Source organism: Phyllostomus hastatus, unplaced genomic scaffold (genome assembly GCF_019186645.2).
Source record: "Phyllostomus hastatus isolate PE091 unplaced genomic scaffold, TTU_PhHast_1.1 phas_contig_113, whole genome shotgun sequence".
Classification (NCBI taxonomy): Eukaryota; Metazoa; Chordata; class Mammalia; order Chiroptera; family Phyllostomidae; genus Phyllostomus; species Phyllostomus hastatus.
In genome coordinates, this window is record NW_025333530.1 from 14310241 (window position 1) to 14371188 (window position 60948).

Genomic DNA, 60948 nt, shown 5'->3' on the forward strand with positions numbered 1-60948 from the left:
CTGCCGGAGGGAAGGCAAATGGTCTGAAGTTCCTTACGTGCAGGCGTTTATGGCTCTGTACCGAGATCCCTCGTTTTGCTCCAGCCCCACCCTGACAAAACCTACAGGCCCAAGTGTTGATCAATTAGAAGATACCCTCCTTAGCTCCCCCACCTGTCTCTCAAGGGAGATTAAAGGGAACCCCAGAGTTCTGAAGTCTCTGCCCCTACCTTAGAGGGAGCGACCTCTCCACCACCTTATGCTATGGATAACCTAAAGCCACCAGCTGAGGAAAAACCCAGCCCTGCAGGACATACTAGAAGTGGTGCTTCTTATCTCCCTACCACCCCTGCACTCCTACCCTTGAGGGAGGTAGCAGGCCCTGAAGGTGCTATAAGGGTACAAGTGCCATTCTCTATAACTGATTTACAACAATGTAAAGACAGGCTAGGGAGTTTTTCAGAGGACCCTTCACGTTTCACTAGTAATTTCCAGACTCTTACTCTAGCATTTATTATGTCGTGGAGGGATTTGTACATAATTCTGACCACCTGCTGTTCCCCAGACGAGAAACAGTGGATCTGGGAGGAGGCTCGTAAGTATGCAGATCAGCTGCATACCCAGAACCCTGGCACTAACCAGCCAGCTGCCCAAGCTGTCCCGGACCAGGAACCTAACTGGGAATACAATACTCAGGCAGGGATCCGGAGTAGGGATGCAATGATAGATTGCTTACTGGCAGGAATGAGAAACTGCATCAAGAAACCTGTGAATTATGAAAAGGTTAGGGAAATCTTTCAGGGCAAGGAAGAAAACCCAGCTCTCTTCAGAAACAGACTAGTAGAAGCCTTCCAAAAATATACAAACTTGGACCCTTCATCCCCGGAGGGTCGAGATCTTGATAGGGCAGCATTTTATAATTCAATCTGCCCCTGATATTCGCAGGAAGCTTCAGAAATTACAAATGGGCCCGCAGACCCCCTTAGATCAGCTCATGGATACAGCCTTTTCAGTCTTTAACAATAGGGATTTGGAGGAAAGAAAACAGGGAAAGAAGGAAAGGGAGAGGCAAGCAGAGCTCCTTGCACTAGCCTTTAGTAGTGCCATTGGCGGAAACCAGCCCCATCAGGGGAGCTCGGGGAGGCCTCAAAAGAATCAGGGGCAAAAGGATCAGACCTGTTATAAGTGCAAGCGCCGTGGACACTGGTCAAAGAACTGCACTCAGCCACCTCTGAGGCCCTGTCCTCTATGCAAGAACTTCAGTTCTGATCCCTGGCACTGGAAGGTAGACTGCCCCCGTTCCCATAGTGGAAAGGGGTCATCTCCCAAGGCCATGGCTACTCTTGAGGACTGAAGGTGCCCGGGGAACAGGTCGGCCCCAGGGAATACTCATATTCCCATCTCTACCGAGGAGCCCCGAGTAACTCTAGATGTGGCAGGTAAGAAAATCGACTTTCTTGTTGATACAGGGGCCACTTACTCTGTCCTTAACTCTTACTCTGGACCTCTTTCCTCCAAATCAGTTAAGGTAATGGGGGTCGAAGGAAATCCTAAGGCATATTTCTATACATTCCCTATCACTTGCCAATTTGAGAGTCGAATATTCAAACACTCCTTTTTAATTGTTCCTCAGTGCCCTATTCCTCTGTTAGGCCGGGACCTTTTAGCTCGGATGGGAACCATATTGTTGTTCCCTGAAGTGCCATTTGAGTTAAGTAAGGTGATGATAATCAGTAGTGTTCAAAATCAGGAAGAAATTCCAAGTTCAGTTCTGGATGCAGTAAACCCACTAGTTTGGGAGTCAGGGGTTCCTGGAAGAGCAAAGACTGCATTACAGGTTAAAATCCAGTTAAAACCCAGGTCAGATTACCCTCACAGGAAGCAGTATCCTATTAAACAAGAAGGTTTGGAGGGGTTACAGCCCATCATAACTAAATTTATACAACATGGGCTCATAGTCCCTTGTCAGTCTCCTTGCAACACTCCCATCTTACCAGTGATGAAACCTACAGGAGAATACAGGCTAGTCCAGGACCTAAGGTTAGTCAATGAAGCAGTAGTCCCTTTACATCCAATAGTAGCTAACCCTTACACCTTGCTCTCGCAGATACCAGATGATGCTCAGTGGTATTCAGTATTAGATCTAAAAGATGCCTTCTTCTGCATCCCTTTGCATCCTGACTCTCAGTATTTATTTGCTTTTGAGTGGACTGATCCAAAGACAATGATACATCAGCAATATACTTGGACTGTATTGCCACAAGGGTTTAGGGACAGTCCCCATCTCTTTGCTAGGGTATTAGAAAAGGATCTTAGAGATTTACAGCTACAAGGAGGGGCCATTTTACAATACATAGATGATATACTAATCTGCAGCCCCTCCAAGGAGGCTTCTGATCAAAATACCATCCAGACTCTGAATTTCCTAGCTGAAAGAGGATATCGGGTATCAAAGAAAAAGGCTCAAATTACCAAACAAAAAGTAAATTACTTAGGTTATATTTTGACTCCTGGATGTAGGCAATTATCACAGGAGAGAATTAAAGCCGTTACTGAATTAACTCCACCTGCTACTAAACAGCAGCTTCGCTCCTTTTTAGGAATGGCAGGATTGTGTAGGATTTGGATCCCCAACTTTGGGCTAATCGCCAAACCTCTGTATGAAGCTACTAAGGGGCCAGACACTGAACCCATTATATGGAGAAAAGAATGTGATCAGGCTTTTAATAAAATCAAGCAGGCTCTAGTCGAAGCCCCCAGCCTTAGGCATCCCCAACTTAAACAAGCCTTTCTCTCTATACATAGCAGAGAAGCAAGGGATAGCTTTAGGGGTCTTAGTCCAACGACTAGGGAATGAGCCTCAACCAGTTGCATATTTCTCAAAAAAAAACTGGACACTGTAGCAGCTGGGTGGCCTCCATGTCTAAGAGCAGTTGCAGCCACAGCCATGCTAACCGAGGAAGCTAGTAAACTAACTCTTGGGCAGAAGTTAGAAGTCTTAACTCCACATCAGGTACAAGGGGTGTTAGAAATGAAAGGGCACCTCTGGCTAACAGGAAATAGACTGACCAAATATCAGGCCCTTCTTCTAGACAATCCTGAAGTAACTATAAAGACCTGTAACACCCTAAATCAGCCTCCTTAATGCCTACAGAATCATTTATAGATTTGATGATTTGATCCCAGATTTGATCCATTCCTGCTCAGACATTATTAGTCTTACTCAATCGAGCAGAACTGACTTATTAGACCACCCCTTAGAAAACCCTGATGATGAGTGGTTCACTGATGGGAGCAGCTTTGTACAGAATGGGCAGCGAAAAGCAGGATATGCAGTAGTTAGTTTATATAACACCATTGAGGCACAACCCCTTCCACCCTCAACCTCGGCCCAAAAGGCTGAAATTATAGCCCTCACCCGAGCTCTCATTCTAGGACAAGGAAGAAGGGTCAATATATATACAGACTCCAAATATGCCTTCCTTGTTCTGCATGCTCATGCTTCCATATGGAAAGAAAGAGGGCTCCTCACTGCTAAGAATTCCCCTATTAAACATGGACCAGAAATTTTAAATTTATTGGAAGCAGTTAGGCTCCCTAAGCAAGTGGCAGTTATGCATTGCAAAGGCCACCAAAAGGATATGTCCCATATCTCTCAGGGAAATAGGAGAGCAGACCAAGAAGCAAAGAAAGCAGCGCTAGGGACTGATAGACAAATGGCTTTATTCCCCCCTGTAAATGTCTCAGATATCAAGCCCAACTATACATCTGAGGAAATATCTTGGGCTTTGGAGCAAGGAGGTATCCATGAAGGACCCTGGATATATATTGGCCAGAGGCTCTTCCTTCCTCAAGCCTCCCAGTGGAAGTTCTTAAAGGCTTTGCATGACTCCTTCCACATTGGGAGGGATGCTACAATGACAATGGTTAACAAATTATTCATAGGTAGGGGAATAGCTACTACCATAAAGAATATTTGCCAGGCTTGTACTCTTTGTGCCTATAACAACCCTGGGCAAAAGCCATCCCTGCCCCCCGCTGATAGAACCTATTCAGCGAAGAGGGACTTATCCTGGAGAGGACTGGCAGATTGATTTTACCAAAATGCCTCCTTGTAAAGGATACAAATACTTACTAGTCCTGGTAGATACCTTTACTGGATGGATTGAGGCCTTTCCGACAAGGACAGAGAAGGCCACAGAAGTAGTAAAGGCTCTCTTAAAGGAAATAATACCTAGGTTTGGTCTTCCACGATCCCTACAAAGTGATAATGGGCCATCCTTCACTTCTAAAAATCACTCAAGCAGTTTCTGAAGCTCTAGGCATAAAATATTATCTTCATTCTGCTTGGAGACCACAGTCCTCTGGAAAGGTAGAATGAGCAAATCAAACTTTAAAAAGGACATTAGCAAAACTTTGTCAAGAGACTTCTGAAAACTGGGCTAAGTTACTGCCTATAGCCCTCATGAGAATTAGGGGGCTCCCCTAAGGCCAATACTAAACTCAGTCCATTTGAAATGTTGTATGCCCGGCCCTTTTTGACTCTAGATCTAATATTTGATACAGAAACCCATCAAGCAATTAAGTATATAATAAACTTAGGACAAGTGCAGAAAGCTTTACAGGAATATGGAAATAAAGTTTTACCAGCCCCAAAAGGGAATTTTCAAACTGCCATATCTCCGGGAGACTGGGTACTCCTTAAAACCTGGAAGGAGGGATCACCAGCAGACCAACTCAACCCTAAATGGAAAGGGCCTTACCAGGTAGCCCTGAGTACCCCTATGGCTGTGAAACTCTTAGGGGGTCGATAGTTGGGTTCATATTTCCAGGGTAAAACTAGCCCCCACGGATCCCAATCTGACTCAGGACCGGCTGGAGACCCAAAGCCCAGACTATACCTGCGAGCCACTGGAGGACCTCAGGTTCCTGTTCAAAAGGAGGAAGCCCTAAAAAGATAAGTAATAACCAATAACAGTGCACTAAGATCACCATTGTTCTGGATAGTTGCACTTCTTGAAAACTTCCTATTCGTACTGGTCCTCTGCTTCATATAAAGGCTTGCTCACTTCCTTCTGGGTGGAATTGTATCTGGGTGGATTGTCTAAAATGAAAATGTCTTTGTTGTTTCTATTAACCATTCTCTACTCGCCTGCACCCTGTGTAACGGAATGGGATGAAAATTTTCTAGTGAATGCTTCTCGAACCTTAGCAGCAGGAGAAAACCTGGCCCAATGTTGGATATGTCATCCTAACCCGGAAACTCCTTCCAGATATAATACTCATATAAAAGCCTACCCAATAGCTAATGAATCCTTAATCAGTGCTTTGAATTCCTCTGCCAATTACACGCGTTCCCCTTTTTCTTTAAGAGTCACATGGGAGAGAAATCCTCCTTTGTGTTTCCGTATGACCCCACTAGAATTAAAGCCATTTAATTACTCCAGCACCTCTCTTAAGTGCAACAGTACGATGGGATGTACCCCATGTTATAATAATACTCATACAAGGGCCATTGACCCATTTAAAGCCCTGGCTTCTCTTTCAAGTTCCAGCTTTCTAGAGAATCTTTCTGAGGAAGAAATTTTCAAACCTTTAAATTGGTCACATATAGTATGCTACCCGAATTATGATTCTAACTGTATTCCTAATAGTACCCATTGTTGCTTTGACAAAACTCACAATGCAGATACAAACGATACTTCTAAATGTGTTACTTGGAAATTAAACCAATCTCTTCAAGGAGTATTAGCAAAATTTCTACCACCTCCTGCAGGGGGGAAAGATCAAGGAAATAACTTAGGCCCTTTTAAGGACTGCCTTTCCCCCCTTGCCATATGCCCTCCTTAACAAATATAACTCCACTAATGCCACAGTTATTGCAGCACCCCCGGGGCTCGTCTGGCTATGTGGGACTCCCAATAACTGGCTAACGGATCATTCAGAACTTCAAGAAGCTATTGCTTATACTCATCTCAGCAACTCTAAACATGGGGGTGACTGTACCTTAGGGACCTTGGCACCCCAAGACCTTACCATTATAAATATAACCATGGGTCCTGGGAGTCCATCTCTCAGCAGAAAAAAACGAGCTTTTGGTCTAGTAGTGGCTGGAGCTGCTGCCACTATAGCCGCTGCAGCCCCCCTGGGGAGGCTTCGCCTATCATGAGGCCACTCTAAGGGAACTCACTAAGATTATAGAAGAAATCTCCAAAGATACTGCTGGTACTCTAGCTGGACTCTCAAGATCAGTAGACTCATTGGCAAATGTAGTCATGGATAACCGCCTTGCCCTTGACTATCTTCTAGCAGAACAAGGAGGGGTATGTGCTGTTATCAATAAAACCTGCTGCACCTATGTAAATAATTCTGGAATGATCGAAACTAACATAAAGAAAATTTATGAACAGGCAGAATGGCTACATAAGTATAATCAACAGGGCCAAGGGATTAAGGAAGCCCTGACCTCCTGGTTTCCTGGCTTAACATGGTTATTACCCTTCTTAGGGCCCTTAATAACACTGCTGGTTTTACTACTTTTAGGACCTTGCTTATTTAATTTACTTGTTAAATTTGTTTCTTCTAGACTTAAGCAGTTCCACATCAAACTGATGACGCTCCAAGGTTTCCAACCAATCCCTGAGAATGATGTCGAAGCTGACCAACATACAGCATCTGCGGTGGCCTCAGGAATTCCTCTTCAACCCCTAGATAGAATAGGGCGAGAGTTCCGTGGTTCTCAATAGGCAGGGTCTACTGTCCAATCTAAGCCTGAAGCAGCTATGGAAGACGGATCTTCATCCTTCAACAACCCCAAAAAGATTTTTGAGAACCATGTCTCTCAGGGGGAAGTTGAGGCAGGAGGTAGTCAGGAAGGAAGCTCCCGAGGCCCCGCAGGGCTGAGGTAGAAAACACCTATACATGACAAAGACCCCCTAAGACGGGTTGTTCCTGTTTTCTGGGATAACTCTGAATCATAGAATGCGCCTGCGCACTACCCCTGATTCATTATAATATCATTATAATGAAATAACATTGTGGGACTCCCTTCTCCAGTAGCCAATCAAGAAAGTCATGGGAAACCACGTATGCGCAGTAGCTTTGAAATCCAACTCCTTGTACTTGTGCAGGAAAAGCCCGCCAAAGACTAGCAGGGGGCTTCTGCCCCTATAAGAATAGAATCCCCCAGCCCACGTGCCCTTTTTTCCTCTGCTCAGAGCTGGCTCACTCCCGTGTCCTGTGGTGTGTACTATCACTTAATAAACCTCCCCTCTTTCTTTATGCTATAAACTTTGTGTGTTCGGTTCAATTCTTTGTTCTCGATCACTAAGAACCTGGTTACCTGTGCACACCTGTGCACACCTGTGACAGAAGGATATTTAAACCCAGACTCAGCAGCCACTGAGGACGGAGCCACTCAGCTGCAGCCATGTAAGATAGGGAGCCACGCGGCTGTGGCAGTGGAGAGAGAACCACGCACTTTTGGCACAGGGAGACCTCCCCTCCCCCCATAGTCATGAGAAGAATCACCATGCAGCGTTAGCAAAGAATCATCACGCGGCTTTAGCTGGAGATCCCAGCAACACAGCTGATGGTGCTGGGAACCGAGGAAGGCCTACCAACCAAGCACAGATTACTGGGAAGGTCCGGCAGCTGCCTGAGCCATGGACTTCTATGTCTTTCCCTGAGATATGGTACCCCAGACTGGGCAAAGAGGGGAAGGAAGGACTGTGTGTGTTTGTGGGTGTTTTAAGGGACTTTGGGATTTTGATGAAGACATTAAGTCATTACTTTTAGTCTGTAACACTTGAATAAAGAACTCCTTTCTTTTTCACCAATCTCTAACATGGAGAGCTATAATTCTCTGGTAAAGGGAAAGGTGAACCTAGTACAGGGAGACTCCAGGAGAAGGAGTGGTAGATTTAAAGTAATACAATTACTTGTACGTGCTCAGTAAAAGCCCACCAAAACTAGCCGGGAAGGATCTGCCCTATAAGAATAGAGTCCCTTCAACCCATGAGGTCAATCTCTGCTTGGAGTTGGCCTGCTCCCATGTTCTCTGCTATAAAATCTGGGTGTTCAGTTCAATTCTTTGTCCCTATCACTAAGAACCTGGTTACCTGTGCCCACCTGTGACACAGATATAGGAAAGAACAACCCTGGAATTAGATTCCAGGGGTCTAGGTTCAGGTTCTCAATCTATCATTTATCAGTGAAATGGCCTTGGCCATGCCCCCTGACCTTTTTGAGCCTCAGTTCCCTAAGCTGCCAATGGGGACAGTTATACCAAATACTGGTGTTCTTGTGAGGATTTCATGAGACAGTAGAAGTTAAATGCTTTAAAACTCCAAAGTACTGGCCATAAATGTAAGTAGTTTCTAAGCCAGGTAACAGTTTGCACAAATGTTTCAGTACTTAAAAACGACTATCCAAGGCAAAGCACCACTGAGGCATTGCCAGTGGGACTGGAGGCAAGCCAAGGTGTGGCCATCATTAAGCATTCACCCTCCTGTTCCTGTTCAGGAGATGCTGTCAGCTGAGTGGGGCAGACCTGGGAAGGGAGTGGTGTGTGTGTTGAAATGACTTCCTTGTAGACATGGTTAAGTCAACTGTTCAAAACTGGACTCATGATCTCACCTCATTCCATCCCCAAGCCTGCTCCTCCCTCATCTTCCCTGTTCACCCAGTCATTCAGGCCAAAAACAGTAGAGTCTACCATGACTTCTTATTTTCTTTCACATCTGAATCCTTTTTATCAGCAAATCTCATCAGTTGTGTATTCAAAATATATCCTGAACTCAATTTTCCCTCACCACCACCATCCTTGCAATCCTGGACCAGGTCACCACTGGCTTTCCCCAGGATTACTGTGATAGCTTCTTCACTGGTCTTCTTACTATTGCCCTTGCCCATTCTTAATCTAGTCTCCAGTGACCCTTTAAAATAAAATTAGGTGATGTCAACTCTGCCTCTGGCCAAGATGGAATCTTGAAGATTGTTTACTCTTATACTGCAAACAACTAAAAAAAGGGGGAAAATATATGATATAGTATTTTTTTAGACATAGGACAATAGGGAGCAGAGGACGATGAGTCCTAAGAGGGAGAAACAAATGAGGTGAACCTTACTACTGGCCCAGCTTATAGCCTGGGAAGCATTTCCAGGCTGCAGTGCAGGGAGGGGAACCCAGGCTAAGTCCAGAACTCTCTCTGAGTTGATGAGAGGTGCTGAGCATCTGGGAAGGCTAAGGCAGTTAGAATTCGCAGGGCCAGAGACCTGCAGAGGGTCACGTGGGTCTCCAGTACAGCTAGCTAGGTGTGTGAGGATGTGACGGGCAACCGCCATGTTGAGCTCCTATGCTTCCATGTTGAGCCCTGTGCTTTGTTCTTTATTTTAGCCAAATAAGATAACTAGATCTTACTTCCGAATTTGGGCTTCTGTAACCTTGCTTCGCCGCGTAGGCAGGAAGCCCGGGGCTATTTAAACCCCAGAAGGTCAGAGTTCGGGGCTCAGAATTTGGAGTCCCATTGTCTCCTCTGAGCCTGCGCGCATAATAAAGGGTCGTGCTTCACCATCTCTACTGCATGTGAGTTATTCTTTCCCGCAACAAGGAAACCACTTGGGGACAGAAAACACACACACACACACACACACACACACACACACACACCAGAAAGGATTAGAGGGAACAACCCCTGGAACTGACACAAGGCAGCCTTTCTTCTAGGGCTGATCTCACCCTACTACTGAGGCAATTCTCTTTGAATACTCTTCCTCATCTCCTGTGAATTATGAAATTTTTCATTCTAGTTGGTGACAATGTTCCTATTCCTGTGTCTCTGTGAGCTCCAGTGATCGTTTTTGCCAGTCCTTTCTGGTTGTTCTTCCTTAGCCCCAGATGATTTTGTCACACACCTGTGTTGATCGGAAGCCAAATATCTGAGGGACCCTATGTAGCTCACTAAGCTCTCTCTCTGTGAAAGTCTTCTCTAGGACTTTTCCAGGTAAGCCCTACCTGCTTCAACCTCCTTGACTTCTTACATCCATCTCCTTGATTCCAGGAAGTTGCCAGGCTCTGCCTGAGTCCCCCTTCCTGTACTGTGGCAGGTCACTGTCCTGTGCTGCCTGATGACCTATGTCTGAAAACCACTAGCAACATTTCCTCCAGCTTTTCAGTTGTTTTGGATGGGAGAGTAAATTCATTTCCTGTTACTGCATCCTTGTTAGAAATAATTCATGAAAACTTAAGTTTACATAAAAACCTGTACACAGGTATTTACAGAGGCTTTATTTTGTCATACCAAAACCAAGAAACTGTAATGGGTATGAAACTATTACAGAACAGACCCAGGCAAATGATATACTATTACCGAATGGACCCACCCTTGTGCTCTGGCCTCCCCCCCATTCCCATTCCCCACCCCCGCAACCCCTGTACTAGGTTTGTCTTGCCTGCCGCCAGGGAAAGTTGTCTCTCAATGCCAGAGACTGATAAAAAAGAAAGGGATTATTTATTTTAAAATTTATACAGACTTAGAATAATGACTTAATGTCTTCATTAAAAATACTGAAGTCCTTTAGAATACCCACAAACACACAGTCCTTCCTTCTCCCCTCTGCTCAGTCTGGGTTACCGTATCTCAGGAAAAGAAATAGAAGTCTGTGATTTAGGCAGCCCCTTGGTTCCAGCACCATCAACTGTGTTGCTGCCATGAACTCCAGTTAATTCAAAACCTTGTGGCATCTTCTCATGGCCCACCAGTAAGAATCCTTTCACCCCTTTTCTTCCAGGCAAAGTCTCTCCTGCTTCCTAAGCTATGTGGCAAAAGGGAGCACCCTAAAACTGCACGGTCCCAACTTTCACCAAAGCCATGTGGTCCCAGAAATTTCAGTATGGCTGCCTTGCCTGGGTTTAAATCCCCGCACCAATCTTCCTCTACTGCCCCATTTCTGACTCCTCCCACAATCTGCTACACCAGCCAGTATTTCCATATTCTTCCAGCTTTACTGGACTTACATAGTAAATCTGGGCAGGTGTGGCCCCATGGCATGGAGCCAATCATCTCCAAGCTCTCACACAGGCTCTGTAACCAGAGGGAGTTGCCTCCCAGTTACATCATGGGTTGAAGTCACTCCCATCCCCCTGGCTCAAAGCCTGGCCACAGCTATTTAACATATCTATGAAACCAGTCAAAGGTTATAGATATGTTAAATGACCATTCTAGAGGTTATCTGCAAAACTGTTGCTATGCAAAACAGCTGTCAATGGCCCTGCTCCATGTGTCCCATTCCCCAGCTCAGACTTGTGGGAGTGAGGACATCCTATATATATATTTTTTCTAATATTTCCTGGACACCCTGAGTTCTGTACCCCATTACAAATCCCCATTTGGGCCCCCTCCTTGGCTGCACCCTGTTACAAAATGAGGTTCAGAATGGGGTATAGGCTGAGAAGCCCCCAAGCCCCCCATAAACCTGGCTTGGGGGCTGGGAAGAGCAGCAGCACAGCAATTGAGTCACTTTGCATACCAATAACAGCAGGCCACCTTCATAGTAATGCTGAATAGTTTGCCTGGGCCAGGGAGATGGGTGTGAATTTGACCCATGATGTAGCAGGGAGGTGGTCCCCCACCTGCTCGCCCGCAGGATAAGTGAACAGCAGGATCCTGTTTTATTTTGGTTTTTTTTTTCTTCTGGAAGGTAGTTCTTCTGACTGGCATGCTCTGAGACTGGCCTGGCTGGGCAAAGGGGGACGACAGGGCTGTGTGTGTTTATGGGTGTTCAAAAGGAATGAGGCTTATGGCAAAATTCTGCCATTACTCTAAACCTGTATAACTTAGGTCATTGCTTTCCTTTTTACCAAACTGTAGCATTGAGAGCCACAGTTTTTACAGGCCATGGGCAAAAAGAACCAGAACAAAAGACCCACAGGAGTTCTTTGCTTCAAAACTACCTAAATGCCCTTCAACTAGTGAATAGATAAACAGACTGTTGTACATCCATACTGTGGAATACCACTCAGTAATGAAAGTTCCATGTGCCAACATGGATGAATCTCAAATGCATTATGTGAAGTGAAAGAATTCAGACTCAAAAAGGTACCTACTAGACAGCTTCATTTATATGAAATCTTGAAAAAACAGAACTGTGGGGACACAAAATAGGTCAGTGGCTGTCAGGCATTATAGGTGGAGGTGAGGAGGCTATAAAGGGCAAGGGGGACTTTGCAGGGTGGGGGTGGTGATTGAGTTATAGTTGCATGCTTGTACACATTTGTCAAAATTGGAAGAACTCTGCACTAAAAATTTACTATATGTGACATCTTAAAAAATTACCAAAAAATTAGATTATTTTATTCATGCCTCACAGTTTCCTAGAAGGCCTTATTGTTCTGGCTCCTGTTGATATCTTCTTTTTCTGACACTCTCCTTTTGCTCACTCATTCTACTTTTTCTCATTGTTCTCCTTGCTGTTGCTCAAAATATCAGCCTCTTCCTGTCTCAGGACTTTTGCATATGCTTTTTCTCTACTAGAATTCTCTTCCTCCAGATGTTCACAGTGTTCATTCTCTTCTTTCAATCAGGTCTCTGCTCAAATGCCTTCTCCTCAGAAAAGATTTCCCTGGTCCCCTATCTATAATAACACCTTGTACAAGCTCAGACACTTTCTTCTTATCCTGCTTTATTTGTTTTCAAAGCACTTATATCCAGAGATATATTTATTCACTTGTTTATTATATGTCTTCTCTAACTAGAATGTAAAGTCCAAGGTGTCAGCTGATGGTAGATGGTCCTTGGTACCAATTCAATGCCAACAGGAATCCCCAGTTTAGGGCACAGTAAAGAAGAAAACTTGATTCAGTGCAAAACAGCTCAATTTTGATACAGAATGGCTGTGACAACAGCATGGCTGTGAGGCAGCCCTGGGGCCAGACCTCACTGGCTAGATAGCCCTGCCCTGCTCTGGTCTGCTTTACACTGCTCTGGTCTGCTCCATTTTGTTTTAGACAGACATTTTTGGTATTTCAGCTCAGCCAGGGGAGACCCAGTCTTAAATCCTCAATGGAAAGGGAAAGTTAAACTGTCACAGGTGGACACAGGTAACCAGGTTCTTGGTGATCAGTACAAAGAATTGAACCGAACACCCAGAGTTTATAGAAGAGAACATGGGAGCAGGCCAACTCCAAGCAGAGATTGACCTCATGGGCTGGGGGGACTTTATTCTTATAGGACGGATCCTTCCTGGCTAGTTTTGGTGGCTTTTACTGCACACGTACAAGTAGTTGTATTACTTTAAAGCTACTGCGCATGTGGTCTCCCATGATCCTCCCCGATTGGCCACCAGGAAAGAGGGTCCCACAATGCTACTGAATTGACCCCTATTTCTCCTGGGGTCCCCTGTACTAGGTTCACCTTTCCCTTCCCCAGAGAATTATAGCTCTCCATGTTAGAGATTGATGAAAAGGAAAGGAGCTATTTATTCAAGTTATACAGACTAAAAGTAATGACTTAATGTCTTCATCAAAATCCCAAAGTCCCTTAAAACACCCACAAACACACACAGTCCTTCCTTCCCCTCTTTGCCCAGTCTGGGGTACTGTATCTCAGGGAAAGAAATGGAAGTCCATGGCTCAAGCAGCTCCTGGTTCTTCCTAGTAATCCGTGCTTGGCTGGTAGGCCTTCCTCGGTTCCCAGCACCATCAGCTGTGTTGCCGGGATCTCTAGCTAAAGCCACGCGGTGGTTCTCTGCTGAAGCTGCGTGGCAATCCTTCTCATGGCTGCGGGGGGGTGGGGGATCCCCCCACTCTGGCCAAAGCACGTGGTTCTCCTCACTGTCACAGTCGCATGGTCCCCCTCCTCACATGGCTGCAAGAGTCTCCACTCAGCCAAAACCTCATGGTTCTCTCTTCAATGGCCACCAAGTCTGGGTTTAAATATCCTTCCAGCTTTACTGCGCTCCATCATGAGTCTGCACAGGGGTGGCTCCATGTTGTGGAGCCAATCATCTCTAAGTTATCACGCGGGCGCTGTAACTAGGGGAAGTTGCTTCCCAGTTACATCTTGGGGAGAAGTTCCTTCCATCCCTCTGGCTCAGAGAATGGCCACAGCTATTTAACATATCTATGAAACCAGTTAAAGGTTACAGATGTGTTAAATGATCAGGCCAGCGGTTAGCTGCAAAGGTTAGTTGCTATGCAAAACAGCTCTCAATGGTCCTGCTCCATGTGTCCCTTCCCCCAACTCACAGCTGTGGTGGAGGGTGAGAACATCCTATATATCTTTCTAATATTTCCTGGACACCTTGAGTTCTGAACCCATTACAAATCCTTCTTTTGGGGACCCTCTGGCTGCACCCTCCTACACTACCACTGACTCTTGCACACCCTGAAATCAAACTTCTGCCACCTCCCACTCCTGGTCATCTCATTCCACTAAGCTGAGCTCGCTGGAGTCACCAACAGCCTTCATGAGGACTGATCCTTAAGTTAGCAATGGACATTCTCTTCTAAACACTTCTTGCTCCCTTGACCTCAAAAACACTTTGCCTTGCCCTTGGGCCCTTCCTCATCCACCCCCTTTATGACCTACCCTTGTCCAACCAGCCCCTGAATGTTAGAGCCCATCTTTCCCATGGTCTGAACAAACCACTTACTCCTAAGGTCTAGACCCTTGTTTTCAACTGTTTATTATTCTGCTATCCAATGGGCAAATGCAACATTTTCATAAATGAACTTACCCTCTCCTCCCCATGCCCCAATATGCCACTCTCCTCAGTTCCCTTTCAGGGTAAACTTACCTCTAAGTACCCAGTCATCTACAGGAGAAACTTAGAAGTTATCCTAACCACCTTCTTCTCTTAGCCCCCTGAAATTGAGCTCTGGATATTTCACTTCCTAAATTATGGCAGCCCTTCTTCCCATCCCCTTTCTGCCATAGCTCTGGCTTGAGCAACTGCATTGGCCCCACACTCCACCCTCTCCTTGCCTGCTATCTCCAACTGAATCCCATCTGTCCCCTGATGAAATCTTCCAATGGCTTCCATTGCCTACAAAATAAAATGTATACCCTGTGGCATGGCCTGCAAGCCCTGCATGATCTAGACCCTGCCCACCCTGCCTGCTGCCCACCTCCTCCTCCCCACTTCTCACCACGCCACCTGTGCGTTAGTTGCAGCTGCACCTCTTACAGTCCTGTCATCTCACAAACTGCGTTCACCCAGACACATTTCTCTGTTCTGCTGAGCACCCAGGGACTACATTTGCCAATCTCCCTTTAGGAGAGTATAGAGGCAGAATGATGTGACCATCTTCCAGGCCTGGCCCATGAAAATTGCAGTACACCATCCTCCTTCACTCCTTCTCCATCCACCAGCTGCATCTTTGAAATGCAGTCTAAAGTGAATCCACTGAAGAGGATATGGTATGTTGAGAAATCATGGTGTGATAAAGTCCAAGAGTATAAGCAGATACACACTACACACATACACGTGTATCCCCAATTTCTTCTCAGCCTGGCTTTATGCCCAGCAGCTAGAAACTTCTGAAAGCAAGAGTGCTTAGATAATCTAGGTTAAAATAATTTAAGATGGACAATATGTAATGTGCATGAATAGGGTCATTCCTAAGGTATAAGCCTAAGCTTCCTCCTTCCCCCACCCCCAGATAGCTTGTCCCCTGGAACAGCAATCTGGAGAGACCAGCCATGCAAAGCCTACTGTGCCCATAGACTGTGTTGTGCTGTTCCTCTTTAAAGTTGCCTTTGTTCATTTGAAGCAGATTTCATCTGGGTTCAAATGTAAAGCTGGGGTTGGGGCCAGCCTGAGGAAGGGGTATAATAGCATTTAATACTAATAGAATCATTACCCAGGTCATCAGCACAGCGAGGACCCTGGCAATGATTTCAGTGTTAAATTCCCACCTTTCCAACCTCTCCAGGGAAGGTACTGGCACTGATATGATTTGGGTGCCTGTGACTATGCCAGACCTTCTTAGGCCTTTTATATGTGATATCTCACCTAGGCAGGTAACATTTTCAACACAAAGAGACTAGACCTCACAGAAATAAAGAAATTCAACCCAATTACAGTTGGCAGGTAACAAAACTGGAACTCAATACCCAATTAGCCAAAAACAAAGACCACAAACCATGTCTACTCAACATAATTTTTATTTTATCCAAGGCAAAGCTAAATAAAAATTCTACAATGCAAAATTGTTGTAAAGGCAAGAGAGTCTGATCACATCCATTCTGTGCTTGAACACAAGTCAGTGCTGAAAATGTGCATAGCTATGCCTCCCAGAGACACCTTGGATTTGAGGCCTCCCAAGGCCCCCTGCTGCATCATTTTGATCTATAGTTATACAGGAAATTGACTGTGGGTATTGTTTACATCCAAGCCAGAGGAATAAACCATGCATAAGATAGTCAAAAGCACTGCATATTAGGTGGGATGTGAGAGGTTAGGGACTCCAACCTAGGATAAAGTAAAGTGAAGCAAGCTGCAGATTTTTCCAGAGAAGTGCCTCCTCTTCTACCACACCCCCATCCTCTGCCTCAGCACTGATGGTAGCGGTCTAGGACAATGAGATTGAGTCATGGAGTTACGGAGCCCAGGAATATGGCTGGTATACCCCTCTGTTTCTTGGCCTTTCTCAGTCCCAGATGCCCCAGCAGGTATAGCTGAGGCCAGAGAAGTAGCTCCTGAAATGTAGTCTCCCCATCTCAGGCACGCTCAGCCTTCATATATTACCTGTGTCTACAGAGCCCACCCACTCTGCAGTCATGCATTTCCACATGCATATTCCATGCCCCTCCATTTTATAGATGGGGAAAGCTGAGCCCAGAGAAGATATATGACCCACCTACCAGGCACACCCTCACCTATCACCATCTCAGGAACATACTCTTACACCTTTACTTCACCTCCAGCTCTGGTCAGCCAGCCAGATATGAAAAGTTTGAGCTCCATCAGCTCCTCTCCCAGACCTCTCTAGCATCACAGATTCATTCTGGCTGCCTTCTGCTCAATTCTTACATGCCGAGAAACTCAAGGCCTGGAATGCTGAGGCCCTGTTTTGAGGTCAAAGATGGGAAGCTGAGAAAGACTTTGTCTTTGGTCTCACTCACTTTACAGTTGGCACAGCTGCATGTGTCCAGGGGTCCCAAGATCCACTTTTTAATGGTTCTGTGTAGCCCACAAGTCCTGAAAACACCCTTGCCAGCCCTGGACATCACCTTGGAGTCTGGCATACATTGAGGGTCTACATGGGAAGGTGGCTTTGCATTCTACTACAAATCCATGTCAATGTTTCTCCACAGGTATAATCCCAGCACTGGGGCAGGACAATCCTTTGTTGTGGGGACTTAATTTAGCTTTCTTAGTCCCCATTTACAAAGTGCCAGTAGATAGTCCTAGTATTTAGGGCAACTAAAAGTGTCCCCTATTATCCCAATCACCTCTTAAAAACCACCAACCAAAAGCCATGGACAAGAAGCTTTAAGCATCAGAGCCAAAGTCTCTAACATCACAAAGACTAAAATAATTCCAAGGAGGGAAAGTGGGAAGAGAGGGAGAGAGGAAGAGAGAGAGAGAGAAAGGAGGGAAAGAGAGTTAGTTACAGGGATGAGACACAGAAAAGAGCACAGAACAAACTTGGAAAAATCCCACCAATTATAATACCTGGCCTCCTAGATCCCTTTCCAAGTGCAAAAAACTTTTTAAACAAGAACCTGTCAAGCCTCACAACAATCCTGTGAGGTAGGGTAAGTATTATTATACCCATTTTATAGATGGGGAGGCTGAGCCTAGAGAAGACGCATGACCTGCCTACTAGTCAGCAGTAGAGGCAGGAGTGGGGAGGATGATGCACCCTCTCTCCCCACTCTGTGTGCCTGGGCTGCCTCTCAAGTATGCCTCTCCTCAGTAAGGGGAGCCCAAGACCTTACCCAACCAAATGTTGAAGCTGGGAAAGGAGAAAGCAGTTTTGCATGATGGCAGCTACAAAAATTTTCTAAATGGCTAGTGGCTCTGGTCTGTCTGTTCCCAAAACCAGGAAAATTTGAACCAGAGTCCAGGATGAGTTCTGGGTGTTGAAGTACACAGAAAGGACAAAGGCAGATCAGGGTAGGACCCTATGGGCACATCTGGTTAGGCACCAGCCACAGGCCACAGCCCTGGTGCCCTGCAGTTGCTGCCATTTCTCATTATCTCCCCACCTCCACCCTTGTGGAAGCTTGCTGCTGCTTTCTGGAAGGGAGAGCCCTGAGGCAGTACCCATACTCTCTGATAAAGGGGCTACTCCTCACCCCCACCCCTCCCAGGGACCCAGAGAACAAGTCTCAGAAGTCCTATAAGAGAGCGAGGGAGTGGGAGCAGATGGTGGAGACCTCCATTGTTACAGCTCCATGCCATCTCTCACTTCCCCATTTCTACTCCACAGAGACAACACAAGAGGACTTCCATCAGGAGGGCCCACTCTCAATTCCACTACATCCTTTGTCAGGGACCCCCATGGGAGCCCTGGACAGTGTCTCAGTCACTGCCCCATGGGCTGTTGGTGACACAACTCCAGCTCCCCAGTCCACTGCATGACCCAGGGTGAGGGCCATTGGGATTCCCTCACCAGTGCCACCCCAAAGGCGGCTGCTATGTATGGGCTGAAGAGGGGAGGGAAGGGATGAGCTGGGACCCTGGAACTAAGGCATAGTCTAGCCCCACACACAGGGGTGTGCAAACCAGTTCCTGGAAAAGCAAAGGAAAACTGCAGCACTCTCTCCTTGCTCCTGGGATGGGAGAGGGGGTGGCACAGCTGAGCAGGAAGCAGCCAGAAAACCGAAGGGTCCTCCCACCCAAAGGAAGAGAATCCCTGAGGTGAAGGATAAGATGTGGTGGAGGGCACAGGAAGAGCAAGCCAACAGGAGGGTAGGGTGTAACACCTCAAGCAAGGTAATGCCACTTGTTGCATCAAGGAAAGAGTAAGGCAGAACCAGACTCAGAATTCCCAGTAGTGGCAATGGTCCTGCCATGCCAAGGAGAAGGGGTGGCCAGCACTGGCAGGGCTGGAGCGGGCATTCCAGGTCACTGGACACTGTCTCTCCCACTTTCACAACTCTGAATTGCTAGGGAAGGGGTAGGCAGCACCCCAGTGCTTCAGAAAAGCCCAGCAGTCCCCTTCGTGAGCCCCTCAGGAACCAAGAGATCAGAGGAGCAGGCTAGGTAGGCCAGCACCCCCCAACACCAAAGCAGCCAGCCTCCCATTTATGAGGTTTCAGGAGTCAGAGCAGCAGGGTTTCAGGGAGCAAGGATTATGGGCCCAAGGCAGGGAGGCACCCTGCCGTGGGGGAGGTAAAGAGAAGAGCATCACTATGGGGGGTCAGGAATCCATCAAAACCTCTCACTGTAGCCCCCCTCCAGTAGCCTCCCACCCTCAGATCCTGCACAGAGTCTTCTAGGCCACTCCCACCATCAAAAAGGTTAGTAATCCACACACAAGACCCAGCTACTAGGGCAGCCCTCACTAGTCCCCCAAGTCTCTCTAAAAGAGAGTTCTGGAGGAAAACCAAGGCATTATTCTTATAGGGTGGAGAGACTTAAGGAGAACCACCTACCCAAGTATTGGGGGACGGACCCTCCACCCTCTGAGCCTTTCCTTTTCTTTCTTGAACCTTCCACTGCCCATCCAGCCCCCACCAACCCTCATCCCTGGGGAGCCCTGGCTGGGGAGAGGGTAGGGCAGGCTGGACAGGACCTTAATTTCTCCCCACCGAGAAAAACTACAGTTTGAGCCAAGCAGCAGATGTCTCAGGCACGTGGGTTCACAGACATGGCTCAAGCATGTTTCATCATCAGAAAGTGAGGCTCTCTGTGGCTGCTTGGCCCCAAGTTGGGGCTCACACCTTTGTTGGTGGTTTCTCTTCCGCCTTGGAGCCCGGCAACCCATTCTCTGTATTGTCATTCCCTGAGGAACTTACAAGGCACTCCTTCCTGGAGAGAGAGGGAGGAGAGAAAGGCACTGGTGAGAGGAGAAGCAAGAGTATTGGACACATTGTGGATGGGGAGCCAAGGCCCCCTGTGGCCAGCTCTCTCCCCAGCCTTCCATAGAGCTAAGGTAGCCAGAGGCCAAGCCCAGGCCTAAGCACTGTACCTCAGTTTCCTCATCTATATGATGGATGTAGCAATGACACCTTCTTTATGGGGTTGCTAGGAACAGTCAATGAGCATGTGCAACAGTGCTTGGCACATAGAAAGTACTCGGTGAGGCTAGCCATCACCTAGTCATCTCAACATGGCAGGAAGCAAGGGTATCAGGCTCTGTTCCCAGGTGTCAGAGCTGAGGGGAAGCCAAACCAGGGTAATTCTCACACTGTGCCAAGCAGGGAAAGAGTCCAAGCCTAGTGGAACAGGTTGGGCGGGGGTGGGATGTTTGCTAAGGGCAAAGAGTGCCCCCCCCCCTCCCAGGGCCCTAGCAGGCCCTTCCTCCCTGAGCTGTGACCAGGAGAAAAAGAACAGGGAAGGGGCAAGGCAGAGGTTCTGCACCAAGGATGGCAGGTGTGGGCAGACAGTGGTGCAATAGTGCAGAAGGCAGCAGGAAGGAGAAATGCTTAGATGGGAAGAAACCATCCTGCCAGCCTGTGCTGAACATGCTCCAATTTCAGTTCATCTCACCTCAACAGCAGTGCCCAGGTCTCCAGGGAAGACCTGACTGCTACATCACACCTGGCTTTCTGCCCATGAAAATGTCCAAGGCTTTTCCACAGCTGCCGTTGCTAAACTACATTTTAGCCTTGCCCTGGGCATAGCCAAGTGTGAGACCCTCAGGAAGGACTTAACATTTTGTCTGCATCAATTCCATCTTGCAGAAATTTGTCCAGCCTATCATGATCCTCTGGATCCCAATTTTGTTATCCAACATAGTCACTAGGTTCCTGGAAATTTGATTAAGTATATCATTCCTAGTGTAGTTGAAATCTTAATAACCATGAACAAGCAGATCCTGTGGCATACTGCTGAAGACCTCTACTGAGATGGGTCTATCTATTTATCTATTATCTATCTAGTCAACCTGCCAATTCCTATTTACCTAACCATCCATATTTTTTCACCAAGAACCTCCTGGGCACCAGGCACTATAAGACTAGAAGGGTAGGCAATTTTACATGGTGCCTATGCTCAGAAAACTTGTGCTTTTTCATGGAATTTGATATTAAACAAGGTACACCAAGGAGGAACTCAATATAGAAAGGCTTCTTCTAGGCATCAGGGAAGGCTCTTTGGAAGTGTCATTTAAGCTGAGACCACGAAAGATGAGCAAGAAAGTAGGGAAGAGACATTCCAGGCAGAGGGAAACACACGCCTATGTGAAAGCCTGGAACTGATGATGTGAAGCTGTCCAATACTTCCCTTCTTCTCAGGAGGCCACCCCACCTCTGCTGCTAATACAGGTTTTCCTTGCCACTCAGAGGACCCTTCTCAGGTTTCCCCAGGGCCTGCTTCCAGCCTCCCCACACAGTCCATCTGCCCACTACGGCCAGACCCTTTATTCTGAAGGCCTCTGACTGAGCCCTAGCTAGCTCCTCTACATTCAGGAGAGCCAATCCCAGACTGGACTCCCAGGCCCCGAGTGCTTGTCGCCAACCCCCCCTTGTAGGGTTTTTATCCCCTTCCTTCCTAAACCCATTTCCCCCTGCCAACAAATACAATGCCTTGTTCTCCAGACACTTACCCACTTCCTAGACTTTCTGCCTTTTCTCTCAGTGGTTCCCACATCTGAAACAGCCTTCTCTTCACCTTTCCCAGGGCTTAAATTAGATCCACCTATCAAGGCCCACCATAAAGTCCCTTTGGCCAAAAATTCTTCCCTAGTATTCCACCCTCTTCTGACCCCCTGCAGCATTCTATCACACCTCTTTGCTGCCACCGATACCTTCTACTTTCTATAACATTTATTTGTATGCACATCCTTCACTTAAGGGCAGAATGTCAATCCTTCCAGAATTTCCTACAGCACCTGACAAGTGCCTTTGTACACAGTACCTCAAAAATAGCCACTGAATGAATGCATGAGCTCTAGATATACCCCATGAATCAGTAGGGTATAATGACAATGATTCAAGCTTTGAACTCAAACAATCCAGAGTTCAAATCTCACCCCTATCACTTACTAGCTGTGTGGAATTGGGCAAATCACTTAACCACTCTGAGTTTCACTTTGCACAACTGTAAAATGAAAATTATGGTTATTACATAAAAGTGTCTGGAGACACAATAGGTATTTGATGGATGCCGGGAAGTGCTGGCGTCTGTAGCAGTTCCCTGACCCACCAGTGCCCAAGCCCGAGCAAGAAAACGGTTAGCCTGTCTTGTTTTCAATGAACCTATGGTGGCACCCAAGGGTCACTTTTCTTAAGTGCTTTAAAACCACATGTTAAATTCTTTCTTCTTCAATTTTGTTAACCATTAATAGTAACATTGGTTATTAACAACAAAATTTGGTCCTTCTCCATGTTCCTGGCCCCTCTGAAGATTTCCAAACCCTTCACAGCCTCTGTCCGTGATGCAGGGAGACAACTCAAGAGCTCTTCCTCTCAGCCAGGACCTGGGACGAGGTGCCCAGTGGCTTCTCACTCCAACATCCTTAACATTCCCCCTGCCTTCAGCTCCTTCCCCTCTCATCAGTGTAATTTCTGCCCTTCCCAGTCTAATTCCCTCTTCTCAGCCAAGCAGAATGAAGCCAATGGAAGCAAAGCAGTTCTCCGTTCCTCGTCCACCTCCCTGTCACTGTCACCTCTCTGCTCCAATGGCAGGCCTCCTTCACCTCATCTTCTTGTTAAGAACACAACTTTCAATGTCTTCTCCTTGGGCAGTATTGCAGCAGTCCCCACATGTCCTGGCAATTCTTCCCTCCCCTCCCCCTTAGAGATGTCTATTTTTATGTATGAATTTATCCTTCCTAGAGCTTTCTAGAAAGCAATATCAGTGTTTTTAGATTTCTTTATCTCTCCCATTTGAATTTTCAGAATGTCACGGAAAAACTTCCAACTCTTCAGAAGGATCTTCCCATTTTAGAATTTCTGTATATGGATTCTGAGACTTTCTCTGATTTAGACCAAAAGGACTTCCTTAATTCTTTAGTAGCACTTGGGGTTGGGGTAATACAAGTAAAAGAGAGAGGCTAATGGGGTGGGCAGAAAGACAGTGGGATGAGAAGGGGTAAATAAGTTGCATTTATGTACTCAATGAATTCAACATATTCAATAAATACCTTTTGGGAGGATGGGGAAGAGGGAGTGAGACTAGCAGAGGGGTGGAGGGTTGCAGGAATAGGACAGAGAGCGGTAGGGTTAGGAAGACAGGGTAGGGTGAGGGGATGGATGGAAAGAGAAGGGCTGATGGGGTCAGATGACAGTGGAACTAGAGAAGGTTGTGACCACACACGAGATGAGAGTAGGTGGTGGGCTGGTGGAAAATAGAAGTGTGCTCTGGGGACAACTCACTTCTGTTCCTGAGTCTTCTTAAGGATAAAGGTGATGAGCTTCTTGACCAGCAGGATGAAGATAAGGAGCCCAATGACCCCACCCACAACGGCCAAGATGATAAGTGTCACCGTGTTGTCCACTTCTTCCACTACATGCCACAGCCGGGAGAGAAGGAAAAGAAAAAGGAGAGCAAGAGTCACCTGGAGCCAAGCACCATGTGACCATACAGCCTCCAACCCCAGTATTTGGGACATGTCTCCCCACCCCAGGCCCCTGGCCCTCCCCGTCGAGCCTTAGAGCAAGTGGCAGGAAAAGCCAGAACATGGCACCCACCGGGCTAATGCACCACACAAGGGGGCCCCTCCTCTCCCCTACTCTCCACACATCTTCCACAGACACACGTACAAGTTCTAAAATAATTCAGACTCCAGGTCCCCAAATAGCCCCATGAGAATATCATTTCTTCTTTCTAGGTCTTTTTTGCCTGTGCAGAAAAAAATTAAGACTCTCTTTATCTCCTATGTTGTGGGAAGACTTTAGAGTTAGTATGGATTTTAAGTAAAGGATTTCAGCAGTCACTAACAAGCTGGAACATTGAGCAGGTCATTTAACCCTTCTTGCCCCTGTTTCCTCATCTGAAAACTGAACTCTTGATTTCTTCACAAACCTGTTCTACCCATAGCCTCTCCCATTTTCATTAAAAAAACTCCACTTTCCAGTTGCTCTGACCAAACTCCCTAGAGTTATCCTTGATTCCTCTTTTTCTCAAACCCCATATCTAATCCACCTGAGAATTCTGATGGCCGTAATTAAAAAAAAAAAAAAATCCAGAATCTGACCCCTAACCACCACTCTGGCATCTCTTGCCTAAGTGTTTGCTGTAGCCTCCAAACTGGCCTCCGCACTCCACCGTCTGTCCTTGGCACAGCAGCCAGAGGGAGCCTATTCCGGCATTAACTCCTCTGCTCAGAGCCCTTCAGTAGCCCCATCTCATTCATGCTTGCAGAGCCCCACACAGTCTGGCTTAATTAGACTCACTTCTTACTACTCACCCTGCTCCAGCCACATTGGCCTCCTGTTTTTTTCAAGCATCTGCCTCAGGGCCTTTGCACTTGCAGTTCCCTATGTCAGGGACTATCTTCCCAAAGACATCCTCACAGCTTCTTCCTCTCCCACTTCCTTAAAATGTTCTGATTCTATGTCACCTTTTCCAGTGAGGCCTTCCCTAGTGACCCTGCTAGCACCCCATGTTTCCTTCTCCATTTTACCTTTTCTCCCTAACTCGAACCATCCTTTTTTATCTTGTTTTCTGTGTATCTTCCCCTACTAGAAGACAATCTCCATAAGGGCAAGAATTTGCCTATATTGTGCATGCTATAACCTCAGGATATAGAACAATGTCTGCCACATAGTAGGTGCTTAATAAATATTTGTTGAAAAATGTATGAATGAATCTGTAAAAATGAAGAGAAAATCAGCTTGAGGAGATACATGAGGAGCAAAGGAGCAAAGGTAAGTGAGAGCACCTAACTTAGTGCCTGGTACTCAGAAATGCTCCATAAATATTGGTTCCCTTCCCCTTCTCTTCCTTCCTGAAAAAGCTAAGCACAAAGTGGGTGACATCCAGAGAGGAAGAGGGGATACCATATGCAGACTTGACTCATGACTGACTCCGGGCTCACAGCAAGCTGCCTGATGGCCTCTGGTTCTGTTCTTGGTACAGCCAACATTGAATTCATGAGCATCTCCTGCTTCAGGCAGTCCATGTGAAGCCCCAGGATACATAAAAACAGCACAATCAGTATCCTTCAGCAAGGTCCCTTCCCTTCATCTCTGCTTCTGCACTTTCCCAGCCTTCCAGGCTCTCCCTCCATAAAGCCCAGCCTAACTCCTCTAGCCCCACCTTCAGAGTCTGGGTCATGTGACTACTTGCCTCCTTATCACATGCTTCTTCATTGTCTAATTCTTCCACTTGTGTCAGACTAGAATGCTCACTTGGGATTTAAGCTCCAAAGAGGCAAGACTATTCTTACCAATCTCCATTGCCTATATCTCTACATGTTCTGCCTCTATTTCAGTTATCTGGCTACCTATTTTCTGCCCTACCCTGAACTGTAAACCCCTCAGGTAAAAACCCTATGTAGCATTTATAGCACTCTTTGGAGCAATACCTGGAATTCAACCAACTTTTGCTAAAGGAATACATAAGAATAGTAATAATCAGCAATTACGGAGAGAGTTTTACCCATCTCAAAACCCTTCCATGGAGCTTCTCTAACTCTCACAACAACCCTAGGAGAATGCAACCATATTCCCATTTTACAGATGAAGAAAATGAGGCTCAGAGGGGTTAAGTGTATTTTATAAGCTATCCAGTGGCAGAATAAGTGTTCAGACTAAGTTCTATGAGGTTCCAGAGGTAACTCCTTTAACTCTTGAAAGAATAAAGTGAAAGAAAACACCAGTGTGGTCCATTTTACCATTTCACTATAACATTGAGGTGGGTATCTCCTAGTCCTTCCCACTCCACTGCCCTTGTCTCTGTTCCCATAGCATACGTTTATCAACCACATGGAGGAAGACGGTGGCCTGGTGCTGAAGATCTTTCTCCTTGGGATTCTTCACATGGCAAGTATATTTGCCTGTGTCACTGAAATCCAAGTCCTTCAGCAGAATGGAAAGGTTGTTCATCTTCTCCTTAGTGGAGCCCTCCAGAGAGATGCGGTCATCAATTTTCAAATGCACCTTGGGGTCAGCCTTCTCAGTCTTCACAGTCCCACTTATGAGCTGGGAGGTAGATGGGGGAAAGACGGTGGACAAGAAAGAATCAGGGTCTTCAAGGGTCACGACATCACTCCAGCCCACTCCCTGGGTCCCTGCCCTGTCTCAGAAGTGGGCCCTCCCTCCTGCTTTCTTTTCTAGCCTCGCTAGCTCTGCTAGTCTAACCTGAATTTTGCTTGCTTCAGGCTAAACCCATGTTCTTTCTTTGATGTCTCCCGGGGAAATAGCCCAGCTTTTACTGCTTTCTTCCTAAAAGCCTTTTATAAGAACTCCCCCAAATACCACACTCATTCCTCTCTGCGATTCCTCCAGCCTTTGCTGACATGCATCCCCTTCCTGTCCATCTCAGTTGAGGCCCTCCACTAAGATGTGGATCAATCCTCCAGCACCCTCCAAGTTCAGCATTTAATTATATCGAATTGGTCACTTGTGGCTTCTCTATGTTTGTCTCTATGGTTCCTACTAGACTGCAGAATGAGTCCTCAATAAACACTGGTTGGTTGACCCATTCTGACCTATAACCCTGTGGATGTTCCTACAGATCTAGTTCTCTTCTCAGGTCCCTCTTGCCTCTTTCCAAGTCTAGATCCCCTGCCCTTCTCCCATTTGCACTCCTCATTCCCTCTCTCCAAGACTTCCAAAGGCCCTACTCTCTCCTGTTTTATAAATTAAATTATTAAATTTTCACAAGCAATTCAAGTTTCAGGTATTCCTTCAGACCAAACAGAGGACTCTAGCCAAGAATTCCAAAAGGTCCCAAATTCTGGCAACATGATTTAAACATCTCTCCCACTTAGATCTTTCTAGGTAGGCTCTGCAAAGAACACTGGGAGAAAGAATGACAAATGTTGAGTCCTGGGGACCTTCTCGGTGGGGTCAGGTTCCAAGGGCCCAGAGTCAGATGGAGGAGGGGGGGTGGGGCAACAGGGAAGAGAGAGTAGGAGAATCTGATCTGTCCTATCTTGTCCTTTCCCCAACTACTTACAATCTTGAATGTATCACTGCTGTTGTAGGACCACCAAAAGCCAAGGTCATGGAAGCCAAAACAGCTGGAGAAGGTGCAAGGCAGCAGGATCTCCGTGCCATTGACAGCGTAGAGGTCGGTGGCCTTTCCCACAGATACCTCCAGCGACAGAGACACCGGGAGCAGGAAGAGACCTGTATGAGGAGGCATCACCTCCCATAAGAAAACCCATATGGAACCTCCAGGCTGGAGCTCTGGAAGGAGAGTCTCAGTAAGGTGGCCTGGCTGACAGGGGGGTTCCAGTCACCCTCAGATTCAACTTCAAGAAGATGGTACTCTTTACTTCAATTGACACTAGCAGGGTCACCAGCCTTAATTCTCCATTTCTCCTACCCTTGGCCTGGGCAGAATTGAATTCTGGGCTACTTAGCCCTTGTGGCATTCTGAATGACCACCAGGGGTCACCCCAACCCAAGAAAATGAGGCCTTTGCTGCGACGCAACGTCCGTGCCCTAAGTGCACGACCGGCTCCTTAGATTTGCCGCAGAAATTTCCCCTAGAACAATGTGTGGCCTCCTCTTTTACATTTTCAGAATTGGGGTGGGGAATGAGGGGCTCGGAACAAGGCTCCCTGCAGTAAAGGAAAAAAAGTACAGCCGCAGTACCTGGACACTGTTCTCCAGCAGCCCTGGAGGCTCCCACCAGCCCAGAGAGGTGGAGGGTCAGAGGGACACTGAGGATGGACCTTGCTAGACCATCTGAGTCCAAAACCCTGTGGCCACCGAACAGGATCCTGAGAACAGAACTGATGGGCCAGGACAGAATGTGGCGGGTGGGGGAGGGGGGTGTTGCAGGGAGCAGGGTGTGGGAATGAGCCTCGTCGCAGCATTGGGCAGCAGCAATGGCGGACCGACTAAACCAATCAGGGAAAGAAACTTCCTAAGAAGGCTGAAGGCACACTGGGAAGGCAGATTCCGGGCAACCAGATGCACGCCAAGTAGGGGATGGAGCAGAAAGGGTGCTGGACCCCCTGTCCCTTCCTGACCTAGAGTGCGGGTTCTGCCTCCACACCCCACAGCCCCACTCTGGCCCCGCCTCCTGGGATGAGCCGAAGAGCTCCCTCCATCCTCCTCCGCACCCACACCCACTTACCAGCACACTAATACCATCCCCATCTCTTGGGCAAGTGGAAACCATGAGTTTTCACTTGTGGGAGAAAGGGGGCCACATGCTGACCTGATAACCAGTGGCGGGGGTGGGGCACCTGGGTGATGGCTTTACAAACTCAGAGGCCTAAAGTAAGAGCAAAGGATGGTCTGAAATTACAATTTATTAACTAAAAGCAGTTTATTTATGGCAGGTAGTCGTGTCCTAGGTTTGAATCTTCCCTGACAAAAGTCAATCCTTACCTTAATTAAGCCTTTCTGTCATCTTTTTGCATCTACAATAACATACCTTTGGAATGTCAAAGTAATTTCCTTTTTCTGGATCCCTCAAGCTGCACCAGAGACCACAAATCCCCTCATTGTTATTGCTATTGTTAATTGTCGTGTTAATTGTCGATTGTTAACTACCTTGTACCCACCTATTGAAAAGAAGTGTCTATCATTTTACTTTTTATCTAATCCCAAAGGTCCTCCCCTCCACTGTGCTTTCTCCTGCCTCCCCAATCTGTCACCAATGGATTTCATGTAATTCTGTTACTTCTTTTGTTGTTGTAATGCATAAAGATGCAAAACTGCCATTTCCCAGAACATTTTCTCAATCCATTTTGTTTCCCAGCAATTCTCAACTGACAAAAATTCTCTACAGGTTTGAATGTTTCTTATGTTGGCACACTCAGGGCCTCTGGGACCCACCTCATGAGTCCTTATAAGGGGACCTAGCTCTTCTCCTATCCTTCAAAGTCCTTAAGAAAACCCCACTGCACATCAAGGTCTTGGGAGGAGGGGGACAGAATAGAATGCCACCTCTCCTTGCCACTAGATAAAATGGTACTTGTAGTGGCCCCCAGACCGGGGTTATAGAGAGCGCCCTACTTAGGTTCCTAGAGACCCCTGAGAATAACGTCCCTTTCCCAAACCCAGATTCTTGCTAAATGCTGCACGTGAGTAATCTCATTTCCTTCTCACTTCATACCTGTGAAGTGGGTGTTACTAGTCACATTTTACACGTGGGAAAAATGAGGTTCAGAAGACCAAAGTGCTGTGCCCAAAGCCTTACAAATTCTAAGGGTAGTTGAAATATGAACTGGAGTCTGACTCAAGGGCTCGTGGGCAGTGGAAAACAGCCACCTGGCTACACTCCCTCCTATCCCAAAGTTTCCCTGGCTTGTATTACTAGACTGCTGCTTCCCTCAACTGCCTGGTCCTCCAGCCTGCCACTCAGAGCTAAAGGGCCCACACTGATCCATTAATCCTACTGCTTCAGTTTAGAGACAGAACCATCAAGGTCCTAAATGGGAGGAGACTTGGCTGAGCTGACTGAGTTTAGTGGCTGGGCCTTTTGAGAACCCCTTTTAGCCAAGGTCAGCTCCCAGCTCTACAGGCAAATCTTAGAACCATTCTTGTTCCCAAGTTAGCCAGGGTCAGTCTTTGTTTCAGAGCTCACCGACCTTGCTCTTTCTCCCATCCTCACTCTCAAGGAAGAACGTCTTTAGTATAACTTCATTCTATTGGGGTGCATCATAAACCAGTTTCCTCTTGTTTTGCCCACATGAGATAACAATGCATGGCGCACACCTGAGCAATGCTTTGTAAATGACAGTGAAGTAGCTCCAAGGAGTGCTGGCAGCCTGGCCCCTGCCCCCAGGGCTCGCCTCAGTTTCTTCATCTCACCTTAGCTTCTGGAGGCAAAGTGGTATACTCTTACCTCGAAGCTCAGAAATAAAGCCCCAAGGTCCAGAAACCCAATCATGACTCCTGCCACTGTTAATAATAACTAATATAGTAAGCGCTCACTTTGCATCATCCATAAGGTCTGTGATTTTAAGCAAAGCAATGTAAAATGAAACCAATCACCCTAGGACAATTAATATAAACAGAAGTTCCTATGGCATCTTATTAATGTTGTCTCAAAGTGACATTGAACAAAATGACCTAATTCAAGGACCTGCTGTATGTATTTATTGTGCATTTACTATATGCTAGGCACATTTAATCCTCACACCCACATTATGAGTGAAGTACTATAATAGGTCCGTATTACAGATGAGACAACATAAGAGGTTAGGTGATTTGCCTAAGATCAACAAGAGGCATTTCTATCATCCCAAAGCAAGGTGATACATTTTTAAATAGCAGGATTTGCCCACCAGGGTTCAAATTAGTGTTAAGTGGTTATTTCAGTTATCCCTCACCCTTAGGTCAGCTCCTGTGTGCCAGGAATCATTGTAAAGCAGTGGCTTTCAAACTTAAGAGAGCATCAGAATCACCTGATGGATGATTACAGCTATCTTTCCCCAACGTCTGGAGTTTCTGATTCAGGAGCTCGAGAGTGGAGCCTGAGAATTCGCATTTCTAAAAAACGCTCTCAGGGAATGCTGTGGTCAGCAGGACACTTTGAGAACTGCTGTGCTAGAGGATGTATACATACTAACTCCAACTTTTATTAGAATGCCAAAAGGTAAGTATAGTTTTTCTCATTTTACAGGTGATGAAACTGAGGCTCAGAGAAGTTAAGTAACTTGCCCAGGGCCATATAATAAATGATGAACCTGAGTATTTACTATCAGATAGGACAGGCATTTTATTTATTTTTCAGATTTTATTTATTTATTTTTAGAGAGAGGAGAAGAGAGAAAGAGAGGGAGAGAAACAGCAATCAATTGCCTTCTGCATGCACCCCAGCCTAGGACTAAACCTGCAATCCAGGCATGTGGCCTGACTGGGAATCAAACGGGCAACCTTTTGCAGGATGATGCCCAATCAACTGAGCCACACTGGTCAGGGGAGGACAGGCATTTTATATACAATGTCTCATTTGAGGCTCATACTAAGCCTATGAGGTAGTTATTATTTTTACCCCCAAAATTCAAAATGAAGGAACAGACTCTGATATTACTTGCTCAAGTCTACATACCCAGTGAGTAGAGTAAGCAGTGTTCAGAGGTATGTTTGCCTTTCACCACACTATGACAGTGCCTCTCCAAGAGAACAATGCCGTTGGGCGGGGCTCGCTGTCCTTAGCATTCCTAGTTTTCTTTTTATCTCTGCTCCCCTAACTCCTGCAGCACCCCACCAGAGGTCTAGGAACAGAAACCAGAAAGAAGATTCCACCCTCCAGTCTAGAAGATGGCCTTCTGGTCAGAGGCCAAAGCTCTGCTTCTCACTCCCATTGCCCCCACAGACCAAGGAACATAGTGCAGAGCTGTGACAGGCAGCTATCGGGAAAAGGCAGTGTCCTGAGAGCAGCAGGCCTCCCTCAGGACCCAAGCCCATACCCCAAAGGACATGACAACTGCAGCCTGCCGAGCTCACAAGCATCCCTGCAGAGGAACTGGGATCCTGGGGAAGTTGTAGGGAACTCCAGTCAGGGCCAAATCCCTTCCCTGCTCCCAGCCAAGATGGCATATCCAAGAGCTTATCAAAAGTGAAGTATTTTTGACTTCATTAAACAGATAGAAGCAGAAAAAGAAGAGTCCAGAACAGAGGAGAAAACTATTTCCTTAAGGTCTGGCTAATGACACGGCACATTTCTACCTGACTAGAGCATGCCTAAGTAGATGACTTAACTCACACTCAGAACTCCCAGACTCCCATTGTGGGGCATTGCCATTCCCACTATACACTGAAGGGAAAAACAAAAGGCTGAGATGTTTCCATAAAGCCCAGAGACCCGCCCAAAGTCAGGCATCAGAGAGGGTAGGCAAGCCAGGCCTTTACACACACACCCTTCCAGTGCTCGGAAAGTCCTGCCAGCTATGTCTGGGAGGCTTGTGCACAGAAGAGCCTCTGGACATCAGGACCAATAAAATGGCATTGGTCCGATCAAGATAGCATGAAGTATATGAAACAAAGTGGATCCACTTACGTCAACTAAAAACGGCTGTCGGTCAGCCATGACACTTTGGTTCAAGAGGAAAATAACCCAAGTCAGAGTAAACACATCTGGCAAGGACACACTTGTCTACACACGTGGTCAGAGTAGCTGTGTCTGCACATCAGGACCACCCATAGGCTCCTGGGTAAATTCCACTCTTGGCATCAGGGGTGCCAAAATATTAATCGAAAAGACCCAAAAGGGTGGAGTACACTGCTTTCAAGCTATAACTGAGACAGGTTCGAGACCACTGCTGAGACAGCCAAGCTCCACACACCAGAGTGGTGCTCCATGCCATGCTGATCTCCCTTGGCATCGACCACTAGAGGCTCTGCCCTGCTGGACTGAGGACTTTGTCTGCCCCGCTGCCCACCTGGCTCCAGAGATCCTTCCTTGCAAGATGTTGACAATTCACTTGACTACCATCTGTCTCCTGGATCTGCAGACTGAGTGAGACTCTGGGACTTGGGTTTGTTATCCCCCATTGATTGCTGTATGTGTATGATATTACTGTTAGATTGTTAGAGTGTGAGTAGGATATTAATGTAAGTCGATGTTCTACTGAGTGAACCTGCATTCAATAAAAGCTGAGTGAACAGTATAGTTACTGTGTGTGACTCTTGTCTATTCCTTGGTGCTGGGCTGCTCAGCAGGCAGGTAGCCAAGCAGTTGCCCAGCTGCCTTACAGGAAAGACTGTTTCATGAAATATGCTCGTTGACAGAGTCCAGGTGCCTGTCTGCTGCAGTCTTACCTGTGAAGTTGTGCTAGGGGGAGAGAAGGGAGCATGGGAAGACATGGACCCATAGAGGCCCCCAAGCCAGGAGAGGGCTGATCAGGTACAAGACAGGTCAGTCACACTGTGTCTGCTGACCTTGTGAAAGTCAGAGATATCACATCCGGTGTACACATCCCCAAACCAGGGATGGCTGTTTTTCCTGCCTCTCCACTTTGGTACAAAGCCAAAACATGAGATAATAAAATGCAAGAAAGGCTTCAGTGAGTCGATACCTCTGATCTTGGCACTCTGCAGGCAGAGGAGGATAGTAATTGAAAGGAGGAGGGGGAAGGAGGCAACTCCATCACAGGTCTGGATGTAACCAGAGCACACCTAGCTTAATGGCCAATGTCAGCCAAGAAAGTCTCCAGGCCATTTGCACATCATTTTATACTTCCACCCTGTACCACTCTTGGAGGTAATTTTTTCCATGTGGTGGGCTGTTTCCCTGAGTAAAGGACTTTCTTTGCTTTGTCCAAAACCTAACTCTTTAGAATTTCAAGGATTGCATGTGTGTTTGGAATTTGAGGACTTGTTTCTGGCATCATGGGACTGATGAATAAGTTCTCCTATTCATCAGCCTATAGGATTCAATCCTGAGCCCCAAAGTTTTGCCTTTGCTCACTGAAAGGCCCTAACCATTTGCCCACTCTCAGAGTAGCCATTTTGTTTGCCATACTCCAAAGTCTTCTGCCCAATCCCACCCTCATCGAGGTGCTGCAGTTTTGTCTAGGGGTTGACTCAGGACTGCCAAGTTTCCTTAAAGTAAAAAAGTTTTCAGTATATGCAAATGTTATTATCAAATATTCACACCAGCAGGAATCTAATGGCTACCATGAGATATTCCAAGGCAAATGCCACATTCAAACATCAGTCACACCTGCTCAGTGTGGAGGAAGGAAAAAGGGAAAGGGCCATGCCTAGTCTAAGCTGGGCTCCCAGGGCTTGCTGGCATGGCAGGCAGAAACTGGCTGACTTTTACAGGGAAGCTGACACACTCTGGCCCCAGGGGAGTCAGATAGACTCAAAATTAAAGCTAGAAGGCAGAGAGCAGACTGAGGCCAGCAGGACAGACCTCTCCTGGGGTGCAGGCCCTAGGGGCTGTATTTGGCAGGGCTGGGCCAGGCAAGGCCCCTGGGCCCAGAAACAAAGGAAAGATTTGAGCTCCCTCTGCCTAGGCAACCTGCCTGCTTCCTGCCCACCCCCAGGAGCTTTGCTGTGATAGAATGATGCTCCTGAAATGTCCTGGAATGCTCAACAAAAACCAGCTTTGCAAATAAGTCCAAGCAGTGTGCTCATCCCTCTTTTGCAGGCCACAGAACAGGTAGATTGGCAGGGCCAGCCCATGGTTTATGCAGAGATCACCATACCCCCAGCAACAGAACAAACTGGGAGAATCTGTGCTGAGGCTCTGCCTGTCATTCCCATCTCACCAGGAGGTGGCCAGCCATAAGGGCTGTGGGATGCCCCACAGGCCTGGGTCTCCAGAAAAAGAGCTAAAGTGGTTCCAGATTCAAACCTGGGGTCTCCCTCCACTTCTCCCCTTTCCTCTCCTCCCATGAACTCCTTGCTTACCCTTTCCTTTTCCTTCCTCTGAGTGAGATTGAGCACCCTCTCTTTAACTGCTTTCTTACTAAACAAGCCCTTAATAAATACATGCTGAGGGAGAGAGGGCTGTGGAACATAGCACCCTCACAAGTGATGATTAAACACAGATCACAGCAATTAAGAAATCAGGAAACAAGGAAGGGGTGTGCAGGACAGATATATTACCAGTTATATACTTAAGAAGGGACTGGCAATCCCATAAACCTCAGCTGCAATCTACAGCCTTGGAAACTGCTTCTCAATTAAGAGAAGGGTATCTTGTCAGGTTATCATAATCACTTGAGTCTCAGTCTGTGAGACTGAGTCTGATATGGGGAGGGGGTAGAGGACTGCTGGGAGCTTACTGCTCCATTCCCAGGCCCCATAGTTCTGAGAACAATACCTCTGCGCCCCTACCCCCAGCCCTTATCCTTCCACACCCATACCCCAGAGCTTCTTGCAGTCTCTAGCCCATCAGAACAATCCCTACTGACTGTTCCCTCACCAGACTTTGATTAATTGGAAGACAAGTTAGTATGACAGAGCCCAAGAGACCTGGATTCTGTCCCATTTGACCATCAATTGGCCATGCACAGCTGAGCAAGTCACCCTCCCTCTCCAGTGCATGGTTTCCTCGCCTTTAGGGCAGCTCTGTGCTATGGTTTCCAAAGTTCTTGCCAGCTTGGATGCTACCAGGGGACATCTCCAGTTAACTGTCCAGTTGTCATGTCTCCCCACTGGACCGAGAGCAAAAATGGCATCTGTGTCCCAAGCTCAGGAAAATGTCACTGTGAGGACTCAGCAGTATCTGGCTGGCAAGGTCCAAGAGGGGATGATCAGGGCAGGGGGCAGAGCAAGTAGGACTAGCTCTGGAGCTGGCTGGTCGGTCACCCACCTACAAATCACTCTACTTTCTCCTGGACTCCTCGAGGGTAGCTCAGGGAGGGCTTCGTTCAAACCTGCTCCAATGGGCCCTGCCCCTACCTAATCTACCAGCTGCACAGTCCTCAAAGGAGGAAGGAGCTTCCACCTGCAGAAAAGTGCCAAGACTCTGCCCACCCCACACACATACACATACTTAGTGTACAGTGTGGTTTCCCACAGAAGACTGGTTCTCTAAATATTCTAAATTAACCCCAAAACTGGCATCCACCACCCGACTAAGCTGCAGGAGGTATTGATAAGTGGGCTAGTGTAATGACTGTGAGTTTGAATTCCCCAGAGATGCCGTTTCTCTGCCATGGTCAGAGGGGAACCTGGGCTGATCAGAGATGAGATGAGGGGGAGCTACTGTGGAGTGGCACTGTGCCTACCCCATGAGGAGGAGCGTCAGGCCTCTCAGAGGTCTATTTTGTGGGGGTCTCTGTGAGACCAGCAGACAGCTGTGCCAAAGGTACCAGAGAAAACACCAGTGTCAACCTATCTAGCACTAGGGGTGTAAATCAACAGCTCCTGAGTAAAGAAATACTCTATCCCCCCTCCACCATGGGTGCCAACGTAACAGCTCCGCACACAATTTATATTTGCCAAAACAGCAGTACTGCCCTTAAAGGTTTCTGTCTCCCTGTTTTCAGCACAATTGCCAGTATTATGTGCCTAACCCAATGCAGGGCAGCTGCCAAAAGCCAAATCTGACCAATATAAACAGAAGAGGTGCAGTTGCCAAAGATGGAGTCAGCTTACATTGAAATCCATGATTTATGAAATTGCATTCTGAACTAATAAGTACTGTTCCCTAATCTCTTGTTGTTTGACACTCAAAACTATCATGTGCATATTCATATATATTAATATTCTGTTCCTTCTGTGTCCTCTGGATGTGTCTCCTAAGTCTTCATATTTATCCCAAAAATGAAGAGCCAGGATCAGGTTAAACAAGCCCTCCCTATGGAATCTCTTTGCACCAAGAGACAACACTTTTCCTAAAAGGGGGCTTGATGGCTCTTCCAAGTCCCTCCAGTCCCTTCCAGGACTTAGTGTGGAGTTGCAGAGAAGGCAGTGCAGTGGGCAATGAAGGTGGTAGAAGGCAGAAGAGCCAAACAGCGAGAGAGTCAGGAGTAATGGAGAGTCCCCCTCCCCCAATTGGTGTATGCGTGATGCCTGGGTTACAAACAGCCAAGTTGCAAACAGCTCTGGATAGAGATAGAAAACACCTTCCCAACAATCACACGTGCAAAACCACCCAAGGTACAGACCACCTCCCCCAGCAAACCGAACCCTCGGAACTCAGAAAACCCGCGCTGCAGCCCCAAGATCCAGCTCCGGAGCGGAAGGCGCCAAAGACAGCAGAGAACTAATGGCGAGGCTGGCAGGCTGCTGGGGCTGGGGACGAGCAAGGTTCGCGGCTGGGATAGCCGACTCAGCCAGTTCTCCGCCAGCAATACGGAAGCAGTGGTACTAGTTCGATGCCGCACTTTAAAGCCCACCCTGTCCCTGGCACTGAGCTTCTAAGTGTCCCCTCCTCTGGAGGAAGGGTGGAGGACGAGGTAGGAGAGGAGACTAAGCTGGGGCTGTCTTACCCAGTATCCCAGTGCCCAGCCATCTCTCCCGGGCTACGCCTTGGTCCCCAGCCCTGGGCATCATTCCGTTTTCTCCAGGGCGCGCCAGGGGTGCGGGGATGGAATAGGGGCACAGCCAAGCTGGCAGCCCGCAGTCTGCAGTGCGCCCCAAGCTGCCGGGGAGCTCTGCGCCGCCGGCGGGGCCTGGGGAAAGTTAGCGAGGAGAGAGCCAGAGGCGGGGGAGGGAGGCAGAGGAGGAGCCAGCTGAGGGAGCGGTAGCTGAGGGCTAGGGGAGGAGAAAAAGGAGTATGAAAAGCAGGAGAAGCTGGAGCACCGCTGAGCGAGTGCAGAGGCCAGTGTCCCTGCGCCTCAGCCCTGGAAACGCTCCAGCCGCTTGAGGGGAGGTGGCCGCTGCAGAGCCCAAGGCGCGGGCCTCCTGGTCCCGAAGCACGGAGAGCAGGCCCGCACCACCCCCCCCCCCCCCACCCCCCCACCCCCCACCCCCCCCCCCCCCCCCCACCCCCCCCCCCCCCCCCCACCCCCCACACTGTTTCCAGCTAAGGCTGTGTTGCTGCGGATTTGCACTGCAGAGTCGCTGGCAGCAGCCTGCATCTTGCCAGCACTGAGCTGCCAATTAGGATAGTTTGACCGGGAGTACAGGTGGAGCTTTTCCGGTGTTGGAAGGCTGTGTTGTCCTGCTTTGGGGAACACAGGTAGGGTAGCGGCTCCTCTTCCGGGGTCGCGAAGGGACCACTCAATGTCCTCAGCTGGCACTGCTGCAGCCAGTGCGGCGGTCATGCCCTCCGCGGCCGGTCGGGACCGTACATGCCCGGCTCCAGGAGCAGAGCTTGCAATTGAACACTGCTCCGGTCCACTGCCCCCCAGTCACTCCCATTTCTTCATAGACACCGGGGAAATCGTGGTGCCCCCGGTTAGGGAATCAGGTCAGACGCACCCGATCCTCTCCCTGTTTCACCCTCTAGCGGCACCCCTACTTCTCATTTTCCCACATAGGAGGTGCCCCTCAAATTCTGCCTTTTCATCCTCCTCCAAAAGTTTCTTTGATCTCCTTTAGAATCCGGGAAGCCTATCTTGGGCTCTGTTTCGGGTTCCCGGCTTGGGGGTCAGGCAGGTGAGAGGGCTGAGGTGAGACTGCCAAGGTGCAGGCCTTTTTTCCAGTCTTGAGTTAAAAAGGAGGAATGCTTTTGGGAGTAGTTTGGTAGCTAATGTCTGATAGCCTCCCCCTTCCCAACCATTAAACTTCCTCCCTCTACCACAAATCCTGTCTGACATCCTGACTCTCCGTTTTTTTTCATGCTTGAAAACTGGTTCAAACTTGAAAACCTGCTCCCACTCCACAGTATGTCCCCTGCTATAGTCCCTCCCCCACCTGTTACGGCTCCCCACCACCCACCTTCTTAACCCTGGTCCCTGGTGGGCTTCAGAGAAACCCCTTGAGGTTATGTGGGAAATGCTGCAGGTATATTTGTTTTTTTGTTGTTGTTTTCTGAGGAGAAGCTCTCTGCCTTTCTTCTGCATACCTGTGAGAGTGTCATGGCTCTGGAGTCAGGCACTGGAGAGTCAAATTCTAGCTCCAGCATTTATTATGCTATAACCTTGAGCAAGTTATGCAACTTCTGCAGAAGCCTCATCTGTAAATACTGAAAATAATGATATTTATCTCCTGGGATTGTTAAGAGCAATGGCACCCTTAGATCTGAGCAACAGAAGCCTCAGCCCAGGACTCTTGAGTTTAGAAGGCCTCCTTCTGACCCTCCTCTGGCCATACTCCTCACTGGAAAAGGAGTTTGTGGGATAGGTGCATTTGTGCACTTCCTCTTCCAGGCCATGCTCCAGTATCCTTTTAGGAGCTGACCATGCAGATGTGCACTCACAGGCAAAGGGCAGCTGTTCGCAGGGGTGGGAACTAGAGGGAATGTGGCATGCAGGTGGAGCTTTGCTCAGAGGCCAGGAGCTGCCCAACCATGGAAAGAGCACTTGTTCCTTAGGACCAGACAACAGTGGACCAAGTGATGGTTTTGGGACTTAGTCTTAAAGTTAAGACAAAGAAAATCAACCAAAGGGGGAGGGGATAACAGGTAAATTGTAACACTTTGTTATCTTAATTTATAACTTATATTTAGACAGATATGTAATTTCCATTTGTACATTCACCCCAGGTCTTGCAAACATCAGAAATGGACCTGACTATGAAGACTGACTGAGATATTATTGCATGTGAAAGTGCTTAGCAGAGTGCTAGGCATAAAGTAAGTCTACAGTATATTTTATCTCTTACTATTCTCAAAGAGGTCTGTGGCCCCAAAAGGCTAAGTCTCTTTCCATCTCCAGGTTTGCACACTCACTCTGTCCTTTCCTGGGCAGTTCCTGACACTAGGTCAACAGGCCCAAGCATACACACTGCCCACTCTATTTTTACAGCAGGGGTCATATTTCTCAGAGCAGGAGGCTGAGGTGAGACAGGAGGTGAGCCAAAAGGGAAGGAAAGTGACCCCTGCCCTGAGTAGGAGGGGAGGGGCTAGAGCTGCCTGGATATCTTTAGATCCTGGTGACAGGAAAAGGTACCTACCAGTTTACTGTTTGACCTCTACCTTCCTTGCTGCCTTACTGTTCACCCGTTCTTAGAGCCAGACAGGTCCTTGGAAAACCCACATACTTCACAGATGAAGAAACAGGCCCAGAGTGGTCAAATGTGTGGCTCAAGGTCACAGAGAAAGTGACTCTTAAAGCCAGGCTTAGGACCTCTTCTGTTATCTGCTTTGCACCTCTGAACCCCAAGTTCTCCTCTAAAGAACTTCAGGAGGGCTCTGCAGCTGGGGAAAGTGCTTGAGAAATGCACTAGCAACAGGAGGATTTTTACATTTATAGAGCACTTTCCTCAAAAATTCTCAAAACACTCGTCCATTAATCAAGCTTGTAGGATCCTCCTGAGGGTACCAGGGGAGAGGATGCCAGGGGAGGGGCAACAAAAGGTGAGTTCCTTCTCTCCTTTTGAAAAGTATCTCTTTGAGGAACCCTGCCTGATTCACCCACTCAGGAGCCCCCAGTCTGTGGGTGCAGATGGGAAGAACTGCTTGGGGAAGAACACCGTCATCCCTTTCTCTTCTACTGAAAGTCCCTTGAGGGTGGAGATGGTGGCATAAATATAGCCCTCAGCTATACCCCAATAATCTTGATTCTTGGTGATGGGTAGTGCACACTCAGGTCTTAGAGGAACTGGCTCAGAAATACCCTGGGAGCAAGTTTTCAAGGATGCAGAGAGGGATCGAGCCCATGCCAAGGAGCTGTCAAGGAGCTCAGGCCGGAAGAGATAGGCCCTAGATTTAAGGGGAAGGAGATTATTTTCTTTGGGGAGGAAGGTCATGTAGGTTCTTTGCTGCAGTTAGTCCAACAGCCCTGAGGCCAGGTGATGCCCTCAGTTCCTGCCCCCCCAGGGAACTGGATTGGAGCTAGGAGGGAGAACAGGTATAGGGGGTCGGCGTGTAATGGGGAAGTGGCACCAGCAGTAATGGGAGCAGAGCTCCAGCTCCTGGCCTCTGAGAGATGTTCTTACATGGACTCACCCATGGGGACAGTCCCCCCTTCTACCATGGTGGGGAGATAAAAGTTTCCATCTCCTGGCAGTTCCCAGAAAGCCAGCCAAGCCCCCAGCAGGGGAGGAAGGGAAAGGGAGAGCTCTGATGAGGTTTCCTGAGCTATTTTGAGAGGGGTTCCTAAGTAACAAGAGCCTCACAGGGAGCCTCCTCCCCTCTGGTTCCCTTATTGCCCTTGCCTGATGCCTGCCTCTCCCCCTCATCCCCCATAAGTCCTAGCAGCTCCTGGCTCCTGTAGGACATTGCAGTAACAGCCTGACTGGGCTCTTAGAGGCAAAGAACACAGTCTCTGCAGGGAGCCCTCGCATCCGCACCTCACAGCTCCTCTTCTACCAGCCAGCCTGGGTAAACCCCTGGAGCTGCTTCCCCTCTCCACTTTCACTAAGCATCCCTCTGGTTATAAGCAGGGTGCAACCTCAGGGTGGTGGGAACTGAGACTCTCTGCATGTGTTAACTTGAAGTTAAATGCCCCCAAATCCTTCTGCCTTTCAGTTTGGGGCTGCCAGGTACTACCTGGAATAACTCCTTCCAGTGTATCTAGGTCTGTTTATTCCCTGCCCATCCCTACTCACTAATTTTTCCATCCAGCTCAGAGTGCCGGCTTGTCTTCAGCCACAGTCTCTGCATCTACTGAAGTCTGGCAGGTACCACGGGGGTTAACAGGACAGCATGCACCAAACCAACCATCAGGCGTGCAGCTTAGCAGTCTAGCATGGAACTGGTACTGGCCACTCACCCACTGCTCCCCAGCCCACCTCAAATCAGCAAGTTAGAATAAAGATTAGCCCTTCCTCCTGAACCCTCCTCACCCATCTCCACTTTCTAAGGGTCCTGGGCACAGGTAGGTAGGCAGCTACCTCCTCCATCTCTTTCTTCCGCTTTTTGTTTTCTGCCTCATTGTGTCCAAACATCCTTTCAGGCAAAGGGGAGTGGAGAGCCCCAGACGGATAAACTAATTAGAAGGCAGAGGGAGGAAAGAGCTGAAATATCCTGACCAGGGAGATGCTCACTGGATAGTCCTGAACTAGATAGGGGTGTATGCCAACTTTCAGGAGCAGGCATCTGCTTCCCCACAGCAGCTCAGAAATGGGGTGAGTCATGGGCATCTCTTTGTTCTGGGGCACACTGGGATGGGAGGTGAAGCCCCAGGGCAGAGTCTTAACCAATCTACCTAGTAGCCCAGAGCTGTGTTTACCTCTCTGCTGCATAGGTTACCATGCCGCCTACACTCCCATAAAGGGACAGTGGGGGCACAGGAAGGCTGAGTGCTAGAGGCATTGGGAGGGTTTGTCATTCAGCCTGGCTGCCCATGGGACTGCCTTGTCAGCTGAATGGAGATGTCCTCCTGGAACCCAAGACCTAGTCCTGACCCTGAACTGGGCAGTGAGAGGAGTGTAAAATGGTATGCAGTGCCAGACATGCTCCCTGAATGTTCTGGCCCCATCAGCTATGAACATTTTAGTGCAGGAGCAGTGATCTTGCAAAGTGAGGAGAGAGGGAGGATCTGGAGTAGGAGATGAGATGTGGCAGGGGAAGAAGGTCGGGGAGAGATGGAGAAACTGAGAGAAAGGAAGTGTGGGAGTAGAGGAGCGTCTCCCTGGAGTGAAGGGTAACTTGGAGAAGTTGAAATGTGACACAGGCCAAGGAGGAGGGGTAGGGACAGGGCGACAACTGGCCAGCAGGTGAAGAAGTGGTTTTTACAGGCTTTCAGAAGCCAAGAGAAAAGGTGGCCAGCAGAGGTCAGAGCTGTTTGCATAGAGCTGTGGATTCAAGAGGCAGAGTGGAATATTAGGAACCTACTCAGACGGCTTTGCCTCTACTTCCAAACACTGTCACCTTTACCATGTTGTCCACAGTCACTTTGAGGTTAGCTATAAATCACCCTTTCTCCACACTCCCCTGAGTCTGTGGACTGCAAGAGGCCAGTCCACTGTCCTTTCTCACAATGTGGTGTAATAGATTTGGTGTCACACCAAAGTCTGAGTTTGACCTCTCTGCTCTTTTCTAGCCATGTCATGTTGTATATACATGTACTTAGAATAGCAGAACCTTGGTCTCCTCATCTGTGAAAGTGGGAAAAGAATGCCTATTTGGGAAGCTGTCCTGAGGATTAAACCGGCTGACACACATAGAGCACTTAGCTCAGAGCCAGGCACTCACTTAGGCAGCCGAAACTTTCTCACCTCACCCCTCCACCCTCCAGCCCCTGCTCCAAGCCCTTTCAGGCCGGATATAAATCCATCACACAGCCCTTCCCAGCAGCGTTAGGGATGGTGGAGGGCCCACATGGTGCGTGCATCCTGTGGGGCAGGGATGAGAAGGGGGAAGACTTTGGTGAAGCTGAGAGGGTGAAGGGAGGAGAAGAGAAGAGGGCTGTCACTTTTTGTCTACAGTCTTGGCTGTAAGGACAGGGGAAGCTTTGCCCTGGATGGAGGGCCAAGGATGAAAGTTAAACTTGGCCTGATCTTTAGAAAGAAATTCCTAAGGGTACTTAGCTCCTAATTTCCACCCTCTCCCAGCCTATTTCTCACTGTGCATGGGGCTTGCCACATCCCCTCTCCCAACTGCTGATAAATTGGGTAAAGATGAATAGGGTAAAGGAGAACAAACGTACAGAAGTGGCCTGGTGAAAAACATGACTAAGTAAGAAGGCAGAGGGACAGGTGCAGGTGTCATATTTATCTTCAGGCAAGCAATAGTTAATTCCACTTCTATCATTTGAATCCTAAAATGAGAACTGCAGAGGGTCATTGTCAGTAGAAGGCATCTAAAAGTGTGCCCTGGCATATGAATATTCTCAACAACCCCCAAGTCATGCTTGAGTACATTCCAGAATGGGGATCTCATTACTGCAGAGAAACTCAACCCTCTGCACAGCTCTGATTTACATTCAATTGATGTCTCTGTGTGCCAGCCCTAATGTTTTGCCTTGGGGTACAGGGGGGCATGTCTAATCCCTCTCCCCTGTGGCTACAGCCACAGCCAGTGTATCAGCCTACAGCTGTCATGCATGTTTCCCATCCAGATGGAACACACCCTCTTGATCTGCCCATTTTCCCACAGGAGTGACTCTCAATCTGTTGAGGCAAACACTTCCTAGTCCTGTGCCATCTGTTTACAGGAAATTTGTCCAGCTGAGAAACAGAGGCAGCTGTGGTTGGGGTAAAGGTGACTTTGCCATTGATATAAGGGAAAACCTGTCCCATAGAATCCCAAGTAGCCAAGCTGATGTCCAGTGTCCACTTGCCCCTTCTCCCAGCACCTCCTGGACTCTTCAGGTCTTTATTGCCAGAGAAAAGGAAAAGCTGCTTTTCCAAGCTACCCACACCCAGCATAACTACTCTCCCATGCCCACCTCATCTATTCCTACCCCCTCCATCCCATCTTTCTCCCTGTTGTAGCCAGAGCTCTCCACAGCTCTGCAGGGAAGTGGGCCCTAGGCTAGGCTAAGCTAATCTATTTTAGGACCAAATCTACATGCCATGTCAAGGTGCCAGGATGTATTTTTCAGCTGGGCTTCCTTCCTCAAGTCCTCCTGAAGCTTTTATCCACTGGGTAGTCGGGCCTATCCCAACAAAATGCTTAATGCCCTGACATTAGCATGGTAGCAGGCAGCCAGGAGTGACTAAAACCTGGTGGGTTTCAGGGTGAGGGATCTGTGGGGAGTGACAGCATAGAGCCATCTGAGACTTTCTGCGGAGCCCTGCCAGCAGTCCTTCTGAAGCCCGCAAAATGCCAATCAGGCTGCCCAGCTCGTACCCCACCAGGCATTGTCCCAGCCTCCTCTCACCTGAAGTTTCTTAGATACTACCCCCATTCCCTCAAGATGAGAGGAAAACAAATGGCCTAAGAGTGGCCCATATAGAAATCAGTCACACTATTGAGTATGGGAATGGGACTCTGGAAATGGGAGCTAACAGGTATATCTTCTTGCCTGTGAACATCAGGTCAGCCTGGTGAAGGACTTTACCTGGGAAAAAGAGACTTGGGTTTCAGCCTAGGCTCTGTCATTAGCCAACTGTGTGACTTAGGGAGAATCACTTTCTCTCTCTGAATCTCAGCTTTAAAAACTGAGCCCTTACAGGAAGCGTGGGGGCCTCTTCTAGTTAAACTCAGGCCCTGCTGGGGAGGGGCAGTCAGGAGCTTGGGCTGATGTGTGCTAAGCTATGTGCTAGGCCAGACTGGGTGTTAAGTGTTGAAAGACCAGCTGATTTGGAACCTGGTGGGCAATTCTGTCTTTGTCCTTGGCATGTCATGTGGGTTTAAGCAAGTCACTTCCTGTTTTAGTCCGCAGTTTCCCCTTTAGGAAAATCAGGAGGTTTGGCCAGATAGTCCCTGGACCCCCCTCTCATCTCTGAGGTTATAAAAATCAACTTACCCCCACTCAAGACCTGTCCTGGGACTCTGAAAGCCAGTGGCTCCACCTGAGCCCTGCGGGGGGTGTCAGTGGGAAGTGAAGGAGCAGTGAGAATTGAGAGGTTCTTGCACAGGCACCTCCATCTCAGTTGGGGGACACAGAAAGCTGATGACCAATGCTAAGCCCTAGAGTGGGAGCTAGCCTTTCCCCCACAAGGCAGCTCATTCTGCAACCAGAACTACTCCCCCAGGCTCCAAGCAGCAAGAGATTAATTTAGGGGAGATGATTGAACCAAATCCCAAAAGCCAGGCCCAGCTCCAAAGTGTCCTCCCAAGTGTTCTGGGGGAAAAACTGTAGAATGAGAAAGATGCTATCTCTACCCCAGAGGGTACAAGCAAGAATCCCCAGTGCCTTTTGCTGCTGGTCTATTCCCCTGGTTCAGTTTCCCTGACTGTTCAGCAGTAAAGCACCCTCTCCAACATCCCATTTTTGGAAGCTTCCAGAGGACAGACACCCTTTCAAACCAAGGTAACTTTGGTTCTATTAAATACCAGCCACCACTATATAATCCTGCCACTTCCTGTCTGGCTTGTCTCTTCGTAGCAGTAGTAATCCTTGCAGGCGTTAGGACTATCAATGTCAGGATCCTTCTGGAATATTCTAAAATGTATCTGGCCACTAACCATGGCATAGGTCTGTAAGTCACCAGGGAGCAAAGAGAAATGACAAACCAGGAGAAATGTAGGAACCAACCACTTTGGCATTACCTTGTCATTCAGAAAATTGAGACTTTTCTTATTTGGAAAGTACATGAGTATGTGTGTGTATGAGAGAATAAAATACAAAAAGATATAAAAACAGGGACCAAGAGAGAAAAAGACCAAGTGTGTCTGCAATAGTGGAGCCCCTAGGCCAGGGATTGCCTTTGGTCCTGAACGTAGGGCTGACTCAGTGGTATGTAAACAGGATACAGCAGTATGCAGATGGGACATGAATAACCTGACTCTTCCTCCCCCACCCGCCACCATTGGTTATGAAGTTGCAAGAGGGCAAACTGTGATCAGCTGTCATCTATTTTTCCTCTGAGTCCAGAACAGGCAAAAGAGATGTCTGCCTAGTTAGACATGGCTTAGAAACAGGACAGGAAGGATGATCCATCTGTGTGCAGAGAGAATAGACAACATCAGTGTAACAGTTAGCCCTAGGAGGCTTAAAAGATTGTCATCAAGCCCTGGTTGGTATAGCTCAGTGGATTAAGCACGGGCTGCAAATCAAAGCATTGCAGGTTTGATTCCCAGTCAGGGCACATGCCTGGGTTGCAGGCCACGGCCCCCAGCAACAGCACATTGATGTTTCTCTCTCTCTCTCTCTCTCTCCCTCCCTTCCCTCTCTAAAAATAAATAAATAAAATTTAAAAAATTAAAAAAAAAGGATTGTCATCATCCCAGAAATAACCAAGAGCCCTTCAAGAAGTAGTTTTCAGCCACCCTGTCCCCAAGGTGCTTCTGAGAGTCTTCCAGGATTCTGGGAAGGCAAAGGGGAAGAGATGAAACACGTCAATAAGAGTAGACTAAAACCTCATCCTTGGTGGGGATCTGGCAATATTAAGTTTTACCAGGAAAGGAGTGCCAAGAGTCAGGATCCTGGCAAAGCCTCAACTTACTCCACTCTGCATGCTGAAAAAAGCCACACTCAAGGAAAGCTCAGGGAAGACAATCTGTTTATTATAGCAATAGATCCAATGGAGAAGACAAACTGCAAACAAACAAACAAATAAACAAACACCACTGTGCTCCAAAAAGCAGACACATCCCAGCAGCTGGGCCACAGGGAACCATTTAAGTTTCTCTCCCACCACCTCTTCCAACCACCCTATAGTACATAAAACCTTGAGAGTACATAAAACCTTGAGAGTACATAAGTAGTTGAGTTGTCTCCTCCAAGTGCACAAAGAGGAACAAAAACATTCCATAATTTGACTTTGGTGATTCAACTCAAAACATTGAGAAATGATTGTTTCCCTCCCCAATGTATCTTTTGGGGTGGGTGTAGTGAGATGTTTTATATTCGTGTATATATAATATACCTATCCCTATGTATAGACTGTGTACAAATGCATCAGCAAGCTTTAATAAAGGAAGACATCAGCAAGAGGCACAGCAAGAGATACAGGCTGTCTATCCTTAAGACATAAGTAGAAAGGAAAGTTTCTTGATTTATCACCCGTTCCAACTGCACCAAGCCATTCCCATGGCCTGGGACTATCCTTTGGACCTGGCCAGTATTTTCAATTGTCCACCTGCTTAACCTGACTTTGTAAATACTTACCAGCCCAACCTCCCCAAGGAGATTAACAGGGAGAAATATGGATCCAATCAGCTTTTCCTTTGTATTAATTGGGAATAAATGTGATTAGTCCATATCTAGGGGGCAGAAATTTCCAAAGCCAGTTCCAAGGCACCTCAAGGCATTTTAATCCTGAATAATTGTGCTTTGTTCTTAAAAGCTAAATTCCATGGGCTGGCCAGCCCACCTCTCTTTACAATGACCCTTGATTAAAAAGAACAGACAAATAGGGGGTTCTGAGAGAGCAGGAGAGGTGGGGCAGTTGAGAAAACCAGCAGACTGGACCCAGCAGAGTGCAGTAACGGCAACATGCAGCCAGAGTAGGGCTTGAACTCCACAGTGCAGAAAAAGAAACAGCTTGCTGGTACAAACTAGAAAGCAAAGTAGAGAGCTGGCAGCTGTGGAAACATCTCATACTTTCCCACCTCTGTTAACAAAAGCTTGACTTTGTTCCCAACCTCACTGCCCTGGGGGAGGCAGCTCTATGAGACTTCTGGAGGAGATTCTAAGAGGCTTGAGAAAAAGGTGCATATGAGGGTGGGCACCTGGGGCATAGGTGGTTCCTGGTCCATCTTCATCTGCTCGGGCCCCTGAGGCCTGTGGAGAGGACTTGCCCTCCCTAGGCCCCACTGGGTCACGGCAGAGAAGAGAAGGAACCCAGAAGTCTTGGGCCACTTTACAGAGAGTTAGTATTTCTTGGAATAAACCTAAGGAATCTTACAAATAATTGTGCTAAATGTTATGAGTCCTGGAAAAAGAAAGGTCCCCAGCCAGCATCAGAACTCGTCCTCACTTGTCCCAGGAGAAGGGTACTTGAAAGGTTGCCAAAAAGTGCTATCTGCAAACTATAGAAGTGCAAACAAACACCCTTGGTTTCAGCTGGCATGAGTTATCCACACCTACCCCTCCCCTCTCCGCTGGTTGTCTTGAAAGATGGGTGATGTCTGCTTGCCCCGGGGCATTCTGGAGGCTTAGCTGACCCCCACTGGCAGTGTGTTGATTGGCAGTTAGGTACTGAACAGAAGAATTAGAATTTCAGGGTGGGCTGGACCCAACCCACCCAGGAGCTATCTGGCTGGCTGGCTGGCCACCCTCCACTATGCCTGGCTTCTCACCCTCTTCCCTGTTGTATCATCCTCCTTTCTTCCCATTCCTTCCTTCCCAGGGCTCAGATTCTGCAATCTCTTCCTTCTTCCCCAATTCCAGCCCTGGAAGTAGTAACTGCGTAGACGGAATTAGATGCACCAAAAAAATTAATCTTGGTTCCCACGGGGCTGACCTGGCAGTTCCCAACTCTGTTATGGCTTTGTGTACATCCCCAGCACCTAACACAGTGCCTGGCACATAGGAGATACTCAATAAATGGAAGTGAATTAAACTAAATCTCCTATATGCTCCCTCCCCAAACTGACCATCTAATTGGCAGGGGCAGAGAATGGTCCCTGAGACTGTCACTGTCTGGTCTCCACCCCTTTCCCCCAGACTCATTCCTGCTCTGAGCTTTGACTCCCTGAGCCTGGGCAGGACCTGAGCTCCTGGAAAGCCGGGAAGAGGCTCAGCCTAGGGCATGGGATGGGGCATTGCCAGTGGCTCTGTCTTCATTGTCATCATCCCATCCCTGCCTCAGTCACAGCCTGGACAGGCTGGGCTCCTGGGAGGTGAGTATACCTCCCTCACCTCACCTCACCTCCCTCCCTCCTTCCCTCCCAGTCCACAGAGGCCCCTCCCACAAGGACAACTAGGGCTCTGTGAATTCAAACTGGAGACTGAGGAGTCAGAGAAGATGACAGGACCCTCTATTTTTGTCAGTTTGAACCTCAATTTCCCCATCTGTAGTATGAGTGACTTGGCTAGTTGATCTCCAAGGTAGCATTCTTTACATCATCAGTTTCTCTCCCTCTTTTGAGCTACCCTCTAAACTGTGAATAAAATGGCAGTGAATGTTGGATCCCCACAAATGCTACTTTCTTTTCCACAAGAGTATTGTTGGGGTGAGGAGGATGTAACATGGCTCTAGATGTGACATGGCCACAGCATCTCCCCCCATGCTTCCCTTAGGGCATTCCCTTCCCTGGTCTCTAGTCAGAAGTCAGCTAAAAATTGCTGAGGGTAACTGGGAAAGTCTGAACAGAAGCTCCAAATGAAGCCCCCACTCTGCACATCAAGTTCTCTGCCCGTGGCACCCAGCCCCTCCTCATCTCTGCACCTTGGCTGCTCCCAGCCCAGACTGATGGTCATCCTGTTAGAGAAGGCAGTCTGCAGTAAGCTCATTTTACAACTGAGCCCCACCTCAGCAGTCCCTTGGCTGATGGAAATTTATCTCCTGTTGGTGGGCAGCTGTGGTGGAAAATGACTTGGACAGCACGGCCCACCATGATTCAGCTGAGCTCTTCAGTACACTCTCACCAAAAATCTGAAGGCATCACCAGCCAACAGAAAACCACAGGCTTCTGGGGTAGCAGCCATCAATGGAGAAGATGAAAGCAGAGCTCCCTGGACCAAGGTTCATCTCCATTTGCCTCTGGTTTTGGCTTTCCTTCAATGCTCAGAAAATGCACAGTTGTCCCTTTAATATGCCCCACCTCCAAGTTAAAGGAACACGTCGCTACCCCCTGGCCTGACAAGGCTGCTCTAGGCTGGGAGTAGAGCCCATATCCCACTCATGGGTCTTCTCTGAAGCTGCTACCAGATGCATCCGTGCACTGAGCAGGCTGGACAGCTGACCCTCTCCTCCACTACTGCTCACCCTGGGCCCCTTCTCCCTGGGGCCCTCACACATGCCTCTTGCCTTCTCTCAGGGACTGGCAGTTTTGAACCCACTTCTCCCTCCCCCAGGGGCCACACACACACCGTACACCATGGCAGTTTTCTCAAATTAAAGAAAGGTGGGTTACTCTTGGTGCAGAGTGGGGAATACAAAGTGAGGGGTTCAGGAGGTACCAGGTTGGCCCTGGGATCCTGGTTTGAGAGAAGCACACCAGAGAGGGCAGGCAGGGGCACGCTGTACAAGGTGGAGTGGGAGAAAGGGCACAAGGGGGCCACAGGGAGAACAGGGCATGAGGGGGCCGCAGGGACAGCCACCTGTTACTTGGCACCACCGTCAGCATTGCCCTCACCATCTGTCTTGCCCTCCTCCTCAGTCTTCAGGTCATCCGTGCTCAGTTTCTGCTCTTTTTTCCTCCTCACGCACTTCACTATCATCAGCACCAAGATGACCACAGCCAGGAACCCCCCCACAGAGGCTCCCACGATCACTGCCACTGTGGAATCCCGCTCAGGGGGCTCTGGAGAGGGAAAAGAAAGAGACTCACTGAACACTAGAGCTGGAAAAGGGAGCCTGCCCACTGTCCCCTGCTCCCACAGTATGTGTGGGGTGCTCCTGATTTTACTCTCCTCCAGAAAGAACTGTGGGCAAAACCAAAAATCAACCCAGGCTGTTTATCTCTAAGTACCCCACCCCCCAAATCCCAGGATGCCCAGAAGCCTCAGGGGAGGGCAGTATAAGGCAGTATTTAAGAGCATGGATTTTGAGATCAAATAGACCCAAAATTGAGTCCTGATTTTGTTACTAATTGTGTGATCTTAGATAACATGCTCTCTAAGCCTCAGTTTCCTCATTTGTAAAATAACAGTACCTCCCTCATAATGTTTTATGAGGATGAAATATGATAATGCATATAGAGTTTAGTCCTATAACAGAGCATAGTAAGTGTCCCATAAATGAATGCTCCTATAATGATTCCTAAGATCATGATCATGATTGATAGCATTATAAGGACTCTCTGAGACATGTTCCCATGTTCTTAAGCGCTGGAGGGAGGAATATAGATGCTCTGTACCCAACACAAGCTGTTGATCCCTCTGCTCAGGAAGACACAGCCTCTCCCAAGGAGCCCTGAGCTAATGCCACTAGAGAACAGTTGTGGAGAGTCACTGGCCAGGAGCAGTCAGGGGTCTGCACTGCAGCCATTGCAGCCCTGCTCCCCTCTGCCTGCCCCTCACCTTCCATGAGGACCTGCAGGTGGATCCTGCCATGGCCACGGTGGCGGTCAGGTGGATTCATGATATAGCAGTTATATAGGCCTTCATCCTCGATTCGCACGTTTTTCAGCGTCACTGACACATCGTATTTGCCAGGGTTCCCCGAAAACTCCACGCGGTCTCGAAATCGCTCCAACTTCAGATTAATGATCTTCATGCGGAACTGGAGGAACTAGAGGTGCGCAAGGGACAAGATGGGGGACTGGATGAGCAAGGAGCTGCAAGGAGAATGGGATGCCCCCCTCCCATGTACTCTTTTACCTGGAAGACAGACAGTTAGCTCCAGACCTCCACCACCCCTCCCAGGGCCACCCGGACATGACAACACCCCTTTGGCCGAAGCCCTATGGAGCAAACAGCCCACCAAGGTACTACAGGGTCCTGGTCCAGTGTAGGGGCAGGTGGTGGGAAAGGTGGGCCTCATGATGCATGGGCTCCTGCCTCCTTCCCCAACCCTACCTACATCCCAGGACTCACCATCTCCTCAGAGCAATTACTACACTCCTGGTAAGTCCAGTTCAGGGAGAACTGTTTGTGGTTCACTGTGTAGCAGGAGTTGAAGGTGCAGGCCAGGCGGGCATCAGAGCCATTGAGCACATTGAGGGTAGTAGGTACTGTGACTTCCATGTTCCGCCCTGGTGGCACTACGGACAAATCCACAAGCTGGTGAGTATTCTGGCTGACAGGACCAGGGAAAGGCAAGCCTGCCATAGCTGGTGAGAAGTGGAGCAGAGCTATGGCCAAGGGCTGGGTCCCTTATGGCTGAAATTAGCAAGGGGGCAGGGTGGAGTGGGCAAAGCTCATAAGGAGTAACTGATGTGGCCCTGGGGGTAAAATAGGGAGAGAACAAGGCTGGGGTAGAGAGACACTAAATCATCTGTCAAGCAGGGACAAATGGCCTCAAGCCTTTCCTAAGACCATTATTGGGCAGCCCCTCCCCCTAGCCATCCTGCTCCAGTCCTGCCATTGCTGCCTGCTACCTTGGAAAAAAAATTTCACTGAGCTGGCGTCAGTTTCTCCCATCTTCTCCACCATTTCCAACCATTTCTGCAGCACTGAGCACTGAGGACAAATAGAAACTCCGAAGGCCTCACACTCTGTGCCCCAAGGCCAGAGCAGTGCCCAGCCCAGCTCCTTTACCATCCCCAGGTTTCCAGCAGGCAGGGAAGAGGGCAAACAAGCAGTGGGAGGGAAGAGGTACCCCAGAAGAAGAGACCAAGGGACCAAGTGACCAAGTGATGGGTCTACAAGGACAAGAGTCCCTTTGGAGAGGTCAGGCCTGGAAATGCTGCAGAAAAAAACCTGATCAACAGGGAGGGGACAGCAGATTTCTGTGGAATTCTACCCAGTGTAGGAGAGCTGGATATGGGACTGAGAAAGGCCGGTGCCATTCTGACATTCTAAGCAGAGCAGAGTCTAGCTAGGGTGAAGCTGTAAGCTAAAGCTGCAGTGCCCTCTATGGGACAGAAAGCCTGCAGCACAAACTTTAAGGCAGGGGTGTCAACCTCATTTTCACCGGGGGCCACATCAGCCTCCCAGTGACCTGCAAAGAGCCAAAATAATTTTAGGACTGTATAAATGTAACTATTCCTTAACTGTTAAGGAGTTGAAATTACATTTGGCCCTTTGAAGGCAACCACAAGGCTGATGTGGTCCCTGGAGAAAATGAGTTGGACATCCCTGCTTTAAGGGGACACACACTCTCAAGGTCATGCAATGCCTCTTTAAATTTTACACCCAGGCACCTCACTTGCCTTACTTGAATCCTGGCCTTAATTCTAAGATTCTCTGCCGATACTGGCAAAGCCTCATCCCAAAAGATTAATTTATTTATAGAGGACAAACAGTAATGTTTAGCATCAATCATTCATTCACTCATTTACCAAATATTTATAAACTACCTACTATGTTCTCAGTCTAGGCCCTGGCAGATATTGTTGTGAACCAGACAGGCAGAGCTGCTGCAACATGGAGCTTGTATTCTAGGGAGGGGACAGAAGTTAACAAGGAAAGAAAAGAATAATGTGACTTTTGGTAGTGATACATGGCAAGAGTTGTAAGAAATAAAACAAGGTAATAGTGTGTTTTTTATCAGAAGTCAGGAAAGACTGCTCTGAGTAGTTGACATGCAGGTGGCCCCTGGCTAAACTGAGGGAGTGAGCTGTTTGAAGTTTGAAGGACTCAAGTTCCAAGACAGTAGAATATCAAAAGGAAAGTCCCAGTGGTTACATTGAGTTTCGTGTGTTTGAGGCATAAGGAATAGTGTGATCAAGAGGGTATATGGTGAGACCTGAGGTCCAAGAGTAAGGCAGGGACAAAGTTCAGGGTCTGTGGGCCTGAACATGGACTCAAATCTAATTTCTTGGAGTGAGACAGGAAACCACTAGGGACTGGGAGCAGGGGCAACTAGGAAGCTGTCCAGGCAAAAGCTGTTCCTGTCTCTACAGGACTAGTATACACATAGAGGTCTGATCAGATGTGAGTTCAACCCCAGCTCTGCCTTCGATCAGTTGCAAGACCATGGGCAAGATCCTTCACCCTCTAAGCCTCTTTCCCCTCCTCTGTAGAATGCAGCTGATGACCCCACGTCCTGGCGTTGTTACAATAATTAAACAAGACAAAATATATAAAGCACAGTGCAGTCTGCCTGATAGTAAGTGCTCAACAATTGGGAGCGCTCATCTTAAATTCTCCTCGAGACCCATTCACCTAGACAGGAAGGGCTCTGAGGCAGTCTCCTGGCAGAGGGCACCTCAGAGCATGGCCCCTGCAGGACTCCATTTTCCAATTGTTCTGTTGCGCAAAGCTGCAGGGCCCCATCCCACTGCAGCCTGGAAGGGGAGATACCAAGTCCTTCTGCCCAGCCTGGCCCTTAGGATGAGTGGCCAGGCCAGTAGGCAGAACTTAAGAGCAGGAGACACTCTGAACTGCTGGCCCTGGAAGCTGTAACGAAGAAGTCCTAGCCTAGATGGGATAGGCATGCAGACCCACCTGCAAGGCCAGGTCTCCCAGGTATGCACTAAGGTGCTCATTAGGGGAGTATGAACTGGAGAGGGTGAGTAGGCCCACCAAGAAGAACAAAGCCCGGTTCTTCTCTCTCCACATTCATAGCCATTATGAAAGCACCTTGCACAGCTCCAGGCAAGGAGAAGGTGTGCAGAAAATGCCGTCTCCGCCCCCGCTCTGCACAGGCAGAGAAATCTGCAGAGAAGGAACCTGGCGGGGCCTTGTCCTGAGCTTACCTCATCTCCTAGGAACTCTCTGCTTCTCTAGCACTTTCTCTTGAGAGGGTCTGCTACCTTCCCAGGGTCCCCAGCCAAAGGAGCCTCCAAGTGACACCAGGAAGTAGGAGCTGTAAATCTGGCTGACCCATCCATCCTTGGCCTCTGTCCTGTCTTAGCCCATGACATCATTCCTATTAGAACTTGAACCCAATGAGACAGCACCATTCATATTGAAGAAGACAGCACCCTGCCATGTAGGAGGTCAGCGACATGGGGACCAATGGGCCTTTGGTGGCTGGCAGGAGTGGGTACAGAGAGGTGCAACGTAGGGTCCTTCCCCAGAATCCAGGACATTGAGGGCCTGCAGGAAGCATACTAGGTGGAATACGCATGCCCTCTACTGGTCAGAAAGGTCCACAGCCAAGTCCCAACTGCAGAGTAAAGGAACAGGGAGTTACCATTCAGAGGAAGCCACAGCAGGAACCCTCAGGAATTGTAGACCTAGCCCCACTGTCTTACCAGTGGGGAAAGTGAGGCCCTGAGAGAGAGAGAGACACACACACACACACACACAGAGTATGGGGCAAGCTGGGATCAGAACCATGTTTCTGACTCCTGGTCCATAACACCTCACCTGGATCTCAGGCTCAAGCCGGGAGCTTTAGGCCTTTCACCCATCCAGGCCCTCATTAAAAACAAGTAAACCATCCCAACAAGGTCAGAGCTGTAAGCAAAATCTTGATCACTTGATGAATTCCGCAGCTTCAGGAAAGTACCCAATCCACAGCTAGGGCTACAAAAGGATATAATAACAACAAGGTGCTTACTGTGTTATAGGCACTGTTTAAGCACTCTGTAGGTATTACCATGTTTAATACTTACAACACTATTACACCTCCACCTTCCCAATGAGGAAATTAAGCAAAAAGCAGTTAAATGATTAGCCCAAGTTAGCTGAGCAGCAAAGCTAGATTTGAACCCAGGATGCCAGGTTCTAGACAGAAGGTTGAGGGATTGAGGCCGGGTAGGGAGGGTGTGATTGTTTTTCAGGGTGTCCCCAGGATCAGACCTCCTGCTATCTACATAGTAGGTCCAGCCACCACTTCTGTGCAGGCTTGCTTGCCAAAGGCGAATGTTTCTGTTTAAAGGAACTTCCATACAAGGGAAGCCCGTAGTCTTCCTGGTTGTTTGTTTGGCACCAGCCAGACCTGGGGCCTGGATCTCTTGGAAGTGATGATCAACAGGGGTGCAATAAGGATGTAGATTTTTATCTTAGTTCCAAACCGCACTAGTGCCAGGCCTCCCCATGTTCCTCTGGCCCTCAGGCCCCATTGTCATTCACTGTTTTCACTGGTTCATCTTACAGCAATCACAAAAGTTTGCTCACCTCTTGCCAAACACTATCTCTTGCAGACTAGAAGCTAATTCTCCTCACTCCTCTTTCCAACCCTGTATCAAACTATGAAGCAGGTTTACTTTCTGCTTGGTTAAAAAAAAGGAGTGAGAGTGTAAGCAGAGAAATTACCTCTAAGATCTTCTGGACCACACTGTTTCCTGGGGCAGCCCCGGCCTCTCAAGCAAGTGTGGACCCCAGCCCCTGATCCCTGCACTGACTTACCATTCAGACCTACCCTGGGCTTCCCTCAAGGCCCAGTCCACTCCTGTGCAGCCATGACAGAAATTCACCCCAAACCTCCACTGGCTTCCTGTTGCTCTCAGGATCAAGTCCAGGCCCCTGCACTCGGTTTCCAAGCCCTTTGCACTCTGGGACCAGACTCCATGCTCATGTCCTGTCCTGCCAGCTTCCAACCCTCCATACTTCCTCCACTCCAGTGACCCCAGAGTTCTTACTTTCCTGAAAACACCACCCTCTCTCACTGTTCCTTTTTTGACAACGTAACACATTTTTGCCTCAAGTTGGGAAGCTAATTCACCCTTCTGCACCTGGGATCCTCCCACTTATACTGCAGATGCCAGCTCAAAAAGTATCACCTGACAGGCTCCCAGTGCCTGTGTCCTCTCCCCAGCCCTGTTCTACCGATTCCATATGGCTGGAAGTCAGAATGGCATAGTGGCCTAGACCAGGGCTCTTAGTGCCCTGATCTGATCTTAGGCAACATAGTTAACCTCCCAGCACCACAGTTTCCACACCTATGAAATGGGGTACAACAATAGGACCTCCATTTTGGGGCTGTTGTGAGGATTCAATAACTTACTAGTGTATAAAGTTCACAGCAGTGCCTGGCACATAGTCCAGGACAAAAGTTAGCCACTATTACTCAGCATATTCAATGCTGGGTTACTATTGTTTGTTTATGTGCCTGCATCTCTCCTAAGGCTCTGAGGAACTGATTCTTATTCATCCTGGCATCCCTGGACCCAGAACAATATGTGACACTCAGTAGCAGTCTGTAGAAGAAAGGAACGGCATCGCCCCCTCCCCGCTGTGTCTGGGTCCCAACAGCAGATATGTTCAGTGGGCCTGAGTGAGGACCAGTCTCCACTTCTGGCTTTGCCCAACATAACCCAAACTTTGGTAACCAAGCCAATGACCATAGAGCCAATGGTCTTGAGAAAAACTCTGGGACAGCCCAATCATTTTAATTGTTTCTAGCTAAAAACTAGTCTTCCATGCTTTTGTTGTGTACAGCAGATTGCCCAGCTTTTCCCCTTTGCCAGCTGTGTAGTCATCCTCACCAACTCAGTCCCTGACAGTATCCTCCCTTGTCACTTATAGCATCCCTCCATCTTGAGGACTGATGCTACTACAACCCCCAAAGTTTCATTCTCCACCTCAGCCCTCAGCCTTGGAGTGCTAGAGTGAGCCTCACCACAGCACCAGTCAACTTATGTTCAGCATTTCCCTGCCCGCATCCTCTCCTCACCCATGTTTGCAGAGGCTTCAGCTTCCTCCCATCACAACGTCACAGCCTCCATGCCCTATCATCCTCACCCCAGAATCCATCTTTCCCTAAGTCACATCCTCCTCCTGGTTATGGAGCCCCTTCACTTAAATAAAGCTGCCTCTCTCCTGCAGGAAGCTCCCCCTAACTCCAGATGGAGGTCCCCGGTCCTTCATCCCCAACTTTTTGCATGTAATTGAGATTCTCTGATCAATTAGGTTAATAGAGCAGTAACATTTCTCGAACATTGGGAGCATTAGAGGTCAACAGTTAAGAACTTGCTGCAGTCAGACAAACAGGCATTCAAATCTCAGCTCACTTTAAACTCATCATATGACCTTATTGGGCAAGTTACTTAACTTCTCTATACCTGTTTCCTCACCTGTAACATGAGGATAATAACAGTATCTACTTCATACAATTACTGACTACTGCAAGGACAAAACAAGTTGTACAGTGCCTGGGCATGTGAAATACATTCATAAAGGTTATTAACCTATTGTTGAGCACCTGACTCACTTACATGCCAGACACAAAAACCCACGCGGCAGGTATTCTCCAGTTTACCCATAAAAGCACTGAAGCTCAGAGGGTTTGAGTAACTTGCCCATGGATATGAAATAAATGACAAAGGTGGCCTCCAATCCAGATCAGATTCCACGGTTCATGCTCTTTTTTCCTGTCACACATACCAGCTCTGTTGTTAGTATGTCCAGTAACTCAGCAAAGTTAATAAGTCTTATCATGTAGGCTTCCAGGGGCTCTGCACTGTCTCTGTTTAGCACTCCTGCCAAATAATCTATCCAGCACAGCACACCAGAGGGAGGGAGGGAGGGAGGGAGGGAGACAGAGGCTATGTGATGGGGAATATTCCCACTGACAATCCTTGGACTTCGCTGCCAACTGCTATGCCAGCAATGAATACGTTTAGGAGCAAGAATGAAACTACCTATAAAGCAATATTGCGAATAACTATCTAGCCCACCTATCCACCAAAAAATCCATGAATGGTCAAATATGAAATTAACATTTGAATCACTTGAGAGGGCAGTCTGCAAGGCAAGACTGGGCTGGACATCTCTGAGACATGGTCTTAAAGGGCCACGGCCTCACTGGCCCTTGATTTCCTTTTCCTTTTTTTTCTTCTGGATCTCTTCACCTGACCCTTCCCCAACTCCATGTGGCCCAAGACAGAGGTGCCTTCTCTGTCAGTGTCTGTGGCAGTAAATCTCCTCACAATCCAGAGATCATTCCTCAAGCTTCCCACTCACTCCCCAACACATTGCAAAAAATCAGTGATAATAGGTTTCCAGGAAGCCAGACCCAGATTCAACCTTCAGCCCCCAACTACCCCACACAGTGTCTCCTAATACCATAAATCCAGCAGATTCCAAGGATCAAGGTTCACAAAAGAAGCTCCTTAAAGGAGCATTAAGTCTCAGGACCCCACGTTTGCAGCAGCATTTTAAAAAATCCATAGCCTCTGGATGGATCTACATGCCTGCTCCCCCCACCCTCAATACACACACACACAGGTCCAATTCAAGGCTATCCAAACAAAAATCGGCTCCCCTGACAACTGTCATCCCTGAGCAACACCGAGCATTTCTGTGACCAAGCAGTCCCAGCCTCATACAGTCCCCACCACTGTCTCCCCAGTTCAGGCACCTTTCTTCCCAAGGGCACCAAAGAGAAGCTCCAGCCACATCTTTCCTGCCCCTACCCCCATCCTCTTCCAGTCATGGCTGCCTTTCTGGACCCTCAGAAGCATGCAGATGCGCAGTGTAACTTACCCAAAGAGAGAAAGAGACTGAGCCCCGTGAGGCTGAAAGCAGGGCGAGGTAGCCAGGCATCTTTGTGCATTTTCAGAGACTGAGATGTTAATCAAGATATGGGAGAGGGTGATATGAGGGGCTGAGGGCTACAAGGGAGGAATTGTTAGGTACTAAAAAAAAATGCACGGATGTACTTCAAAGACACATACAACGTTAAGGAAGCTTTATTTTCATCTCTCTAACATGGCCGGTCTGTATGTTGCTGCTAAAAAGAAACAGAGTGTGTGAGGGAGAGAGGAAAAAAGGGGGGTGGGGGGGAGGATAGAGTAAATTTTATGGTTGTTGGATTTCAAAAAGCAGGTGGGAGGGCATAAAAAGTCTTTCTGAAAAGAAGGATGCCCAGAAATTTTTACCTTCTAAAACAAGAACCAAAGCAAATCCTGTCTTTCTTCTTAACTTGAATCATTGTTGGATTTTGAAAGCTGTTAGAGGAACCAATTTATTTCAAAGCTGCTATAAAGGTGAGGGGACTGTTTTTGTCATTTAAAAACACCCCAAACGGAGGAACTTGTTTTTATGTTATTTTGAAAGGGTTCAGGAAAGTGAATCAGGAGACTTTCAGGAAGTAAGGACTTCCTCATTTTTCTAGTATTTTCACTGAAAACAGAGTATGTCAAAGCAAGCCAGTGTAAAAAAAAAAAAAAAAAGTACCTAAGAGATCTTACAATTGAATCTAATGGGAATCAAATCAACAATAAAAAGACATTTTCAAGACAATCGGAAAAAAATAAACATGAACTGGGTGTTATATTAATGAAAAGTTCTTAATCTTGTTGGGTGTGATAAAAATATTGTAGCTATGTTCGTTAACATTTTTATCTATTACACACACCAGAGTATTTATAGGTGAAATGACCTGATGACTAGAATTTGCTTTAAAATATTTTAGGACAAAAAAAAATGAGGGGAGGTAGGTGTTATTGATTGTTGAAACTAGTGATGGGTGCAAAGAGTTCATTTCAGTTCTCTCTTCTGTTATGTTTGAAATTGTTTTTTGAAAAAGGAAGAAAAAAATAGGCTAATATCACAAATAGGAGAACTTGAGGTAGAGTGCCAAAGAGGCCCTAAGCAGAGAAGTGACCCCCCACTCTTCTGGGAAGACACTTAAGTAGAACACAGGTTTTCTTGCAGCAATTGCATGCCTTTTCGATGGGCCACTGATGCACCAAAGAGGTTGCAACTAATATTTTTGAGTATTAACTCTACTACAAGCACCTCACAAGTGAATCCTCAACTTGTAATCCTGGGATAGGTGATTTCTCCTCCTCCTTCTTCCCCTACCCTTCTTGATCTTCTTTTTTCTTTTTCTTCTTCTTCCTTCTTCCTTCTTCCTCCTTCTCCTTCTCTTTCTCCTTCTTCTTCTTCCTCTTCTTTTTATTGCAAATGAGGAAACAGGTTGACAGGGCTTAACCACCCAATTTTAGATATATATGGTAGTTAAGAGCAGAGTCAGAGACAGCATCCAAACTGAGTCTGTGTGCAACACTGGATGTTTCCAGTATTCCATGTGGCCTATCACACACGGAAGA

General features: G+C 47.9%; 2 protein-coding genes across 5 annotated transcripts; both read right to left on the reverse strand.

Moving 5' to 3' along the window:
• Positions 1 to 16127: 16127 nt before the first annotated feature.
• On the reverse strand, positions 16128 to 37381 carry SCN4B (sodium voltage-gated channel beta subunit 4). 2 transcript variants are annotated; one of them, XM_045839330.1, is made up of 5 exons: positions 37121 to 37381; positions 27220 to 27392; positions 26012 to 26240; positions 23472 to 23601; positions 16128 to 19962 (listed from the first exon to the last, which is right to left on the reverse strand). In XM_045839330.1, exons 1-5 carry the CDS (start codon positions 37182 to 37184, stop codon positions 19869 to 19871), a joined length of 690 nt encoding a protein of 229 aa, XP_045695286.1. In that variant the 5' UTR covers positions 37185 to 37381; the 3' UTR covers positions 16128 to 19868. The 2 variants fall into 2 exon arrangements, with proteins under 2 accessions (XP_045695286.1, XP_045695292.1); XM_045839336.1 differs by lacking the exon at positions 27220 to 27392 and having other exon boundaries at positions 37121 to 37375.
• An 8757-nt stretch (positions 37382 to 46138) lies between these two features.
• SCN2B (sodium voltage-gated channel beta subunit 2) lies at positions 46139 to 59630 on the reverse strand. 3 transcript variants are annotated; one of them, XM_045839842.1, is made up of 5 exons: positions 59378 to 59630; positions 51935 to 52101; positions 51419 to 51629; positions 50533 to 50700; positions 46139 to 46228 (listed from the first exon to the last, which is right to left on the reverse strand). In XM_045839842.1, the coding sequence occupies exons 1-5, from the start codon at positions 59445 to 59447 to the stop codon at positions 46200 to 46202; spliced, it is 645 nt and encodes a 214-aa protein (XP_045695798.1). In that variant the 5' UTR covers positions 59448 to 59630; the 3' UTR covers positions 46139 to 46199. The 3 variants fall into 3 exon arrangements, with proteins under 3 accessions (XP_045695798.1, XP_045695807.1, XP_045695795.1); XM_045839851.1 differs by lacking the exon at positions 46139 to 46228 and adding an exon at positions 55316 to 55474 and having other exon boundaries at positions 46774 to 50700; XM_045839839.1 differs by lacking the exon at positions 46139 to 46228 and having other exon boundaries at positions 46774 to 50700.
• Between the last annotated feature and the right edge of the window lie 1318 nt (positions 59631 to 60948).

Coding starts and splice junctions, on each gene's coding strand:
- SCN4B (XM_045839330.1), bottom strand. CDS start 37,184: ATGATGCCCAGGGCTGGGGACCAAGGCGTAGCCCGGGAGAGATGGCTG. Junction 26,241..27,219: donor GCAGTGATACATTCAAGATT/GTAAGTAGTTGG, acceptor TCTACCTCCCAG/CTCATAAGTGGGACTGTGAA. Junction 23,602..26,011: donor CCTCCATGTGGTTGATAAAC/GTATGCTATGGG, acceptor TGTGGCATGTAG/TGGAAGAAGTGGACAACACG.
- SCN2B (XM_045839839.1), bottom strand. CDS start 59,447: ATGCACAAAGATGCCTGGCTACCTCGCCCTGCTTTCAGCCTCACGGGG. Junction 52,102..59,377: donor CAGTCTCTTTCTCTCTTTGG/GTAAGTTACACT, acceptor ATTTGTCCGTAG/TGCCACCAGGGCGGAACATG. Junction 51,630..51,934: donor GTAATTGCTCTGAGGAGATG/GTGAGTCCTGGG, acceptor GCGCACCTCTAG/TTCCTCCAGTTCCGCATGAA.